This window comes from Aegilops tauschii, chromosome 2, assembly GCF_002575655.3.
Source record: "Aegilops tauschii subsp. strangulata cultivar AL8/78 chromosome 2, Aet v6.0, whole genome shotgun sequence".
Classification (NCBI taxonomy): Eukaryota; Viridiplantae; Streptophyta; class Magnoliopsida; order Poales; family Poaceae; genus Aegilops; species Aegilops tauschii.
The window spans coordinates 546,323,724-546,395,037 of record NC_053036.3 but is presented as its reverse complement, the minus strand read 5'-3'; the positions used below and the strand labels follow the sequence as shown (position 1 = coordinate 546,395,037).

At 45.0% G+C, this 71,314-nt stretch overlaps 4 protein-coding genes across 4 annotated transcripts; all 4 read right to left on the bottom strand.

Annotated features, from left to right (window-relative positions):
* Positions 1–22,298: 22,298 nt before the first annotated feature.
* Positions 22,299–26,326, bottom strand: LOC109748506 (uncharacterized). The gene is made up of 2 exons (XM_020307531.4): positions 26,030–26,326; positions 22,299–22,860 (listed from the first exon to the last, which is right to left on the bottom strand). Exons 1-2 carry the CDS (start codon positions 26,115–26,117, stop codon positions 22,664–22,666), a joined length of 285 nt encoding a protein of 94 aa, XP_020163120.1. The 5' UTR covers positions 26,118–26,326; the 3' UTR covers positions 22,299–22,663.
* A 13,965-nt stretch (positions 26,327–40,291) lies between these two features.
* On the bottom strand, positions 40,292–45,616 carry LOC109748480 (probable plastid-lipid-associated protein 12, chloroplastic). Its single transcript, XM_020307504.4, has 11 exons — positions 45,242–45,616; positions 45,084–45,137; positions 44,417–44,491; positions 44,159–44,278; positions 42,817–43,008; positions 42,549–42,632; positions 42,383–42,472; positions 41,513–41,572; positions 41,339–41,418; positions 40,661–40,768; positions 40,292–40,532 (listed from the first exon to the last, which is right to left on the bottom strand). The coding sequence occupies exons 1-11, from the start codon at positions 45,494–45,496 to the stop codon at positions 40,454–40,456; spliced, it is 1,197 nt and encodes a 398-aa protein (XP_020163093.2). The 5' UTR covers positions 45,497–45,616; the 3' UTR covers positions 40,292–40,453.
* Positions 45,617–48,644: 3,028 nt separating this feature from the next.
* LOC109748503 (BIIDXI-like protein At5g11420) lies at positions 48,645–50,363 on the bottom strand. Its single transcript, XM_020307526.4, has 3 exons — positions 50,102–50,363; positions 49,516–50,013; positions 48,645–49,343 (listed from the first exon to the last, which is right to left on the bottom strand). The coding sequence occupies exons 1-3, from the start codon at positions 50,178–50,180 to the stop codon at positions 48,799–48,801; spliced, it is 1,122 nt and encodes a 373-aa protein (XP_020163115.1). The 5' UTR covers positions 50,181–50,363; the 3' UTR covers positions 48,645–48,798.
* A 3,204-nt stretch (positions 50,364–53,567) lies between these two features.
* LOC109748494 (villin-4) lies at positions 53,568–61,955 on the bottom strand. The gene is made up of 23 exons (XM_020307518.4): positions 61,715–61,955; positions 61,343–61,447; positions 60,539–60,638; positions 60,144–60,212; positions 59,799–60,041; positions 59,543–59,720; positions 59,334–59,466; positions 59,026–59,188; positions 58,329–58,479; positions 58,137–58,237; positions 57,694–57,849; positions 57,381–57,449; positions 57,246–57,314; positions 57,025–57,162; positions 56,816–56,944; positions 56,242–56,389; positions 56,119–56,132; positions 55,885–56,025; positions 55,672–55,797; positions 55,416–55,481; positions 54,411–54,714; positions 54,162–54,313; positions 53,568–54,070 (listed from the first exon to the last, which is right to left on the bottom strand). The coding sequence occupies exons 2-23, from the start codon at positions 61,396–61,398 to the stop codon at positions 53,957–53,959; spliced, it is 2,820 nt and encodes a 939-aa protein (XP_020163107.1). The 5' UTR covers positions 61,399–61,447; positions 61,715–61,955; the 3' UTR covers positions 53,568–53,956.
* Positions 61,956–71,314: the final 9,359 nt, after the last annotated feature.

Genomic DNA, 71,314 nt, shown 5'->3' with positions numbered 1-71,314 from the left:
ATCTAGAGCTAGAAATGTAATGTGATTTGAAATCAAAATAAAGTGGATTCAAAAAATCTAGTTCGAGTTCATATAGTACACATAGTTCATATGTAACTCGAGACTAAGCATGTGGTGTGCTGTGAAGATAATACACAAACGATGGTTTAACTTGACAATAATGATGATTGTAGATCTTATTAAAACAGAGAAACGAATTCAAATGCTTTGACTTCACAACAATCATTACTGTAGATCTTATTCAAATAGAGAAACGAATTCAAATTTAGTTCATATTGAAGCGGTAGTATATATGTTTGGAATGCACTAAAACGTTCATTTGAGTAGTAGGTTGCATGCATTATACACGTAGCGAAATATTTTAATTGAACATAACATGAATTCAAAGTTTTGAATGACATTTGTAGTGTGCATTGATTTGGTACAGTACACGTTAGGCTTGTCCGGAAATTTCAACCCGCGCCTTGTTAGCCCGAAATATTTAAGATATATCTTTGTCTCGTTGTGCTCCGACAACTCCCTCCATCTCAACCCGCGCCTTGCTATTCCGAAATTACAACGTGTGCGAAAACTCCCACCTCCTGTGTAATCCCGACACGCGAAATGCCCGTGCTACCCCTGAACCGAAAGAACCGCCTCAAATCGGTGGGGGTACTTTCGTAACTTACCCCACATTTCGGACAAGCGTGTCTCTAAGCCATGGTTCCCCACTGCCATCCCATCCGCCCACCCATTCGTACACCGAGGCCGCGAAAACCCGTGACGAAACCCCACACCCTGCTCCATCCGCCACCCAGCCGGAGCCTCTTCCCCGACGACGTCGTCCACAGCAACACCTCGACGTCCCTCATCCACCGTACCGGATGAGGATCCGTCGTCGATCTCATCGTCCCGCCGGTTCAGCCACCCCGTCCTCCACCTCCAAGGAGCTGCCCCGACGTTCCCCTCGTCTTTCACGCCACCTCCATTCCCACACCGCCGTCTTCACCTGCACCACCGGAAGAGCATCATCATCACCGTTTCCTCGGATGAAGTTGCGGCCTAATCGGCGCCACCAAAGAGGTTGTACACTAATCGCCGCATTTTCTTCTTGATTCGATCTCACGGTGCTGCCGGCGCTCGGTCCCGAGCCGACACGGCGCGGCTCCATCCACGGCGGCGTCGCTGGCCACTTCCTCCACGGCGTCGCTCCCTTGGCGGCGACGTCCACATCAGTAGGAGCTGTTGCTACTTTAGCTCTCGCTCGTGTTGTTGCTCTGCTCTTGCTCTCGGTCCCCTGCCTGGTCAGCTCTTGCTATTACTCTTGCTCGCGCTGCTGCTCTCGCTCTCGCTCTTGCTTGCGATGCTGCTCCGATTTAGCTACACTTCAGTCGACTGAATCGACTTTTGGGTCAGTCGATTTTCAGGGGGTGGGGGGGCTCGCCGGGGTGAAGGAAGAACCAGCCGCAGCGGGGTGGGGGGCTCGCCGGAGAGGTACCCCACTATCTATCTTAGGGTTCAGGATGGGGGCGGTGGTCGCCGGCGGTGGCGGGGCGTTGGCGGGGCGGTGGCGTGGGGATCGCCGGAGAAAAAGCTCGGCACGGGGGGGCCTAGAGGGATGGTCGGGGCGGCGGCGGACCGGCGGTGGGGAGTGTTTTCGGGGCGGGCGGGGCGGCGCACCGCCGGCCGCGGGCGGCGGGGGGCTGCTGTTTGGCCGGTGGTGGCTGGCGGCTCAGGGGGGTGGAGGTTGAAGATGAACCGCGGGCCCTTGATTTCGTATCCAACGGCTACAAAATCGACTGACCAGAGATGAAAAAGTCAGTCGACCGACGTGTAGCCTCACCTTGCTAGTGCGTTCAGTTTCGACAGCAAAATTCAGTTTCGACAGTTAAGTTCAGTTTCGACAGTTAAGTTCAGTTTTGACAGTTAAGTTCAGAGATGAGCGGCTGATGTATTTTACATCTAGCACTTTGTGGTTATGTATTTTACGTCATGTATTGGAGATGCTATTAGAATTCCACTCAGGTTAACGGTGTTCGTTGTCTCTCTTGTCCTGCTTCAGCCTCGGTGTCGTACAACTCACTAGAGCTGCTCCAACGACGAAACCCTCCATCACAAGGGAGCAGTACCTCGGGCTCCATCTCCAGACGCCTAAGATCTTCTTCCCCTCCTCCGACAGCAAAGTCAGCCGGAGCATCCTCACCGGCCAACCCAATCACGCTGAGATCGGCATGGCTTCGCCAAAGAGGTTGTACACTTGTTGCATCTCTTTTTTACTCTACATGTTATATATATTGTCCACTGAGCACACGAATTTGTTCCTTTAGTGTCTCCTTGAAAGAAAAAATGTAGGAATTTTAATTTTCACTTGTCCTCCTTTTCAAATTCCTATTCATGAAGCACAAGACTAAGAGATAGTAGCATAATAGCATTATAACCGTACATATTCTTGTGGTTTGACTTAATCTCACCATGCTTCTTTGCATCCTGTGATCTTCCAATTGTTGTGAATCAAACACCCAGATTGGCAGAAATCCTGTGTTTTTAAATTCTCTGTTTTGCATGTGCATTCCTATCCTATTCCTGTCTATTTCCTATCCCTGCATTGTTGGAATCCTCCAATTCAAACAAGCCCTTACAGCATTACTTCTCTTACAGATAGTTGTCAAAGAAAACCTTGCGTGGTTTGTCCCGCTCCTGCTGCGCCGTCGTCCACCCCAGCTCAGCTGCTCCAACGACAGAAGGGTCCAGCACAGCAGGGATCCGGCCTCCAGACTGTCTTTCGCCGCCTCAGATCTTCTTCCCCGCCGCTGGCAGCCATGAAAACTGCATTACCATCATCAACCGAGCAGATGACCTCGAGGACTACACGGGTCCGCAAGAGAGGTCGCACTCTTTCGTGTTTGCTTACGTTATGCATCGCTTAATATTACATGCTACTTTATCGTCCTGTTCACCGATTAGACTCTGAGTCAGCTCCAAACTAATGGTCAAACTTGAGTTTTTAAATGGTTGTGGGGTACATATCGGGGCCGCTATCAATAGTATCTATCTACTATATGGTTAATCTCCGGTGTCTACTATGAGTTTCATGTTGGGTGGGAAACAAACAGTAAAGAAGCCATTATCTGTATTTTTTAACTGAAGCCATTATCTGCCTGCTATTATTGGTTTTGGGTCTATCCACAGGTTGCTACCATCACTCTGGATTTCTGCATGCACTCCTTACATACACTACTGGAATCAGCTAATTTGCCATCTGCCGGCTCTTTGCCGTCTGCTAGCTGACGGCAAAGAAGCTCTTTGCCATCAGCTACCCAAAACCAGACGGCAAAGAAACGGCAGACGGCAAAGAAGCTCTTTGCCATCTGCGAGCTCTTTGCCGTCAGCCAGCAGACGGCAAAGAGTGAGGTGGCCCCCATCCCCCGCCCGTTTGGAAAAAACTTAACGGCCCACCTCTTTGCCGTCCGCCAGCAGACGGCAAAGAGGCAAAAAGGGCGGACGGCAAAGATAGGCGGACGGCAAAGAGGGCACTACCTAACGGCCCGTACCCCCCCCCCCCCCCGCCCGTTACTCACTTCTTCTCTCCTCGCCGTTCTCTCCTCCCACCCCGCCGCCGCCGCCGCCGCCCGCCCCGCCCCGGCCCCCCGCCGCCCCGGCCCGACCTCCACCGCACCCTCGCCGCCTCAACCTCCACCGCACCCTCGCCGCCTCTTCCACATCTCCCCGCCCACACCAGCCCGTGCCGCCGCCGCCGACCCCGTCTGGCGTCGCCGGCCTCCCCGCCGCCCCGCACCCCTCCCCAACCTCCATCGCGGCCCCGCCGCTCCTTCCACGTCGGCCAGCCGCGCCGCGGCCGTCCAAGCCCCGTACCGCCGCGCCCGTCCCCGCCCCCGACGCCCGACCAACCGCCGCTGCCGCTGCAGCCGCGGGTCGACCGCCCCCCGAGGAGCGCCGCCCATCGCTGCCCCTCCCCTCCCCATCGCTACGCCGCCTTGCTGCCGCCCCGTCGCCGCCCCCCACGGTGAGCCCCTGCCGCCCCCCTGTGTCCTATTTTTTTTCTGTTTTTTTGTTTTTCTTTTCTGTTTAGATAAGGTTTTTTAGTTTAAGTTTTTTCAGTTTAGAATTAATTAGTTTAGGTTATTTAGTTTAATTAGTTTAGGTTTAATTAGTTTAAATAGTTTAGTTTTAATTAGTTTAGGTTTTTAGTTTAGGTTTAGGTTATATAGTTAGCTAGATTAGATTAATTAGATTGGATTATATTACACTAGTGTTAGGTTTTAGTTAAATAGTCATAATTAAAGGAAGTGAAAAAAGATGAAAAAAGAAGACGAAAAGTAGAATAAGTAGAAGGGGGAAGAAGAAGAAGAAGAAGAAGAAGAGGAGGAGGAGGAGGAGGAGGAGAAAGAAGAAGAAGAAGAAGAAGAAGAAGAAGAAGAAGAAGAAGAAGAAGAAGAAGAAGAAGAAGAAGAAGAAGAAGAAGAAGAAGAAGAAGAAGAAGAAGAAGAAGAAGAAGAAGAAAAGAAGTAGAAGACGGGGGATGAGAAGAAGTAGAAGAATGAGAAGAAGTAGAAGTAGTAGAAGAATGAGAAGACCCCCTGACCCCCCAACCCCGACACCCGACCCCGACTCCACCCCGACACCCGACCCCCTAACCCCCTGACCCCGACACGACACCCCGACCCCCCGACCCCGAAACAGCACCCCGACCCCGACACGGCACCTTGACACCGACACGACACCCCGACCCCCGACATGACACCCCCGACACCCCGACCCCGAGACCCCGACCCCGACCCCGACCCCGACACCCCGACCCCGAGCCTGACCCGACACCCCGACCCCGACACCGACACGGCACCCCGACCCCCGACACCTCCCGAAAAGGTGTTCTTTGGCCTTCCAGAGGCCGACGGGGTCATATATTTGTGAATTATTAGTTAGGTCATATATTTTTCGATTTTGTTATGAAAAACATCATATATAATTGTGTTGATCGGGTAGTTTTAAATGTGCAGTTGTTTCATCGCTGCGAGGTTTGGTGTTCGACGACCTCGCCGTGCGTTTGACGAGCTCTGCCCCTTCGTTCGTGGGTGAGCACAAATGACATGTCCTCCTCCCCCATTAATTATTTGATCTATTCCGATGAAACTTGATAGCTAGCTATATATGTGTCTTGAATCATCAGTATGCGTAACCAATATGTGTCTCCCATTCGAAAGCGTCATAGTTATAAATATGCATGCATTTGCATATTTATAACCTTGATTCTTTCGAATTGTCCAACGCTATCCATGGACAGCCCGAGTATGTTTAGATTGGGTTCGTTTTCCCATATGCTTTGCTCCGGATCCGACGCATAAATTTCATCAGTGCCTCCCCTGTTGTTCTCCGGGTACACATCCTCTCTGTTTATTGCAGAGACGTGTATCAGGAGAACAGCGGGGAGGTGCTGCCGAAATTTTGCGTAGGATCCGGAGCATAGCATGGGAAAATGAACCCAATCTAAACATACTCGGGTGGGATTAGGACCTATCATTACCTATTAGAGTGTAGGTTGCATGGACGTAATAAAATTGACAAAGTAGATCAACTAATGAATATATACATGCTGAATTATATATATATATTTGTTGTGTGTCTAGTAGCTCTGAAAGTCAAGATGAGTGATCGTGCGTGGATGTACACCGGTCACACTGGTCAGAACAAATGGAGCACTGAATGGTTCACAAAAACCAAGGGGTTTGTGAGAGCCGCATTTGCAAATGGCCAGAGGAAAACCTGGTGCCCCTGTTTACGGTGCGGCAATTGGGAAAAGAGGACAGAGGCTGAAATGGGCAAACACCTGCAGAAGAGTGGTTTTACGCCCGATTATACGGTGTGGACATTTCATGGTGAGTCTGCCCAACGTGACTGAGCTGAGGTGGATCGTCGTCGCACCGACGAGCATGGTACCGGGATGGAAAACATGGTGCAAGACTTTGATGATGCTCGGGATTCGGACGAGGAGATGGAGGAATCTGCAAAGGCCTTCAATGAAATGTTGGAGTCTTCAAAACGTCCGCTCCATGAGCACACTGAGCTTTGTCAGTTGGATGCCATCTCACAAGTAATGGCTCTGAAGGCTCAGTTCAACTTGGGCAGAGAATGCTATGATGCAATGATGACAGTATTTGGACGCTTTCTACCCAAAGGCCATGTAATGCCTGCAAACCTGTACCAGTCGGACAAAATCCTCCGTGCACTGAAGATGCCCTATGATAAGATACATGCCTGTGAGAAAGGATGTGTCTTGTTTAGGCTTGACTATGCGGACTTGAACTATTGTCCCATGTGCAAGTCTTCCAGGTATGTTGTGGTAGACAACGGTATGGGTGAGAAGACACAGACCAAAATCCCCGTTAGTGTTCTTCGGTATATGCCAATCGTACCAAGACTTCAACGTCTTTTCATGGTCGAAGAGACGGCCAGACAGATGACATGGAACAAAACGGGCAAAAGAACCGAACTAGATGCGGATGGGAATCTGATGATTGTACACACATCGGATGGTGTTGCGTGGAAAAAGTTTGATGAATTACATGGTGACAAAGCGGCAGATCCGAGGCATCCTCGAGTCGGCATCAGCACGGATGGGTTCAGTGTGTTTGGTATGACGGCAGCCCAATACAGTTGTTGGCCCGTATTTGTCTTTCCACTCAATCCCCCCCCCCCCCCGGACAGATTATGCAAAGAAAGAACATTTTCCTGACGTTGATAATTCCAGGGCCCAACTATCCGGGGAAAAATATGAATGTGTACATGCAACCGCTTAAGGACGAATTGCAAGAAGCCTGGGATAATGGGTTCAAGACATACGATGCCTATAGCAAACGGAACTTCATAATGCGTGTCTGGTACATGTACTCGACGCATGACTTGCCGGCGTATGCGCTATTCGTTGGCTGGTGTGTGCATGGAAGGTTCCCGTGCCCCACATGCAAGGGAGCTCTTGAGTTTCGTTGGCTTCAGGCCGGTCGCAAGTTTTCTTGCTTCGACATGCATAGACAGTTCCTGAATCCTCGCCATAAGTTCAGGAAAGACAAGAAGAACTTCATCAGAGGTAGAGTTGTCAAAAACTCTGCACCACCTGCATTGACAGGCCAACAGACCCTGGATCAGTTAAACGCTCTCGAGCCAGATCGAGAGCGTCTAGGGTACTTCAAGGGGTATAATTCTAAGCACGCCTGGACTCACAAAACATGCTTATGGGATCTGCCTTACTTCGAAGACCTCCTTTGCCCACACAACATCGACATGATGCACACTGAGAAGAATATCGCCGAGGCACTTTTTGGTACATTGTTCGGCATAGATGGGAAGTCAAAGGATAATACTAAGGCTAGAGTCGATCTGGAGGCGCTATGTGATAGGCCGTTACAAAACATGAAAGAACCGAAAGGAAAGCAGAACTGGACGAAGCCAAAGGCATGGTTCAATCTTGGAAGGCCAGCTATGAGGGAAATTATCTTGTGGGTGAAAATGCAGTTGATGTTCCCCGATGGGTATGCAGCGAATCTACAGAGGGGAGCCAGTCTTGATAAATTGAAGATATTTGGTCTCAAGAGTCATGATTGGCACATATGGATTGAGCGGGTAATGCCGGTGATGTTGCGTGGCTTCATCCCTGAGGATGAATGGCTAGTACTGGCAGAACTCAGCTATTTCTTCCGTGTTCTTTGTGCGAAAGAACTATCGCCTGGCGTGCTAGAAGAAATGGAAGAGTTGGCGCCGGAGTTGATCTGCAAGTTAGAGAAGATCTTTCCACCGGGCTTCTTTAATCCAATGCAACATTTGATTTTGCATCTCCCGACCGAGGCAAGATTGGGGGGGCCCGTGCAAAATCGTTGGTGCTACCCAACTGAGAGGATGCAGAAGACGCTTCGACAAAAATGTAAAAATAAACATAGAATTGAAGCATCGATGGCTGAGGCATTCATCACTGAGGAGGCGGCAAACTTCGTGACAGCACACTACGAAGCCAAAAATCGTCATTTGCATAATCCGAAGCCTCGGTACAATGGTGACGACCCTAAAAAGGGTGGATCCAACCTCAGCCTATTCAAAGGGAATCTCGCACCAGCCAGTGTTTCAAATCCAGTATCTTTGGATAACGAACAATGGCGGACCATTTCGTTGTATATCTTCAACAACCTGATAGAAGTGCGGCCGTACATCGAGTAAGTTCTCGGTACATAATTTCGCAACTTCTATTTCCTTTGAACTGCTCTTATTCCTGTATATTTCATACAGTCGATACGTCGCCTTATTCTCGTATGGAGCGGTGATCCAAAAGGATTCTGTCGAAGAGTATGAGCTTCTCGCAAAGCAAGGAGGCGGCTATCCCGGTTTCATCTCTTGGTTCAAACAAACGGTAATTTCTATTAGACTTGTAGGCTAATTTGTAGGCGGCTATCCCGGTTTCATTCGCTAATTTGTGCGTAATGCAACAATCCTTTCATATTAAACTTGTAGGCTAATTCAGAGTCTATGGACGGCGAATTGAGACAAGTCGCTAATGGTTTTGACTATAAGGTCCGTTCATTTGACAAATACGACATCAACGGGTATCGCTTTCGTACCTATGGCAAAGAGCTATCTATGGCCGACCGAAAGTCTACAAATTTTTGTGTATCTGCTATCGGCGAAGGAGGTACCGAGTATTATGGGAGAGTTGAAGCAATTTATGAACTTCTATTCTATGGTGAAAACCCACCGAATGTCGTAGTCTTCAAATGTTATTGGTTTCAGCCGAAGGAGACTAGAAGGACTCATGAACATATAGGGCTAGTTGAAATCAACCAAAGCACCCATTTAGATGTTCCTGATGTCTATATTACGGCTCAACAGTGTCCGCCGGCCCAACTCCGTCCTTGGAGTTCTTTGCCGGCAAAACTTCCCGGGGTTTGTCACGTTGCCTGGTGAGGGTCGGCTTCCAGAGCTTGGGTTGAGCTGGAAGCACTACGTGGCTGCCCCGGCCCCGCCGGATGTCATTATCGACGGTGTCGTGTGCGACACGAGGGCAGACATGGTGATCAGGACGTTCTGGGTAATTTCTCCTTTACACATTTCAAAATCTTCAACTAGCTAGTTATTAATTGTACTAATCAATATTGTCTCATTTGATTGCAGACATTCTACAGGTGTGAGGAGGGATACGAGGAGGACGCGGCAAATGTTATCCAGAACGTCTGCAAGCGCCTACTCCAGAACTTACGGCACGAGGCTCGGGTGCAGGCTGTTCGAGACTACTACGCCTTGCATGGTATCATGAAGACCAAGCCGGCGTGCCGCGATAAGTTCCTGAGTAAGGAGTAGTACATGAAGGTAATTCTAAAGGCCTTCTACTTAAGTTCCTTCATTTAGTAATTCTTAGCCGTAGCGCTCAAGTTTCTATTTGCTAACTTAGGCGCCTCCGAGATGGTGTGCGGATCGGATGGATTGTTGGGAGGTGTTGGTCGATGAGTGGTGCTCAAAATAATGGCTAGCCCTCCACAACGAGGCCAAGGACAAACGTGCCCAAATGGAAGGTGTGCCACACCATCAAGGCAGCTCCAACTTATATCAGTTCGGGCGCAACTGGGTATGTGGTTTGCTTCATGATTCATGCAATTCATTCATCATGCTAGCTTGAGCCCTTTAATTACTAATTTTCATTGTTTCTCTCTTTCAGGCACGCTACAATAAGGCGGATAAGGTGCCAGAGGTGTACGACCTGTATGCCATGGCCCACACTGGCTCTTTCAAGAAAGTCAAGGCTTTCTCTCAGTCTGACCTCGATGATGCAAACAACTTCACCAACATCTCCTCCCACAACAAGCTCGTGAGATATAGAGATGAGGGGAAGGCGAGGAAAGGGGAGGACTTTAACCCGAGCCAGGGTCCCATTGATCCAGAGCTGGTGATGATATCTGGTGGCGGGAGGTCCCATGGCTTCATAGCCATTGGAGATGGACTTATCCGTTGTCCTAGCACTCTCCCGGAGATCAAGGCGCGCCAGTCGAGCTCCGCTCCTGAGATAAGGCCTCCTGAACGGCCAGTGCAACTCGCCATCAAGGTTAGTGATACGTACTCAGTTATCTTTCTCCATTACATTTTGTGCGCTTCCATCAATGATTACAAATGGTCATGTGAGTGGTGTTGTAGGCTGCTATACAGACTGAGAGAGATAGAACGGAGAAACTTCTAGCGGAGGCGGCGGAGAGGCAACGGGAGATGGAGGAGAGGACGAGAAAGATGATGGAGGAGGAGAGGGCACGGAATGACATGCAGGCAAGGGCCATGTACGAGCTCCTTGTGGTAAGTTTCTTCTGCAGATTACTTGCTAGTCTTAACATTTGAGTCTCATTACTAACTAGTATGACTCTGTTCTGAAAACCAAATGTGCAGTCTGTGTGCGAGAAGTCCGGTCAGCCCGCTCCGCCGATGCCAGTGATTGCTCCTGGGAGCACGGTGAGTTTAATTTGAATGGACATTACTTGCTAGTCTTAACATTTGAGTGTCGTAATGCTAACGAGACATTGGAAATGATCTTTGGTGCAGCTTAACTCCAGAAACGCATCGCACGATCCTTCTCCAGGTAGCGGCACTAGCCACCCCGCTCCTACACCTCCCTGATCACGGTAAGTTTCTCTAGTGTTTTGCTTAACAAATGCATAAAGACCTAGACTTAGCTTTATTTCCTCCAATATGCTTACCATAATGACCTAGAGTTAGCTTCTTTTCCTCCGAAATGACTTAATAAGCTTACTGACCTCATAAACCATCCATTTTACCTAAGTTAGCTCTAAAACGATATGTACTTAGCTAACTTATGTCAAAAATTGCATAATTAGCTCATAAACGACCCATTTCACCTAGGTTAACTCATAAACGACCCATTTCACCTAGGTTAGCTCATAAACGACCCATTTCACCTAGGTTAGCTCATAAACGATCCATTTCACCTAGGTTAGCTCATAAACGATCCATTTCACCTAACTTAGCTCATAAACGACCCATTTCACCTATGTTAACTCATAAACGACCCATTTCACCTAGGTTAGCTCATAAACGACCCATTTCACCTAGGTTAGCTCATAAACGATCCATTTCACCTAGGTTAGCTCATAAACGATCCATTTCACCTAACTTAGCTCATAAACGATCCATTTCACCTAAGATAGCTCATAAACGATCCATTTCACCTAGGTTAGCTAATAAACGATCCATTTCACCTAAGTTAGCTCATAAACGATCCATTTCAACTAATTTAGCTCATAAATGATCCAGTTCACCTAAGTTAGCTAATAAATGGCATATACTTCTTCTTCTAGTCTTCTTCTTCTTCTTCTATTCTTTTTCTTCTAGTCTAATTCTTCTTCTAGTCTTCTTTTTCTAACTTTCTTATTTGTCATTTTGCAGGTTTCGTTCACTTCACGGAAGCCAGCTTTCTATGATGGATTGCTTGTTTTTTCCTTTGATGCACTTCTTGTATTCTGCTCGCTTGCTATGATGAAACTTTGCATATTGTAATATGTATGGATCGATGGAACTATGTGCAACCTACTATGTATGTATGGATATATATGTGTTGGATATTTATTATGTTGGATATATATGTGCTGGCTCCTGTGATATATTTGCTGTGATATATTTCCTGTGATAATTGTTGGATATAAGAAAAACAGAATAAAAAGAGGCAGTGCAGGCTCTTTGCCGTCCGCCGCGGACGGCAAAGACACCTTTGCCATCGATGGCAGACGGCAAAGGGGGCACGTGGCGCCCACCTGTGCTTCCTGAGAGATGGGCCATTTGGCAAATTTGCCTACCGTGGCGGACGGCAAAGCTAAGCTGATGGCAAAGACTTTGCCTTTGCCGTCCGCCGTGGCAGACGGCAAAAAACAGCGGGCGCTGACGCATTGCTGACGTCAACTGGCGGACGGCAAAGAGGCGCTCAAATTTGCCGTCCGCTGGCGGACGGCAAAGGCCGCCGTTAGCCGCCTAACGGACTAACGCTGGCGGACGTCCAGTATTTTGCCGTCCCTCCTCTTTGCCGTCCGCCGCTGTAGGCAAAGGACTCTTTGCCGTCCGCCATAAAAAGCAGACGGCAAAGGACCTGTTTACCGTAGCCTACTTTGCCGGAGCCTTTTGCCGTCCGCGGCTGACGGCAAAGGCCTTTGCCGTCCGCCGTTCGAGCCTTTGCCGTCCGCCGTGGCAGACGGCAAAATAGCTGTTTCCTGTAGTGATAATCTCACTATGTTTTATTCCTATGCATGACAGTTATTGTAAACAATGGAACTGAACATGTAGAGCAAAAGAGACGAACCTTGCGTGGCAATAAAATTTCATGCAGACGTCGCTCCATGGTAGGCGCAAAGGCAGCCCCCCCTCCACGCATTTCGGATTGTAATCGAGAGGAAGATATCTGTTCTGAAGGGGATTCAGAAGGACAAGACAACTCCTATTTACCCCCTGAGGTCTTCGCTCTAACTTGGCATGCTGATGTTGGTTATATCATGCATATGGTGTCTTGCATTGCTTACTTTATACATCAAATATGTCATCTGCTTAGTTTAGACATCCTTTGTGCGAATGCCATCTGTTTAGTTTATTCATCGTTTATGTGAATTATGCAACGCCATCTTGTTTAGCCAGGCATCATATATGTGAATTTTGCAATGCCATCCTGCTTAGCCAGTCATCTTATATGTAAATTATATCAGGCCATCCTTTTTTTTCGTTACATATTACATTTGTCAACAATGTTAGTACATTCAACTGCTCTTCGTGTGCATCAGCCATTTGACACGGTGATGGCAAATTCTGGAGTGAAAACAAGGTCTTCAGAGCAGACTATGCTATCTGACGAAGCGCATATCTCGCTGGTTACGGATAGCTCCTCGGAGGAGGATTCAGAGACAGATGACCAGTCCTATTCCCCCCCCCCCCCCGAGGTGTATGCTCTAACTTGGCAGGGTTATGTTGCTCATATCGTGCGTATGGTGTCTCGCATTGCTATGTCATTTGGTTAGTTTAGACATGCTTTGTGTGAATGCCACCTGTTCAGTGTCTAATTACCATATATGTGAATTATGCATTGCCATCTTGTTGCAAGACATTATATATGTGAATTATACAATGCTATCTTGTTGCAAAGGCATTATATATGTGAATTATGCAATGCCATGCTGTTTAGCCAATCATCATGTATGTGAATTATATCATGCTATCATTTTTTTGTATTACGTGTTCCATTTGTCGACAACGTTTGTATATTCAACTACTCTTCATGTGCATCAGCCATTTGAAGCGGTGATGAAAGTATCTGGAGTGAAAACAAGGTATTCAGAGCAGACAATGCTACCTGCTGAAGCAGACATCTTGCTGGTTACAGAGAGCTCCTCAGAGGAGGATTCAGAGACTGATGACCAGTCCTATTTCCCCCCTGAGGTCTATGCTCAAACTTGGCAGAGTTATATTACCCATGTCATGCATGTTGTCTTGCATTGCTTAGTTTTTACATCATATATGGATTGCCATCTGCTTACTTGCTTACTATATAAATCATATATTTGAATTATATCATGCCATCATGTTTACATAGTACATACACATCATCTATCTGAATTATGGCATGGCAACCCATTTAATAAAGACATCATATAGTTATATCATCTCATCCTGTTTAGTGTTTACAGTCATCATATTTTGAATTATGGCATTCTATCCGTGAATGTATGTGAATTATGGCATGCCAACCTATTTAATAAACACATTATATAGTTATGTCATGTCATCCTGTTTACATAGTCTCATATTTTGAACTATGTCTTTCCATCTTTTTTAGTTAGCCATCATAATGTGAAATTGTGTCATGCTATCCTGTTTAGTTAGCCATCATATATGTGAAATTGTGTCATGCTATCCTGTTTGGTTAGACAACATAAATATGGATTATTCCATGCCCTCTTTTATTCCCCACTATCCATTGCACCTGTCTATCATACAATGTCTATACTTTCAATTACTTTTCTTGTTTATCATCCATTTGAATTGGAGGGCGTGATGGCAGTATCTAAGGGAGTAACAACACGGTCTTCAGAAAAGATAGTGCTACCAGTTGATGCAGATAGAACCACGGTTGTACTTGTCCAAGGACCAGATCCACCACACATAACCCAGACTCTCGCAGATTGTACCCCTACCCAGTTGGACAGAGAACCAGCTACACCCCTTCTAACCCCAACCCCGGCAGATAGTAACCCAGTTCCAGTTGACACAGCACCGTCTCCACCACAGAGCACCCAAACACGAGCAGTTAGTAAGGGAATTGCAGTGCCCAAAGCACGAGGACCACCACTCCGAATCCCAACTCAACGCTTAAAGGAGAAGAAGACTTGTTCTCAGGTCAGGTTCTGTAGCTATGGTTCATACTCCTTTGCTCTTGCATTACTGTATTTACTCATACCAACTATTTTCAATTTTGAAGGATGGAATTGAAACTCCAATGGCGCAACAGGTATGTTTTAAACCTGTTTCTTTAACTGGTTTGCTGTTGTAACCTGCTCTATGTTGATTTCAGTTTCAATTGAATAAACAGTTATGTTCTCATGTCATGCACATTACAAGTGTTGTTATTGCTCTATAGTTACCCACACTTATATTCTATCTATTCTGCTTTGTCTTGAACAAATATTATTTGAACTGTGTCTCTATCTTGATTTGGCAACAAAAACTAGAATGATATAGACCATAAAGTGACCATGGTAGATAGATATATGTTTGTTTCATGTTGTTATCCTGTCCACTTTACTACTGAACTCATTTACCAAAATGAGTTTCATATACGACATGGTAAACATGTGATGTGTCTGCTTGTTTCTCTTTTAGAATGCGGACAAAATATTGGAGAACAGTACCGCGTTATCCAATGGTAAAGGAAGTAATGCATATAAGGTTCAAGATAGTGAGACATCCCTGTTGGTCTCCAAGAAAGCTGATAAAAACTATCTTGACGACAGTGAGGGAACCCAAAAGTCCTGTCTTGATGTAGTGTTCGAGTTACTGGCCACTACTGCTGGCACAAGCTCTTCGAACTCGCTGCCTGAATCAGTTTGTCTTCTTGAGTCTCAACTTCAAGTTGAAAGACATCGATCAGATGTGCTGCGATAGGAAGCTGAAGGACTGAGGAAGTCCCTGTAGAATTCAGATGCATATTTTCTGGTGCAACAGCAAGCGCTGGAGGATTTAAGCGCCAAACAAGAGAAAGTTAATAAGCTTGCTAAGCATCTTGCCAGCATTATGGGTACCCATGATATTGTTTCTTGAGATCTTCTGAAGTGGTTTCAGTTCTGGATTTGTTTTGCTGCGGCGTTTATTTGCGCTGGTCGCCAACTTTGACAACCAGTGTATATGATATGCTGCTTTGTTCCCTATATTTGCACTGGTGGCGAACTTTGATGCCCAGTGGATGTAATATGTGTAATAGCTGTGATAGCCTAGCGTTAGTTGCTTGCTTATTTATTTCCTTGTTGTCTTGTTTATTTGTTTGCTTGTAGTCATTGCAGTTCTTTCCCGCGGTTAGCTAGTGGCTGCAATAACCTATTTTTTAAAACTAGGCCACAATAACCATGGGCTAATATTTACTGTAGTGACACTGGGCCTCCTACTGGCCGTAGAAACAGTGGGCCTTCTACGGGCCGTAGAAACAATGGGCCTTCTATGGGCCGTAGAAACAATGGGCCTTCTGCGGGCCGTATCATCAATGGGCCTTATACGGGCCGTATGATCGATTGGCCAAACATGGGCCAAACAGACCGCATTATGGCCGTAAACGGGCTAGAGTTGGAATCGTCCGTTCATGGGCCGACCATAACGGGCCATTGTTAATAGGCCGTATTTGATGACGCTATGAAAACGGCCCAACGTATTAACGGACCACAAACGGGCCGACTGTAACCACGGGCTGAATTTGGCCCACAAGCAGAAAATGACAGTAACGGGCCGTAAGTAAACGAATGCTGGAAATGAGCCCAAGAATAAATGGGCTCTGAGAAGGCCGAAAGATAACATGGGCTGGAAACGGCCCAACGGAATAACGGGCCGTTAATGGGTATAAAGTGATACAATGTTCATTACGGGCTAGTTTCACCACGGGCCGTTAATGGGTGTAAAGTGATACACTGTTCATTACGGGCCAGTTTCACCACGGGCCGTTAATAGGCCAAGAGTTACATAGGGCCTCATATGGGCCGAAAGACGTCATGGGCCATACATGCGCCAGAAGTGAAAACGGGCTGGAATCATATTGGATGGCCCAGATGACGCTAATGGGCCTAATTCGGATAGGGCGTAACGGGCCTTGGGTTAGCGGGCTGTAAATGGGCTATATGCGAACAGGCCGTTAACAGGCTTTCCATGGGCCGGCCCGCCACCTTTTGACCAAGTCAAACGGGCCGGCCTTTTCACAGGAATGGGCCTCTGTTGGGCCGTGCCACGTGTCGACGTATCATAGGCACCTTCCGTCCAATGAGTGGATGACATCTATCCCAACGATGAGCCGACACGTGTTTCCTCAAGCCAATGATGATTTTACACGTGGAAAATCCCCATTGGTCGGGGTTGTTAACTGGTTATCGGATCCAAAACCCGACCCGATAGCTTAACGGTGTTCCGTTACGGTGGATGCCACGTGTCGGTCACCCTTGACGAAAGCACTTCTGTGACGCGCGATTTATCGTCATGGAAGTGGACACTTCCGTGATGATAATTTTGGCAATGTCATGGAACACTTCTACGACAGCACAGGTATGACTATCTTGATTCTGTCATAAATTTTTCATGGATGTACATGCATGATAGAAAACACGACCTACTGTGACAAACACGTATCATCATGGAAGTGTATTTTTTTGTAGTGATGGCTTGCTTGCTCAAAATGGTTAGTGATATGCTCCAAAAGTCCGCAACCACTCTTTCATTTCCACATATGTCCTAAACCTAAATTCAAACTCGGCCCCACCGATTTGGTCTATCCGGCGCCACCGAGTTCATTTGACATAGCCATAGCCAGAAACCCTAATCAGTTTGGTCTCACCGATAGGGATCTCGGTCTCACCGAGATGGGATTGCTAACTCTCCGTTTCCCTTCGTAACGTTTCGGCCTAACCGAGATGAGTGATCGGTTCCACCGAGTTCGCAATGCAAACTCTCTGTTTTCTTTTCGTAACGTTTCGGTCTCACCAAAATGAGCGATTGGTCCCACCGAGTTTGCCTGACCAACTCTCTGTTTGCCTATTACTGAAATCGGTCTCACCGAGTTCATGTGATCGGTCTCACCGAGATCAAGTTATGCCCTAACCCTAGCTCATCGGTCCCACCGAGTTGATCATGTCGGTCCCATCGAAAAACCTAACGTTCATATTTTGAACTAAATCGGTCTGACCGAGTTTCATTGTTCGGTCCCACCGAGTTTGGTAAATTGTGTGTAATGGTTAGATTTTGTGTGGAGGCTATATATACCCCTCTACCCTTCTTGCATTCGTGGAGAGAGCCATCAGAACGTGCTTACACTTCGAGCATTCATTTTCTAAGAGAGAACCACCTACTCATGTGTTGAGACCAAGATATTCTAATCCAACCACAAGAATCTTGATGTCTAGCCTTCCCCAAGTTGCTTTCCACTCAAATCATCTTTCCACCAAATCCAAATCCGTGAGAGATAGTTGAGTGTTGGGGAGACTATGATTTGAAGCACAAGAGCAAGGAATTCATCATCAACACACCATCTATTACCTTTTGGAGAGTGGTGTCTCCTAGACTGGTTAGGTGTTACTTAGGAGCCTCCGTCAAGATTGTGGAGTTGAACCAAGGAGTTTATACGGGCAAGGAGATCGCCTACTTCGTGAAGATCTACCCTAGTGAGGCAAGTCCTTCGTGGGCGATGGCCATGGTGGGATAGACAAGGTTGCTTCTTCGTGGACCCTTCATGGGTGGAGCCCTTCGTGGACTCGCGCAATCGTTATCCTTCGTGGGTTGAAGTCTCCATCAACGTGGATGTACGATAGCACCACCTATCGGAACCATGGGAAAAATCTTCGTGTCTACATTGCGTTTGCTCCCTCCAAACTCCTCCCTTTTACCTTCATATGCAATGATTTACATTCCGCTGCTATACTCTTAGAATTGCATGTGTAGGTTGATTGCTTGACTTGTGCTAAGTTGCTAAAATCTGCCAAGACTTAAAATTAGGAAAAGGCTAGATTTTTATTTGGTCAAGTAGTCTAATCACCCCCCCTCTAGACATACTTTCGGTCCTACACTACCTTATACCTCCTGACAGTGGGATGCCCCGGGGTAGGCCTACGGTATGATTTCGGCCTAGCAAGCTCAACGACCCAATCGTTAGCAGGAAAATCATTCGGTTGGGCCGGACCGGACCGGTAAAGCCTATCCGGCTGAACACCATGAAGCCTATTCGATTAACCACCACAATTTCAACTAGACCAGGACGTGCTCAATCGAGACGAACGTTACCCACAACATCATGAAGACGACGACATGGTAACTTTACCTGCAACTGTCACCATTTTATGGCCGTTATTACATCATGGCTCTCACAACCCTTGTAACTCCACCTTCTCACCATAGTACATAAGGTGAAAAGGGCGAGAGACATAGACATGTTCACTCAAGACTACAGGCTAAACAAATTCTTTGTAATCACTCGGCTCACATAAGAGAGAAAACATCCAATCAGAAGTAGGGTGTTACCCATAGAATAGGGGGCTGAACCTGGGTAAAACCTCCACTGTGTGAAAACCCGTACCTAAATCTTTCACGTGATGGTACACACAATCTGCTCTGCCCTAAGCCGCCCGCCGATGACTGGAGATGATTCCGCCTGGACCATCACTCTAGCTTTCACACACTGGAGTCATGTGCTTGCAGTCTTCGCGATAGTTTGCGCCCACCATGGGACCGCCGAGCCCATTGTACTATGATGACCCACAAGTATAGGGGATCAATCGTAGTAAGAGTGTCGAACCCAACGAGGAGCAGAAGTGATCAATAAGCGGTTTTTAGCAAGGTATTCTGTGCAAATGTAGTAATAAAGTAGTAGTAGCAGATAGTTTAAAAGTAATATAATTCGTTGCAAGTAACAAGTAACCAAAGTAACAAAGTGTAGCACGGTGTTCCAATCCTTTCATTGCAAAGGACAAGCCAAAAGTACTTCTTATAATGAGAAAGGCGTTCTCGATGACACATGAGAATTTTATCTAGTCACGTTTACCAGGGTTCATTGGTTCACATTCACTACTTTGATAAGTTGGTATATGGTGGATCGATGCTATGGTGTTGTTCTACTTGAACAAACAACCCACTTATGACTACCCCCTCTCGCGAGCATCTACAACTATGAAAGAAGAATTAATATAAATTTAAGCATAGCATGATACGGAATTGCCCGTAATTTAATCTTCTATCACTCCCGCAACCCATCATCTACTTACTAATCCCACAGTGCTTTCCCCTAGGCCCAAGCATGGTAATGTGTCGTGTAGTTGACATTCACATGACACCATTAGAGGAAGATCAACATAACACACCATTAAAATATTGATCGAAAACCAACTTCACATGATTACTTATAACAAGACTTCTCTCATGTCCTTAAGAACAAACAGAACTATTCACAAATCATATTCATGTTCATAATATATGATTAATAATCTAAACTTACGATCTTTCATCAAATAAACCAACTAGCATCAACTACAAGATGTAATCAACACTACTAGCAACCAACATGTACCAATTTGAGGTTTTGGGACAAAGATTGAATACAAGAGAGATGGTGCTACTGAAGATGTTGATGGAGAGTCCTCCCACGACTAGAGGAGCGTTGGTGATGACGATGGCTTCGATTTCCCCCTCTGGAGAGAAGTATCCCCGGCGGAATCGCTCCGCCGGAGAGCAAAAGTGCTCCTGCCCAGGTTCCGCTTCGAGACGGCGGCGCTTCGCCCCGAAAGTCTTCTCTTTATTTTATTTCTAGGGAAAATGGCCTCATATAGCAGAAGATGGGCAACAGAGGGACTATGTGGGCCTAGCAAGGCACCTGGGCGCACCCGGGGGGGAGGGGGGTAGGCGCGCCCCTGCCTTGTGGGTCTCTGGTACTTCTATATTCCAGTATATTTTGTATAATCCAAAATAATTCTCCGTAAAACTTCAGGTTATTTGAAGCTCCGGAGCAAGAAATAAATCCGCTTTCCGTATTAAAAATCCATAAAAAAGTTAATAAATCCGCACTTCGTCCTTAAATATTTTGTCATGTTCTTGGTTTAACGTGTCGAAACAACCTTTTCTTGTTGCCGTGCAAGGAAAACCACATGGGAAAGCATCGGCTGTCATTAATTAATTGCAAACAGGTGATTGTAGACCCCAGGGTGCTAGGTGGCCACCCAGAAACATCGAACTTGATGGTGAAACCCAACATTTGCTCTACATATTTTCTCTCCAAACGGAGGTAAGTTGGTCTCTCATGGTTAACAACATTTAGGTAGAATTCTGAACCTGTTGGCATCTATGTACTCATATAGTACTACAATAGAACAAGGAGTTCGAAATATACCATGTTTTATACCGGCTTTTTTCAAGACAATTAGCACTAGTTCGATTTCGGACAGTTCCAGCAAGAGCAGTACATGATCTCCCTCACTTGTCGTCTCCATTTGTCGAGGTCGGCAGCGGACAGTGATACGGGAACATGCACACCTGATCCAAAGCTGCACTATAAAACTCCATTTGTTCTTTGTAGTTTCCTGTCTGTCCTGTATAATGCCGGCTACCTTTCCTGTATAATCCTGGGAATCCCACCAGCACTCCTTGTCCTCGCACAGAATCATAGCAGCCATGAACTCCCAAGCCTTTCTCGCCCCCTTTGTGCAGCATGATTACATAAAGAATCAAGCAAGCTACAAGACTTACAATACTCAATGTGCGCGTACTTGGTGTTGGACAAAGTCGCGGACGCAGAGACATCGGGATACCTTTGTCTTGCCTTTACTTTGCGAACATCCTCATGGCTCTGACCGCCTCGCACTTATCATATTCTCCTCGTGCCGTATCAACGTCATTCCACCATAATTCTATTCAATTCTTCGCCATCATTCGCCCACACACACGTACACACAGGCCGTCCACAAGTTCTAGTTTTCTGAGAGGGCTTGATGGGTGTGTGGATGGATGGCAAATGGCAATTCTCAGCGCCGTGGCCTACCAAGATGCTATAAATCTCTGTAACATCACATGATGCAGCAATCAGGAGAGCAACCCTTTTGTTTTTAGGTTTTTGCGCGCTCTTTGGGTTTTCTGAATTGGAAGTACTTCCTCCGTTCCAAAATAGATGACTCAGTTTTGCGGAGGGAGTACCTCTTAGCGTGTTGCTGGTGTAATAATTCGACACGGCACGGCACGGCACAGCGCTGCGCTGCATGATTTGGATTACGGCCATCGATTTTTTTAGGTTGTGCCTAGGCTTAGCTTCCTCAGATCAATCATTATTCAGAGTGCTTGATAGGACATGCTTTCATCAGTCGCCCCCTTAACCCGTTTGGTCTTCCTGCTAGTCGCTTTCTCCGGCGAACGACGAAAGGGTCAGGACGCACGCGATGGTGTTTAGAAAAGGTTGACAGTGATTATTCCAAACTGCACTGTTGTTTCTTCAGGCCATCCATTTGTCTTTAACAGAAGGATGTAGATATGCACTGATCTGAGGTCTCAGTTTTTGGAAATTTTGGAAGCTGCACCTTGCCTGAATTGCATCGTCTTGTCGAATGTCAACTAATAAAAACCACTTCTGCCAAACCCATGTTTAGTCATGGCTGAACAGAAAGCAGAAGCTGGTGCCAGACAATACAAGTATAACCTGCAACACGATGCTCGTAGTATATAAAAATGGCACCATTAAAAAGGAGACGTCGATGGATAATGCAGTGGTCGCCTCTCCGCAAGGGAATTAACGGCCCATAACGTGTCGCTTCCCGTGTTGGGGTTCGCCCGGTTTTCTGTTAAGTGTCAACTTCTGCCATGAAAGAAACCCTGCAAGTTGCGCCCGTCGTGCTCCTCCATTACTCTCCCCCACAAATTGCCTTGAACATATTTTTTGTTGCTAATTGGCCCCCTTCATTTCGCCATACCAGATAATAACACCAAGAAATGAGTAAGGCACATACCGAAATTCGGCCGACTTAACATCACTGTTGAATAGCAGGTGACAACTGATTAAAGGACATATGAACGACAGAGAAACCGGATATTTATATATGGTTGATTGAAATGTAAACCCCTCTTGCTCCATCGTTTCTCCGAGCTTGCGAGAATTCGGCGCAATCGACATGCAACATGTACAGAAAACATTCAGACTTTCAGAGGCTTGCGACGCGCTCTGGAAACTGAAACCCTCGCTCTTCTTCCCGGAGAGTCGACGGGCAGGGGGACTGATCGATACCTGGCATCAGGCATTGAGTCGCCAGACTGACTAATTAACACTATTACCACAGGGTACTTACTTACTTACTAAATCGGCCCTCCTCCTCGTCTTGTTATTATGGACCGGTGCCACCAAACCGAGCTGCCTGTTCCTTCCATGTCGTCCTCAGGGTCTCTACTGCGCCGCGGCCGCGATCGACGACGACGACCGGGCGGGCCACGCCGAGGGCGGCCTCCAGGAGGCCGCCGTCTGTTGCTTGCGCCTCTTGGGGTCCTCGAGCTCCGACGTCAGCATCTCGAACATCACCTGCACGTCCTTGTATCCGCAGGTCTGCACGTCCTCGTGAAGCTTCAGTATGCTGCCTCCACCGCCTGCACGCACGAACGCACGGGTTGGTTTCAGATAAGGGTTTTGTTGTCACTGTCATGGGTTCCTCCCCACACTTTGTTAGTGGAGAGGAAAGCAGGAGCTATGCTATGCTGGCTTCTTCTACACCTTGGGAATTCGTGGGGAGATGAAAGATATGTGGCACTCGTTGCCACTCGTGCGAATGGAATGACACCTCAGCTTTTTTCAAGGTAATAATGACACCTCAGCTTTTTTTAAGGGAATAATGACACCTCACCTCGGCTTGTTGTGTATACTTGTTCTCTTTCTCCTTTTTTTTCCCCACTCATTTCATGATTTTTAGCAACAGAGTGACTTTTTCTTTGAACGGTTAACAGAGTGAATTTATTAACTAAAGAAAGAGATTATATTTGGTTGAAAGAACTAGAACAAACAGGAGTACGCCTTCAATCCTTTTGATGTCATCATCTCCTACTGGCTACTCCCCACCCCCGGTTTTATTTTTATTTTTATTTTTTTGAACATCTCCTACTTCACGTTTTCCTTGCACAAACGGCGAACTAGCAAGTAGATTGGGCCCACCTAAGTGGAAGCCCATTCCTCCTTTCCTGGCAGGTCGAACAACTTGGCAATTGGCGTCATGGGCCTAGCACAAATGGCAAAGCCACCAAGGCCCGTGTACTAAAGTTCTATAGTATCTACTAATAAGACCTTGGGGCCATAAACAATAATGGGCTTCCACTTCCACCACTGGCGATACAACCGAAGCTGCCGAGTCAAGGGTGTCTTTTATTCTTCTGGATAAAAAGGGCGGGCGATCCAAAGAACACAACCGCATAAATATCATTACTGGCACCACACAGAAACACCAGAAGCTATCTAGTCTAGACAAAGAAAAAACTCCCACAAGAGGAAGTAAAAGATGAAGTAGCATCTCATTCTCACCTCACCCCCAACAAAAAGAAGGGAAAAAAAAAGTGAGACCAACGGGGTAAAGGGAGACATTCGATATTCTTCTACCGCGAAATCGACGGCTAAACGCACTCCGTCATGCATCCTTATCTAGAAACCGCATGTGCCTTTTCCTCAGCCAAGAACATTCCCCACCTCGGGTTCTCACCACGAAGCTTCTTCGCCTCCTTCTCCACTACCTAAAACTTTACCACAAAGGCGCATGACACACATGAATATATACGCCCTTTATTCCCAGCCCCAAGCGAGACCGATGGAGCGCCGCAAGTTCACTGACACGGCGACGTGTGGCTTTTTTTTATGGGATGCCAATGTGCCATGGTGACCGTGACTCCATGTTGCTGCAACGGACGGCTGGGGACAAAAAGGAAAGGAGATAGCTCCACAAAGATACAAAACAAAATGTAAAGGTTGACATCGCCTATTGGCCGGCTATCATCAGCCCGATCTCCAAAAAAACTGATATCATCGCACTGTTCCAACAGAAAAAAGATGTAGGAGCCATGGCCCATGGGCGGCTCCGGTGGTCTGCGGCGTTCTTCTCGGGCCCTGGGTTTGATTTGTGCATACGATCATTGCGCCTACGAGTACCGGTACTAAGATACAGTGTCCTACGACGATCCTGCCATAAGTTCATGGCCATAAGCTCGAGTTCTACTAGACAAGTTGGTGCGGTTAAAGTTTTATGGGCGACACTATCTCCCAATGATTGTGTGGTCGAGTGTCATAGAAAGCCATATCCTGATGGCCGCAAGAGAACCATTGGCAGTGGCAGACCGCTCCCCTTGCGCACCGCCGCAGCCGCAAAAGCTCGGTTCAGACGGCAAGAACTGAATTATTGGAGGGCAATGACAATGCACACTTGCTAAGACAAGGATCTCAAGACCAGACAAGGGAAGCTGCGAGAGAGAAGAGGACACGACAAGCAGCACTGCCACTACTTTTTCTCTCTATGGATAGATTTGCACGGTGTCAAGGAAGATCTGTGCAGGTGTGTGGCAAAGATAATTCATCAGTAATTATTAACCGTGCGGCAAATATCAGATGGCGCATCGTAGTAGACGAGCAGGCCCACGACACTTGTCGGCGCCTACTGAATATGGACGGTACTGGCTGGCGGCACAGTGCGGCTAGCGCCAGGTACTGGCGACGAGATCTCACACTGTGCGGCGCTGCTACTTCATTCCTCGCACTTGCAGGCTGCTGCCAAGTTCCTTGTATGTGCAGTTGCGTACCGACAGGGGAGGTTGACTTCCTTGGCACAACATTCAGTCTCGTGCAAGTGCAGAGTTGGATCTTTCTTTTGTCTGCCTGTTGTTTCGAAGAGAAGTATACCTAACTGAACCCGTTGAAATTCCAAAGAAATTTTCAGCATGGGTGCCGTGGTCGGCAGCAGAAACCGAGAAAGAGGTCGCCAGACTTTTCACCCCGGGGCCCGCGTGTGTTAGAATATGTGAGGGGAGGAGCGCAGAGGCGTGGCTTCTAGACTCAAACTGCAAAGTCCAATCCGATCTGCCTAGCTAGTTGTATTTTAGTGGAGAAGTATCACATTCCAAAATGGATTAGTCTTTGACCCGTGTAAATTAAACTGACGAGTGTGGTCAATGCCGTAGGGGCGAAGAATTTGCCGATTAAAGTAAGTTCGATCCAATTATTATACTACTACTCTACTGTAGTAGAAAACAGCTGCAGGATTCAGTGGTTTCTTGCGGAGGCTGTATAAACTGACTAATTATTCAGACTGAAACGTCACCTAACCGCTACCGAACTCTGATAAGTTTCTTAAGTTTTGGATCCGGGGAGGAAAGATGAACAAGGCAAATAATATGCATGGCTAGGCTATCTATCACTGTCCTGCTGAGTATGAAATTCGCTGTTCATCCAGGCAATTGCAGATTAACCTGAATAAACCTCAGCCACGCGCGTGTCACCTACCTAGAATTCTAGATACTGCTGTTTTGTCCCGCAGAGTGGAGTGGTAAAACAAACCACGAGTGAATTCCGCAGTGATCATGGGAACTCAACTGACAAAACTGAAGTCGGAGGTGTCGCTCTGCGTGTGGCAACCATAAACCTCTAATTCAGAGCAACTGACTCAACTGATCAAACAGCCAGACACTGGAGTACGACGCATCCGATCCGCGTGGTAGCCGTGCCCAGGGCCACGGATCGACCAATGGACGGCGGTGAAGGCGAGGGGGCGGCGGCGGTGGCGCGTACCTGTCTTGCGGGAGCGGACGCGGGTGGAGACGGCGGCGAGCGCGCGGCGCGCGGGGAAGACGACCTTCTTGCGCCACCAGGCCATCATCGCGCGCACGGGCGCCGCTATCCTCGCGGCGGCGGCCAGCCTCGACGCCCACCTTCTCGCTCGCTCTCGCTCTGGCCGGGTGTTCGGGATTTTGATCTCGAATCGAATCGAACGCGCCGCGGCTGATGGGCACTGTTGGGTTGCTGTTTATAGGCGGGGCAGCGGCGCTGGTTGTTGTTGCTGCTGGTTGGTTGCACTCGCTGCGTTTTGGATTCGTGTGCTCTGCTCTGCCTTTTTATCCCTCGCGTGCCCCTCGCGTGGCTAGGCAGGGCTTTGCTGCCATCCCCACCCCAAACGTGGTTTCGTCCCAACCAAATCGATATTTTTCTTACCTTATCCTAATGAAAACCCGGCATTAAACCAATCAAATCTTACTAAAACCATGTCCTGCATTAACTCAATTAAATCGAATAAAATCTTGGTAAAACCTTAACTAAATCAAATTTTACATGTCTTCTTGTACCCATACTCAATTCAAATCAATTTTGCCAAAATCTAAAATATGATTTCCCACAAAAAAAACTAGAATATGATGGATGTATTGTATATGTCGGACACGATTGATGTTGAACCATTAGAATATGTATGCCCCTGTTTGCAACAAATGGGCAATTAGCTAGTTAGTTTTATGGCGGAATAACTATACTTATATTTAGTCAAATTCATGGTCAAAGTTTGATCCAAAATATAAGGATGATTAATAAACTTGGACAAATTAAGTACCCTAAACTATTTTTTAATATTGTAAGTACAACATAACATAGATGCACATAGGCCAACACTCATCTACTGAATATTAGGCTCGTAAAGCGTCAAGATTAACGAAGTCACGATAAAGATCATGCTATCGACTATAATATCAGGATGCTTAAAATTTAAGGCGCTTTAATGAGATGCGAGTGCATTAAATGCACGGTTTAGTCCATGATGAACTAGGCATTCAACCAATGGTTCAATCTCGAGCCACTCTAAACTACAGAGATTTCAACATGTGTGTACGATTATACATCGACATGTCTCCTACGGTCCCGCCACCCTCCCCATGACCTCGTTCATCAAAGTGGGCTAGGGTGTGTAAGGATTGTTTTCTTATTAATACCGTAATCATGTGATGCTTTTTTAGTAAAATGCAGGTTCTGTAGAAGATGTATATTTTGTGGCTCCTTGCACCTTAGGGACGGGATACTAGGATGTTATTATTGCCAAAAGTCACACGCCAACACAAAATCATCTCATGCATTCAATTATGGCATATTCTAGTGTGACCTGTTGAATTTTGTAGAAAACACATTTTGAGATATATTTTCTATGTGTCCATAAGATTTGAAGAGGCCGAAGGCACACAAAATAAAAGTGAATTTTCGCATAATGCAAGTTCGACAGAAGATGTCGTGACGTATTGAACTTCATAGGTAGCATGTGTTGGAAATATGCCCTAGAGGCAATAATAAATTGGTTATTATTATATTTCCTTGTTCATGATAATCGTTTATTATCCATGCTAGAATTGTATTGATGGGAAACTCAGATACATGTGTGGATACATAGACAACACTATGTCCCTAGTAAGCCTCTAGTTGACTAGCTCGTTGATCAATAGATGGTTACGGTTTCCTGACCATGGACATTGGATGTCGTTGATAACGGGATCACATCATTAGGAGAATGATGTGATGGACAAGACCCAATCCTAAGCCTAGCACAAGATCGTGTAGTTCGTTTGCTAAGAGCTTTTCCAATGTCAAGTATCATTTCCTTAGACCATGAGATTGTGCAACTCCCGGATACCGTAGGAATGCTTTGGGTGTACCAAACGTCACAACGTAACTGGGTGGCTATAAAGGTGCACTACAGGTATCTCCGAAAGTGTCTGTTGAGTTGGCACGAATCGAGACTGGGATTTGTCACTCCGTGTAAACGGAGAGGTATCTCTGGGCCCACTCGGTAGGACATCATCATAATGTGCACAATGTGACCAAGGAGTTGATCACGGGATGATGTGTTACGGAACGAGTAAAGAGACTTGCCGGTAACGAGATTGAACAAGGTATCGGGATACCGACGATCGAATCTCGGGCAAGTAATATACCGGTAGACAAAGGGAATTGTATACGGGATTGATTGAATCCTCGACATCGTGGTTCATCCGATGAGATCATCGAGGAGCATGTGGGAGCCAACATTGGTATCCAGATCCCGCTGTTGGTTATTGACCGGAGAGTCGTCTCGGTCATGTTTGCGTGTCTCCCGAACCCGTAGGGTCTACACACTTAAGGTTCGGTGACGCTAGGGTTGTAGAGATATTAGTATGTGGTAACCCGAAAGTTGTTCGGAGTCCCGGATGAGATCCCGGACGTCACGAGGAGTTCCGGAATGGTCCGGAGGTAAAGATTTATATATGGGAAGTATTGTTTTGGTCGCCGGAAAAGTTTCGCGCATTATCGGTATTGTACCGGGAGTGCCGAAAGGGGTCCGGGGGTCCACCAAGGGGTCCACCTGCCCCGGGGGGCACATGGGCTGTGGGGTGTGCGCCTTGGCCTATATGGGCCAAGGGAACCAGCCCCAAGAGGCCCATGCGCCAAGAGATAAGGGAAAGGGAGAGTCCTAAAGGGGGAAGGCACCTCCGAGGTGCCTTGGGGAGGATGGACTCCTCCCTGGCCGCACCCTTCCTTGGAGGAAGGGCCAAGGCTGCACCCCCCCCTCTCCCTTGGCCCTATATATAGTGGGGGGAGGGAGGGCAGCAACATCTAAGCCCTGGCGCCTCCCTCTCCCTCCTCCCGCAGCGCTTGGCGAAGCCCTGTTGGAATCCCGCTACTTCCACCACCACGCCGTCGTGCTGCTGGATCTTCATCAACCTCTCCTCCCCCCTTGCTGGATCAAGAAGGAGGAGACGTCGCTGCTCCGTACGTGTGTTGAACGCGGAGGTGCCGTCCGTTCGGCGCTAGGATCATCGGTGATTTGGATCACGACGAGTACGACTCCATCAACCCCGTTCTCTTGAACGCTTCCGCTCGCGATCTACAAGGGTATGTAGATGCACTCCTTCCCTCTCGTTGCTAGTAAACTCCATAGATTGATCTTGGTGATGCGTAGAAAATTTTGAATTTCTGCTACGTTCCCCAACAGTGGCATCATGAGCTAGGTCTATGCGTAGTTTCTATGCACGAGTAGAACACAAAGTAGTTGTGGGCGTCGATTTTGTCAATTTACTTGCCGTTACTAGTCTTATCTTGATTCGGCGGCATCGTGGGATGAAGCGGCCCGGACCGACCTTACACGTACACTTACGTGAGACAGGTTCCATCGACTGACATGCACTAGTTGCATAAGGTGGCTAGCGGGTGTCTGTCTCTCTCACTTTAGTTGGATCGGATTCGATGAAAAGGGTCCTTATGAAGGGTAAATAGAAATTGGCATATCACGTTGTGGTTTTTGCGTAGGTAAGAAACGTTCTTGCTAGAATGCCATAGCAGCCACGTAAAACATGCAACAACAATTAGAGGACGTCTAACTTGTTTTTGCAGGGTATGCTATGTGATATGATATGGCCAAAAGGATGTGATGAATGATATATGTGATGTATGAGATTGATCATGTTCTTGTAATAGGAATCACGACTTGCATGTCGATGAGTATGACAACCGGCAGGAGCCATAGGAGTTGTCTTAATTTATTGTATGACCTGCGTGTCAATGAAAAACGCCATGTAATTACTTTACTTTATTGCTAACCGTTAGCCATAGTAGTAGAAGTAATAGTTGGCGAGACAACTTCATGAAGACACGATGATGGAGATCATGATGATAGAGATCATGGTGTCATGCCGGTGACGAAGGTGATCATGCCGCGCCTCGAAGATGGAGATCTAAGGCGCAAGATGATATTGGCCATATCATGTCACTTTATGATTTGCATGTGATGTTTGTCATGTTTACATCTTATTTGCTTAGAACGACGGTAGCATAAATAAGATGATCCCTCACTAAAATTTCAAGAGACGTGTTCCCCCTAACTGTGCACCGTTGAGAAGGTTCGTTGTTTCGAAGCACCACGTGATGATCGGGTGTGATAGATTCTAACGTTCGAATACAACGGGTGTTGACGAGCCTAGCATGTACAGACATGGCCTCAGAACACATGCGAAACACTTAGGTTGACTTGACGAGCCTAGCATGTACAGACATGGCCTCGGAACACAAGAGATCGAAAGGTCGAACATGAGTCGTATAGTAGATGCGATCAACATGGAGATGTTCACCGATGATGACTAGTCCGTCTCACGTGATGATCGGACACGGCCTAGTTTGACTCGGATCATGTATCACTTAGATGACTAGAGGGATGTCTATCTAAGTGGGAGTTCATTAAATAATCAGATGAACTTAATTCATGAACATAGTCAAAAGGCCTTTGCAAATTATGTCATAGCTTACGCTTTAGTTCTACTGTTTAAGATATGTTCCTAGAGAAAATTTAGTTGAAAGTTGATAGTAGCAATTATGCGGACTGGGTCCGTAAACTGAGGATTGTCCTCGTTGCTGCACAGAAGGCTTATTTCCTTAATGCACCGCTCGGTGTGCTGAACCTCGAGCGTCGTCTGTAGATGTTACGAAACATCTGACATACACGATTTGATGACTACGTGATAGTTCAGTGCGTAATGCTGACGGTTTAGAATTGTGGCACCAAAGACGTTTTTGAAACGTTGCAGAATATATGAGATGTTCCGAAGACTGAAATTGGGATTTCAGACTAGTGCCCACGTCAAGAGGTATGAGACCTCTGACAAGTTTCTTAAGCCTGCAGACTAAGGGAGAAAAGCTCAATCGTTGAGCATGTGCTCAGATTGTCTGAGTACTACAATCACTTGAATCGAGTGGGAGTTAATCTTCCAGATAAGATAGTGATGGTTCTCCATAGTCACTGCCACCAAGCTGTTAGAGCTTCGTGATGAACTATAACATATCAGGGATAGACATGATGATCCTTGAGCAACTCGCGATGTTTGACACCGCGAAAGTAGAAATCAAGAAGGAGCATCAATTGTTGATGGTTAGTAAAACCACTAGTTTCAAGAAGGGCAAGGGAAGAAGGGATACTTCATGAAACAACAAATCATTTGATGCTCTAGTGAAGAATCCCAAGGTTGAACCCAAACCCGAGACTAAGTGCTTCTGTAATGAGGGGAACGGTCACTGAAGCAGAACTACCCTAGATACTTGGTAGATGAGAAGGCAGGCAAGGTCGACAGAAGTATATTGGATATACATTATATGAATGTGTACTTTACTAGTACTCCTAGCAGCACCAGGGTATTAGATACCGGTTCGGTTGCTAAGTGTTAGTAACTCGAAATAAAAGTTGCGGAATAAACGGAGACTAGCTAAAGGTGAGATGACGATATGTGTTGGAAGTGTTTCCAAGGTTGATGTGATCAAGCATCGCATGCTCCCTCTACCATTGAGATTTGGTGTTTGCATTGAGCATGATTGGATTATGTTTATCGCAATATGGTTATTCATTTAAGGAGAATAATGGTTACTCTGTTTATTTGAATAATACCTTCAATGGTCTTGCACCTAAAATAAATCTCGATCGCAGTGATACACATGTTCGTGCCAAAAGATATAAAATAGTAATGATAGTACCACATACTTGTGGCACTGCCATTTGAGTCATATTGGTATAGAACGCATGAAGAAGCTCCATGTAGATGGATCTTTGGACTCACTCGTTTTTGAAAAGATTGAGACATGCGAACCATGTCTATTGGTATATATGCATGAAGAAACTCCATGCAGATGGATCGTTTGGACTCACTTGATTTTGAATCACTTGAGACATGCAAATCATACCACATGGGCAAGATGACTGAAAGGCCTCGTTTTCAGTAAGATGGAACAAGAGAGCAACTTGTTGGAAGTAATACATTTTGATGTGTGCATTCCAATGAGTGCTGAGGCATGCAGTGGATATCGTTATGTTCTTACTTCACAGATGATTTGAGTAGATGCTGAGTGTATTTACTTGATGAAACACAAGTCTGAATTATTGAAAGGTTCAAGTAATTTCAGAGTGAAATTGAAGATCGTCGTGACAAGAGGATAAAATGTCTGTGATATGATCATAGAGATGAGTATCTGAGTTACGAGTTTGGCACACGATTAAGAAATTGTGGAAATTGTTTCATGACTAATATCTCTTGGAGCACCATAGTGTGATGGTGTGTCCGAACATCATAACTACACCCTATTGGATATGGTGCATACCATGATGTCTCTTATCAAATTACAACTATCGGTTATGGGTTAGGCATTAGAGACAACCGCATTCACTTTAAATAGGGCACCACGTAATTCCGTTGAGACGACACCGTTTAGAGAAACCTAAGTTGTCGTTTCTTAAAAGTTTGGGGCTGAGATGCTTATGTGAAAAAGTTTCAAGCTGATAAGCTCGAACCCAAAGCGGATAAATGCATCTTCATAGAAAACCCAAAACATTTGGGTATACCTCCTATTTCAGATCTGGAAGCAAAAGTAATTGCTTCTAGAAACGAGTCCTTTCTCAAGAAAAGTTTCTCTCGAAAGAATTGAGTGGGAGGATGGTGGAGACTTGATGAGGTTATTGAACCATGACTTCAACTAGTGTGTAGCAGGGCACAGGAAGTTGTTCCTGTGGCACCTACACCAATTGAAGTGGAAGCTTATGATAGTGATCATGAAACTTCGGATCAAGTCACTACCAAACCTCGTAGGACGACGAGGATGCGTACTACTTCAGAGTAATGCGTAATCCTGTCTTGGAAGTCATGTTGTTGGACAACGATGAACCTATGAGCTATGGAGAAGCGATGGTGGGCCCATATTCCGACAAATGGTTAGAAGCCATGAAATCCGAGATAGGATCCATGTATCAGAACAAAGCATGGACTTTGGTGAGCTTGCCCGATGATCGGCAAGCCATTGAGATAAATGGATCTTTAAGAAGAAGACGGACGTGGACGGTAATGTTACCGTCTATGAAGCTCGACTTGTGGCAAAGAGTATTTTCACAAGTTCAAGGAGTTGACTGCGATGAGATTTTCTCATCCGTAGCGATGCTTAAGTCCGTCAGAATCATGTTAGCATTAGCTGCATTTATGAAATCTGGCAGATGGATGTCAAAACAAGTTTCCTTACCAGTTTTCGTAAGGAAAGGTTGTATGTGATACAATCAGAAAGGTTTTGTCGATCCTAAGGATGCTAAAAGGTATGCTAGCTCCAGCGATCCTTTCATGGACAAGAGCAAGCATCTCGGAGTCAGAATATACGCTTTGATGGAGTGATCAAAGTTTTTGGGTTTATACAAAGTTTGTTAGAAACTTGTATTTACAATAAAGTGAGTGGGAGCGCTACAACATTTCTGATAAGTATATGTGAATGACATATTGTTGATCCGAAATGATGTAAAATTTCTGGAAAGCATAAAGGGTTGTTTGAAAGGAGTTTTTCAAAGGAAGACCTGGATAAAGCTGCTTACATATTGGGCATCAAGATCTATAGAGATAGATCAAGACGCCTGATGATACTTTCAAAGAACGCACACCTTGACATGATTTTGAAAGAGTTCAAAATAGATCAGCAAAGAAGGAGTTCTTGGCTGTGTTACAAGGTGTGAGTATTGAGTAAGACTCCAGACCTGACCACAGCAGAAGAGAGAGAAAGGACGAAGGTCGTCCCCTATGCTTTAGACGTAGAATCTACAGTATGCTATGCTGTGTACCGCACATGAAGTGTGCCTTGCCATGAGTTGGTCAAGGGGTACAATAGTGATCCGGGAATGGATCACATGACAGCGGTCGAACTTATCCTTAGTATCTAGTGGACTAAGGAATTTTCTCGATTATGGAGGTGAAAAGGAGTTCGTCGTAAAGGGTTACGTCGATGCGAACCTTGACACTAATCCGGATGACTCTGAGTAGTAAACCGGATTAGTATAGTAGAGTAGTTATTTGAAATGGCTCCAAGTAGCGCGTGGTAGCATCCACAAGATGACATAGATATTCGTAAAGCACACACGGATCTGAAAGGTTCAGACCCGTTGACTAATAACCTCTCTCACAAGCATAACATGATCAAACCAGAACTCATTGAGTGTTAATCACATAGTGATGTGAACTAGATTGTTGACTCTAGTAAACTCTTGGATGTTGGTCACATGGTGATGTGACCTGTGAGTGTTAATCACATGGTGATGTGAACTAGATTATTGACTCTAGTGCAAGTGGGAGACTGTTGGAAATATGCCCTAGAGGCAATAATAAATTGGTTATTATTATATTTCCTTGTTCATGATAATCGTTTATTATCCATGCTAGAATTGTATTGATGGGAAACTCAGATACATGTGTGGATACATAGACAACACTATGTCCCTAGTAAGCCTCTAGTTGACTAGCTCGTTGATCAATAGATGGTTACGGTTTCCTGACCATGGACATTGGATGTCGTTGATAACGGGATCACATCATTAGGAGAATGATGTGATGGACAAGACCCAATCCTAAGCCTAGCAAGAGATCGTGTAGTTCGTTTGCTAAAGCTTTTCTAATGTCAAGTATCATTTCCTTAGACCATGAGATTGTGCAACTCCCGGATACCGTAGGAATGCTTTGGGTGTACCAAACGTCACAACGTAACTGGGTGGCTATAAAGGTGTACTACAGGTATCTCCGAGAGTGTCTGTTGGGTTGGCACGAATCGAGACTGGGATTTGTCACTTCGTGTAAATGGAGAGGTATCTCTGGGCCCACTCGGTAGGACATCATCATAATGTGCACAATGTGACCAAGGAGTTGATCACGGGATGATGTGTTACGGAACGAGTAAAGAGACTTGCCGGTAAAGAGATTGAACAAGGTATCGGGATACCGACGATCGAATCTCGGGCAAGTAATATACCGGTAGACAAAGGGAATTGTATACGGGATTGATTGAATCCTCGACATCGTGGTTCATCCGATGAGATCATTGAGGAGCATGTGGGAGCCAACATGGGTATCCAGATCCCGCTGTTGGTTATTGACCGGAGAGTCGTCTCGGTCATGTCTGCGTGTCTCCCGAACCCGTAGGGTCTACACACTTAAGGTTCGGTGACGCTAGGGTTGTAGAGATATTAGTATGCGGTAACCCTAAAGTTGTTCGGAGTCCCGGATGAGATCCCGGACGTCACGAGGAGTTCCGAAATGGTCCGGAGGTAAAGATTTATATATGGGAAGTCTTGTTTTGGTCGCTGGAAAAGTTTCGCGCATTATCGGTATTGTACCGGGAGTGCCGAAAGGGGTCCAGGGGTCCACCAAGGGGTCCACCTGCCCCGGGGGGGCACATGGGCTGTGGGGTGTGCGCCTTGGCCTATATGGGCCAAGGGCACCAGCCCCAAGAGGCCCATGCGCCAAGAGATAAGGGAAAGGGAGAGTCCTAAAGGGGGAAGGCACCTCCGAGGTGCCTTGGGGAGGATGGACTCCTCCCTGGCCGCACCCTTCCTTGGAGGAAGGGCCAAGGCTGCGCCCCCCCCTCTCCCTTGGCCCTATATATAGTGGGGGGGAGGGAGGGTAGCAACATCTAAGCCCTGGCGCCTCCCTCTCCCTCCCGTGACACATCTCCCTCCTCCCGCAGCGCTTGGCGAAGCCCTGTTGGAATCCCGCTACTTCCACCACCACGCCATCGTGCTGCTGGATCTCCATCAACCTCTCCTCCTCCCTTGCTGGATCAAGGAGGAGGAGACGTCGCTGCTCCGTACGTGTGTTGAACGCGGAGGTGCCGTCCGTTCGGCGCTAGGATCATCGGTGATTTGGATCACGACGAGTACGACTCCATCAACCCCGTTCTCTTGAACGCTTCCGCTCGCGATCTACAAGGGTATGTAGATGCACTCCTTCCCTCTCGTTGCTAGTAAACTCCATAGATTGATCTCGGTGATGCGTAGAAAATTTTGAATTTCTGCTACGTTCCCCAACAGCATGTTCACAAAAAAAGTGAATTTTAGCATAATGCAAGTTCGACAGAAGATGTCGTGACGTATTGAACTTCATAGGTAGCATGTTCTAGAGTTTGGTTTCTTCGATGATCCATAAGATTCGAAGATGGTGAAGGCACGCAAAATAAAGTGAATTTTAGTATGATGACATTTTTGCAGGAGATGTACATTTTGTGGCTTGTCGCGGACTATTGAAGGGATAGCTTTGGATGGTTTGCCAAATTAAAGGTACAAGGCAACACACAAGCATAGCATGCATTTCAGTTATGGAAAATTCTAGAGTATGACATGTTGAATTCCATAGAAAACATGTTATGAAATTGTTTTTTATGTGTCCATAAATTTTGAATAGGGTGAAGGTACACAAAATAAAAGTCAATTTTAGTAGAATGCAAGTTCGGCAGAAGATGCCGTGACGTATTGAACTTCGTAGGCAGAATGTTCTAGACTTTGGTTTCTTCCATGATCCATAAGATTTGAAGATGTTGAAGGCACACAAAATAAAGTGAATTTTAGTATGATGCAAGTTTTGCATGAGATGTACATTTTGTGGCTAGTCGCTGACTATTGACAGGCTAGCTACTTGGATGGTATTGCCAAAAGGCACAAGGCAACACACAGGCATATCAAGCATTTCAGTTGGAAAATTCTAGAGTGTGACCTGTTGAATTCCGTAGAAAACATGTTTCAAGATTGTTTTTTTGTTTGCCCATAAAAATTGAAGAGGGTGAAGGCATGCAAAAGAAAAGTCAATTTTAGTAGAATGCAAGTTCTGCAGGAGATGTTGTGACTTATTGAATTTCGTAGAGAACACATTTCGTGGTTTGGATTCTCCGATGATCCATAAGTTTGAGCAGGGTGAAAGCACGCAGAATAAATTGAATTTCAGTAGAATACAAGTTTTACAGAAGATGTCATGACCTATTGAATTTCGTAGAAAACACGTTCTAGCGTTTGGTTTCTTCTATGATCCATGCGGTTTGAAGATGGTGCAATGCAAGGTGTGCATGAGCTGTACATTTTGTTGCTTGTCGCGAACAATTGACGGGTTAGCTACTTGGATGGTATTGCCAAAAGGACGGCGGTGCATTCAGATGTGGGAAATTTTAGAGCAAAAATACCGTGTAATCACGCTCGTAGTTTTTTCGGGGTAAAATGTACAAGGGCCAACGTATCATAGAATTCAGGAATAAGGAGATGTAAAAGCAAGATATCGTAACCCTTGAATTCCGTAGAAAACCTGTTCCGGATGTTTTTTTTTCCTTCCATGCTCCATAAATTTTAAAGATGTTGAAAGCACACAAGATAATGTGAATTTTTCATCATAGTTGTAAGTGTTGTACTCCCTCCGTTCACAAATATCGGAGGTTCTAACTTTTTTTGGATCGGATATATAGACACATTTTAGTGTGTTTTCAGTCCGTATGTAGTTTATATTGAAATATCCAAAACATCTTATATTTGAGAGCCGAGGAAGTAGTCCATAGACCCACTTAGTGCATTCGGTTTTATATGTTTGTACCAACCCTTGGACCCGCCTGTCAGTGCTAGGATGATGATGAGCAGATCACCGACGCTTCCCTCTCGCTTGTGGCGACAGCATTTTCGGCATACACCGTTTTCAGGCCCACGCATCCGCATGGCACGAGGCTTTAACCTCCGCCTCATATGGTGGCACGTGGGGAGCTCCCATTCGCTCAAGTCAACCACGGCGTACTCCACCCGACGACGCTTCCGAGAGCACGTTTCTATCGGACCCGAATGTTCTTCCCAAAAATCCTAAAATCTCCGTGCCTTCAATCCAGTCTCCCGTGGCCGGCTGCGTGTGCACCGGTATCTTCGAAATCTCGCCCTCGCCCGCCTCGAGGAGCGGGCATGTGCCGGTAGTATCTTTCGAACGTGCGATGGTCTGTACGCACCGGCAAAGTCCTCTGGCCATAACGAGCAAACCGTACGCAGACATATATCTCCCGGACGGAGATCTGCCGACGTACACGGGCATGCGGAGCGGGACAGCCGACCGGTCACGTCTCCGCGGCCGCTCATGCATCCGGGGATGGATCGTGGCGGCAAGATGGAACGGACACTTGTGAGCCGCGCGCGTGGCGTGCGTGCGTGCGGCGCGGACGTTGCCGGACCCCGGCGGGGACAGACAGGGAACTGACTGGCCCGAGCGCGACCTGCGTTGTCGTCTCTTGCCAATGTGATGTCGTTGGAGTGCTATTGTATATCCGCACGAGGGCGGAGCTGCTCGGCGACGGCGACCTCTGGCGGTGTGTGGCCGTACGCTGACGAGCAGTAATGATCGCCGTCCGTTCCGTTGCAACGAGAGGTTTGGTGAAGTTTGACGCATTCAAGAGCTAGCTCCTATGATAGCCGTACATCGTCTCTGGGCCTAAAATAATACAGAAAAAATGCAAGCACTAGTGTAAGTCTATGACTTGAACCCTAGTGAGCCGTAGGTGATATCACTATCTTTTTAACCATCCAATCACAGATTGATTCGCTCCACAACTCTGAGCATCACATTCACATCAGTGTAGTAGGACCCTGAAAAAAAAGTGTAACAGGGACCAAAGAAGTTTTATTGTTTTGAAACAAGGAGGGGTCAAAAATATCGTGTTCTGAAGTTCACTTCGCCCTTAAATAGATTCATAGATTTAGATGCACGAAAAGAAATTGAGCATAAAATCCCCCCCAAGAAAACGTTTTCGAATGGAACCATTTAACACATTTCAACAAAACTAAAAGCAGCTACTTGGAATCAAACTCACGACCGGCCGAATGGAAATTTCGAACGCAATTATATTGTAAAACCATTCATTGACCAATCCCTGGTCATCAAGAATATACTGGCTTCGTAAGAATCGGGTGAGAGACGGAAATTTAAGTTCATCCAAATGTTTATATTATGTTTGGCAAAAGGTGCAGTTTCAGGACCAAGTAGGCATCATGGTGATTCTTCATGTGGTCACGGACAATTTTGAGGGCAAATGTTTGAGACTCTCAATTCCCGAGGGGCACATGAAAGCTGGCAAACTTTAATCTACAAAAAACAAATTCATGAAGCAGATAGTGAATTGGATGAAGAAGTATCCTTCTAGCGCGACTGGGGAGAGTTTGATTAAATCTGTCATTTAGGCCTTGCCAACTTATGTGATAGGGATTTTTAGATTTCCCGCTGCTTTATGCAACGACTTGTCTCATTTGATTAGGGACTACTGATGGGGGAGAAGGAGAAACCCACAAAAGGTACGTTGGTTATCGTGGGGAGGGGGACTATCAAGCCAAAAGCGCATGGAGGTATGGGTTTTCATGACCTACATTTATTTAATACGGCTCTTTTGGCAATACATGTTTGACACTTCCTAGTAATTCTGGGCCTCTTTATACGAGACTACTCAAGGGAAAATATTATTCTAATGGTCATTTATTGGATTATCTTTTTCTCTTCTTTTTTTCACTGTTGTGGCAAGTAAATCGTGCATGGTTTGGACTTATTGAAAAAAGAGTCATGTGAAGAGTGTATGTGGCAAGCATGTCAATATTGGCCGAACAAATTGGCTGCCAAGAAAGTCTGGACTAAAAAATTATAGCAAGAGAAATAGATGAAGGATTAAGTGGGTGTAACATTTTCCTCCCCGGGACAAAGAGTTGGGATGAGGATCTGGTTAGGCATATTTTTTACCCTCGTGATGCTATACCTATGATTGGCTTGTGTGTTCCTAATATCGCCAGTGAAAATTTTATTGTTTGGCAGTTGGCACTATGAGAAGAATGAAGTTTTTTCAGTTAGGAGTGCTTACAGATTTGTGCTTCATGAATACATGGCTTGTGCTGACCAGGATTACTACAGTGATGCCGTCGACGAGTCTAGGTATCAAAGGAAGCTCGTTGGGAAAAAAATAAGTCTTGTAAGTGCATGAAAATGGGGGAATTCTTCTTATTATTTTTGGAGGCTTTTTACCAAGGGGTAAAATGGGGAATTGGGTGTCTGTGTTTTTGGTGGATGAGGAATGTCATAACAAGATTTATATACGTTGGAGGTCTTGGCATTCTTCAAACATCATGACTAGGCAGAGAAAATATTCCTAACTAAAAGCATAAATCATGGGAAATGATAATTAGGGAAAATAAAAAAAAGGGGTGCATCACAGTAATGATTTGAGAAATCTCTTATATTACATTAAAGTACAGTTTCCCAATAATAAAGAACTCAAAATTTGCATGATCGTAAATATGCGCAGATGCATAATTTCATCAATCTAAGTACTGTGGTATATACAACAATCTACAGTAATAAGCTCAAGCAATTTGGCCATTTATGTTTTATTTACAATGCGTAAATGAACAAGCTTGTGCTGGTTGAGGCTAGATATTCTTATCTTATTGTCAATGTACCTGAAAGGAAATTCATAGATATCAGGACAATAATTAATTATTAAATATGTCAAGTCACCAATGACCAACAAATCGGTCAGTCCATAACTCTTATCTTTAAGTCAAGGGAAATGGGAATCGGGTCTTACAAGATCTCCATGACAAACTCTCCTCCAGTTTCCAAGGGAAACTGTACACCACCAACTTGAGTAACGCCTTCATTCATGGACACGCCGAAGGTATTGTTCCCAGTTTTGCTGCAAGTTCAACAGAACATATTTAGCACAAAATATAAGTGTACCTTTTGTGTTAGTATTGAAATGGAGGTGTATAAAATTATAAATCAAGATCACAAGGGAACTCCAAGAAGGAACAGAATAAATATGTGTGACCTGAATTTTGATACATGTACAGATTGAATAGTAACAAACTGATGTATCAAGCTTGTGCACCACAGCGTATTGATGTATGAAAGTAGCATTGAAACGAGCCAATGTCCGGATGGTTTAAACATCTATGTAGTCATTTGTATGTACCATTCTTACAATCTTCCTGCAACACGTCTAACATCACCTCTCCTGAATGTGACCATGTGTACAGAATATTGAACTGTACAGTCATGCATGTTCGCATTTCCTTATGGCATTAGTGAAATATATGCCATTTTCTTTGATTTTGTGAGCATATTAATTTTAAGAGTTGTATATCACACGTACTAACGAAATGGAGTAAAGACACCCACACTATGTTTGCTTCACTGCTATGGTTGACGACTGAATCATCCCAGACAAATACACATAAACATATATGCAGCTCTTCAAACGTACCATATGTTGCCTCTTGCACTGAGGCTGACACCTGGAAAGGGGTTCACCAAATTCTTCAGTTGCCCATCTTCCTTTATGGTCTGAATGAATAGTTGATTCACGTCAACTACCAAGAAACACACGAGAGTATCATATCATCTTTTTCCTCGGCTTTTCTGAGGTTCTGCAGCTTACCTGGAAATCCTTGAGACCGGCAGATGCAACAGATGACCAGCTTCCACCTCCACTCTCACTCTGCACATACAAATAAATATATGAAAGGGAAAACACATCCTACAAGCAGTGGAAGTTACCCCTACGCCTCAGATGCCATCTCTAAAGTATAGTATATATTCTCCTGTATCATTTTGAATATACTTAATTACTTATGCGGTTACATGGAAAATTGCACGGGAGTCAGATAGTTTTGACTTTTGAGCCTTCATATTTTACACAGAAGAGAGTTATTCTCTGAACCACTAGATTGCACAAGAGTCAGATAGTTTTGAGCCCATTTTCGTAAAGCCTTCACATTTTTACACAGAAGAGAGTAATTATCTGAACCATTAGGTGCAGGTTACATTCAGGACCGCCAAAGTTTTTGTGAATAACAGGAGTCAGGGCTACCAAGTCATTTGCATTCATCAAACATAAATATGCATCAGCTCTCAGACCCTTCAAAACATTCAGAAAAGCATCTACCTTCTTTGACTCTAGCAAGAATCATAACTTCAATCTCGGTCTGATACCCGTACGATTTTGTATGTTCTTTTATAAGAGTGGCTGGGAAGAACCCTGGTGTAAATAGATTTACACATAAATCATAGCAAACTGTACAATATTGTTAGAGTTGTGTAACAAATATAAATTACTGGATAAAAAGATACTGTAGAGCAAATGATGTTACTCATAAATGTCTGGGGATGCCTTGTTATATTTTGATTTCCATAGTCAAATACTCAATTATAATAAAATCATGGCCAACAAGAAATCAAGCTCCACAGACAAGAGATGACATGCATAGAAATCTCAAATCGCTTTTGTAATGCTTATGTAAAGGTTGACCTGTGAAGCCCACAACAGTTGCCATTCTCCCGCTAGGGTGTTCATATCAACCACAACCCCTTTTTTGCTTGAAGTAAGATCATCTATAGCCTGTCCAACAAGCATATTATACAAATGAATACCTCATGTTACTGCTATAATGGACATCCAAGGTATAATAACATACCTCTTTTACTCCGGTTCCTGCAGATATAGCTGACAACAACATTTGCCTTGGGTCTGCACTTTTCTGGAGAACAAATGTGGTTCCCTGCACTACATGTTGTTTTGGAAAGCTAATAAATACAAGGAGGTCTGGAAAAAACCGCATCTTTTATAGAGAAGTGCTTTACATATACTCCACCATGGGTTCAACAAAATTGAGAGAATAATTGCGCAATTCAAAACCCTAAATCCATGGCTGCAACGTTACATGCAGACAATGTATTACATACCTTGTTTCCCCTTGAAATACGTATGTTACCACTACGAGATAAGTATGTAGTGTCAAGCCAACCCTTTGCTTCATCCCCAAGAAGCCTGAATGGCACCGGATACGGAACCTTAAATGGCAAGAACTTGAAGGCGAATGCTGCTCGGTCAAAACGGAAGAGAATGCGCTTCCCATCGTTGATAGTTGCTTCTGCCTGATATTTTGTTTAACAAACCTCATTGCAAAATCATGCAGAACATCCTTAAAGCACTATAGATGTACCACTTAGTAGTAGCATAAGTAAGAGCATATATCCTCCTTGAATTGAATCAACAGTTCCAGACTACTAGTTTAGGTATCTATATTTAAGGGAGCAGAAGCCATCTCTTCCCAACGTTCTCCATTTTTACTATGGCAATAGATCAATTAAACACTCAGTGAGTCTTCAACATTTACAATAATAAAAAAATACATATTAATTGAGCAGTAATCTTCTATCCGCCAAGTCTTACGAAAGAACCACACTAAGAAAAATGAACGATATTTATGTGTTTGGCTCTACTACCGGCTTTGTAATGTACTAACGGGGACATGACCACCGTAGATACAACCACTACTACCTCTACTTCCACTTGCTGGTCAAAAGAAGGTTCAAGCACGAGTTAAGACCAAGAATGTAAGTTCAAAAGAGGAATCAATGTCAAGACCAAGAAGAAAATGATGATAATGTCACTTCAAGATGAAGACAGTGCATGAAGACGATGTATTGCTTGGTGCCTTATATTCTAAAATGAAGCCTCTCCATGAAGCTAAAAAAGAATTCTTGGGCACAGAGTAATCCGATCGTCAAAGTCTACTCCACCAAATCAATATCATGGTTTTCATCGAAAGATCAGGACACCCATAATGGTATCATGTATTATACAATGTGTTTCAATATAGTGCTACCGTATCCCCTCCGGTCTATCCTAAAACACTGTTATTAGCAAAAATCAGATGATCAAGTGAATTTATATTTATCAATTTTGTTGTTTAGCTCCTGATAATATTGGTCCTCATATTAATTTCAGTGTTGTATTTACTCTGTGCAGGAAATACCCATGCACTTCCCTCTAGCATGACATTGAAGCTTACTATACATATATTATTATGTAATTCTTCTACAACCCGATGAGTTTCTATATAGAACCAGACTCTGGAAAACACAATTAGACGCCACTGAGGGCAGCAATAAATGAAGCAGCAGAATTTGGGGCAAGACTATCACAAGCATATTTATGGTTGAATAGGAAACATCAAAATACACAAAGCTTCCCTATACATTTGAAGCTAAGGCGACATTGAGTTATCGACAGAGCAGTTACCTGTACTGCCAGTTCACCAACTGTTTCTGAAAACCTGACAACGTTGACCACCCTTGGATCATCTGTTCTAAGGTAAACTTCCTGAAAGACGCTGAAAGAGTCAACTCCAACGAATGTCCTCTGCATCGAATGTGAATTGAGAATAAATTTAGTCACTTTTACAGGTGTGAACGATCCAACAGCTGAATACGTAATGCATAGATAAAATACAAAATGGAACATATAGTTGCTCACATGAGCATGCTAGTTTTATTCTACCTGAATGGGGGATGCCGTCCCTGGTCTTGTAGTGAATATGAGCTTCCAGCTACCTTCAATTAAACTTGAATTGGTCTGCATATAAACCATAAATGCTAAGCAGCAACCTTTGTTTTCTAATATATTTTTCTAGAAAATTTACAGCAGTCAAATACATGCATGCTAATGGAGGTATTCGTTATTTGTATTTTCTCTAATAGTCACCTCGGTAAATGCTAAGAGCAATGTAATACTTCATTCACCATACTCCATCTTCAGTTATAGATGCATTTTTGTTCTTGACACACTGGATGAATGAATTTGTTTCCTTGGTAACCATGATACGGTCAAAAGTGACAAGTAAACTTATACGGAGGGAGAGTATCTTCTGTACTGGTACAATTAATTAGTTAAACATGATTGGATCATTTGATTTTATTTTTTCTAGAATAATGAAAATTGTTGATGGCAATTCACTTCATGGCACAATATGCATATCTTCACTTCTTTAGTTGTGCCCATTTGAAGATCAAAGTATTTCGAGACAAATATGCACATGCTGCCGACAAATGATGGTTATTTTTTTTCCTTTTTTGTAAAACACAAATATACACTTCCATGAGCTCATTAGGTAACTCCATAGCTACCTTCAAGCGCAATCATACAGAAAAAGCACAAGGGCACCTACCGGATCGGGCACACCTTCCAGCGCCTCCAGAGTCTGCACTGCGCTTTCCACCTCCTGCACACGCGGATCACCACGCCGCATCAGTAACATTTCAACAAGCACATGGCGCGCGCCCACGCGCGTACTGCAGTCTGAAGCCAAGTGGGCTGGTTCCTTGCCTGGAGCTGGCGCGGCGCGACTGCACGGCCACGGCCCTGTACGCCGACGAGGGCCTCCAGCAGCGCCTCCTCCGGCTCAGTGTACGACACCTCCCCAGCCGCCACCGCGAGCAGCGGGGCTCCGCGGCGGCAAAGGCGAGGCCGTCTCCGCGAGTGCCGTCCGTAGGTGGTGCCAAAGGACGGGGAAGAAGGTGGCTCGTAAGAAGGAGGGAGCTTGAGGAGGCCTGTAGGCGTTGCTAGTGCGGCGGCGGCCATGGCGCCCGGTAGAAGAATGGGGGCGCGTCGTTCGTTTGTGGCTTGCGTTCGCGCCTCCCGGGTGCAGTGCGCCGGTGTTGGATGGGAAATCGATCTGCTGGCCCAGCAGTTGGGCGCCACGTGGACGGGGTGGCTGCCACGGCCTTTTTTTTTACACGGGCGCTGCTCTCCCTTCTCCCCGTGTACATGCTCACATCCGTACTCTCCACCGCTCAATTTTCATCCAACGGCTGTGTGAGTCCTCCAGTACACCACTTTTTCCGCCTTCAAAAAAGACAACTCTTGACACTTAACTGTAAATAAAACATGAAAAAATAACGAAATTTCCAAGCGTGGTGGAGAAGAGTTTTGGGGAAATTTTCAGACACGGTGGAGAGATGAGTTTTGGCGGTGGAGAAATGAGTTTTGGCTTACTATGTTTACTCACAGACGGTCTCACATGTCAGTGATTTAATAAGCCAACGACCGTTGCCTTTCATGAGTGATACAACGGAGGTTACATGGTTTCTTGTGTGACATGCTGGACCAACTACGTGTGGGGGGGGGGGGGGGGGAGGCGAACATAATATTTACTTCAGTCTTATTGGTTGGCTAACCATGCCTTATTTTGTTAGTTTTTTTTAGAGAGAGAACGTCGGCCTTTATTGATCAAGCAACAAACTTACAAAGAGTCTCCCGGATGCAATCCGGAGCAGAATCAGAAATACAAAGACTAGTAGAAAACAAGCTTGATCTAACTAAGACATGAGCTAAAACATTAAGATGCCGACGCACATGCAAGAACGACACAGAGTGGAGACCATTTGCCACTTCCCTGGCCTCAGCCAAAACAGATCCCACCATGGAACGATCCAAGACTGGAGATTTCATGCGTTGCACCACTGAGAGGCAGTTTGACTTGAAAAACACATCAGCAAAGCCTTCCTCCCTCGACAAACGGACAGCTCGACGGAGCGCCATGGCCTCGGCCACTTCAGGATCCAACACACCTTTCACAGGTTCAGAGCAAGACGCCATGTTATACGCAGACCGGACCGAATACTCTCCAAATTTGGTAAAAGGCCAGCAAGCAAAATTTGGACCCCTGAAGCTGTTAACTGGAATCTAAAGGATATCATCAGCCACTTTCTCAGGAAAGAAAGCTCTCACGGTCTCCACATCCCAAGAGCCATTCACCTCGTCAAGAAGACAATGGACAATGGCGGTTACAGGAATGGGAGACAAAGGATGCATCATAGCCGGCGGTGTTGATGGAATCCAGTGATCAGATAGGATGCGTATGTTTCTACCGTCACCAATGCCCCCACTGAACACCTCTTTTCAGCAAGTCCCGACCATGTAGGATACCACGCCAGGTCGCCGAGGCAGTTCGAGGCATCGTGGCATTTCAAAAGTCCCCGGTTGGATAGTATTTGCCCTTCAGAACACGAGCACAAAGTGAATCAGGTACAGTGAGGAGCCACCATCCCTGCTTACCGAGCATTGCCTGGTCGAATAGCGCCATATCGCGAAAACCCATACCACCAAGCGACTTCGGGGTCGAGAGCCAAGCCCAAGATCTCTAGTGTACCTTCCTCTTTCCATCCTCTCGACCCCACCATTGATGGGCCACAATTTGGCGAAATTTCTCACACGTTGTTGCGATAGGAAGGCGAAAGCAGCTGGAGACAAATGTTGGGATGGCATGTGTAATTGATTTCAGTAGTGTTTTATTTCCAGCCCTAGACAATGGTCGGTCGGACCATCCAAAAATATTCTGTCATGCTCTGTCAGTCAAGAATGTGAAGGTGCTAGTAGGAGATTTCCCAACCTTCGTGGGCATCCCAAGATAAGAACCATGAAAATCCTCACTATGGACTCCAAGCTGAGACTTAACCCTGCTCTTGACACTATCCGGACAGTGATAGTTGGGTGTAGGTAAGATGCAGATTTCAGGCGATTGCTCGGATTGGATCGACACATCAACAATTGTCGAAATGTAACACTTGGTTTTGCACGTTCACATGACCGATAAAAAATCTAGTTATAAAGGTGTTGTCTTTTCTACCCCCACCCTCTCACGTCCTTAACTGTCGTCATCTTTATTGCATGCTCTCGAAACCACCTTGCTCCTCTCGAAATCATCACCCTAATCATTGCTTGACTCCGTTCCCCACTAACGACTAAATCGCGATGATGGTCTTTGGTGTAGGGCGTTCAACAAAGTGCATCACAGAGATGGACGGTGTTTTCGTTTGGAAGTGACACCTAGAAGCCGAGGTCACCGCCTTCTTCGTATCCTAGAAGGCCATAGGCAACAACAACCAGCGTGTCATCATGACCGTCGGATGCGACGTGACCAAATCGTTCAAGATCTAACGGTTAGAAGGGGATTCTAACATGATCAGTACCCTTACATGGCCCTCGGTTCACAATTGGAGAGGCTTTTCTGCATGGAGCCCATCCAACCTGTGCACGAACGCAGATGTTGGTGTGTAGTTTGCAGCTGACTCCGGCAGATGGATCCACTCACTCATTTACGTCTCAATGACAAAGAGTGGGAGATGATCACCCTCGACGATATTGTGAGGAAGATCGTCCAAGAGGCGAAGTGTTGACGGTTGCAATTTCATAGAGGGTACCACTTTAGCTTCAACAGGAAATTGGAACGTTGCCAATCAGCCAATGTCGTCGATCAGCCTGCCAACGCTATGTCAATCATGCAAGGGGAAGCTTCTTGACGAGGCGGGCGGACGCCACCCATCAGGTATTATTTCTATGGGAAGCTTCTTTTGGACTGATTTCAAACCGGTGCTGGAACGTGCACATATATGTCACACATGTGTAGTCAAGCAAGGACCTGTGGAGTGACCATCGCTGGCTTTCGTCTGTTGATGCAAATATGTTACATTTAAATCATATAAGAGTGCGCATGCTTGATGCATGCATGTGCATGTTGTTGTTTTTTGGTGTTGGTTGATATTTTGAGCTGTCCGATTTAAATCTAAGGGCCCCTATGCATCTTTTACATCGAGCCGTTTCCTTCAACCTCCAGCGTCCTCGCCTCGGCTACGGAGCTCCACGCGCGCCTCTGCCCACTTCTTCTCTGTGCAAAATCGACTTACGCGTGCAAAATTTTCGAGCAACTTACCTAGCCCACGCTGGGGAGTTTTGCGTCGTTGAAGTCTCCCTTCAGGGAGACTGTTATATATTGTGTCGTTGATGCAACGGCCTCGAGCGCGGCGCTCAACACAGGGCGCATCGAATGCCGGCCGGTACAAACGTAAGAAACTCCAAAACTACTGTAAAAAGATAGATATGCGCTACAAACGCAGCCGGCGGGCAGCGTGCACGCGCACCGGGACGAGCGAGACGTCGTCGACGACGGGCCCGCACAGCGTGGCGTCGGACTTCATGAGATGGTTGGAGCTCTGGAACACCACGCGCGTCTCGTTGGCGACCGCCGTGAACTCGAGCGCCGCGGGCGTGGACCCGCCCGTGCCGAGGGACTCGTACGGCACCCTCAGGGTCCCCCGCCCCGCGTACGCCTCCACCACCAGGGACCCGCTGCAGCCGTTGGCGGCGTCCCCCACGGCGAAGGACAGCCTGTACGCCCGCCCGGGCACGGTGCGCACCTCCTGCACCAGCGCGCCCTCCCGGCCGGCCACCAGCTCCACGGCGCGCGCGCCCCGCGGCACCGCGTGGTGCGGCGCGTCCACGTACTTGACCACCTTCGTGTCCGACATGACCGTCCAGCCCGACAGCGGCGAGTGCACGTCCTCCGTGATCGGCGGCACCAGCACGCCCCACGGGGTGCCGGGGAAGATGTACGGCCCCTGCTCGAAGTCCCCGTTCCTCAGCATGTTACCTGTCGATCGAGAGCTAGTTAGATTTCCAAGCTGATCATGGTGAGTTTCGGAATGGCGTTGAATCATGCATGATCTTGACATGCTGGGAATTATATATGTATATATATATATATATATATATATATATATATATATATATATATATATATATATATATATATTACGACGAACCCTTGGTGTGGTGGGGGGCGTAGAGGGTCTTGATGGCGACGGCGATGAGGAGGGGGCCGCACGCCGGGTCCTCCTCGACGCCGGTGTTGTGGATGCTCAGCCACCCGGTGCTGTGCCTGGCCTTGAAGGCCCAGGAGTAGGTGTCCCAGCCGGTGCTGGTGTACACGGTCTGGATCGGGAGCACGCCGAACTCGGGGTCGACCGACACGTTGAGCTTCTCGGCCTGGGCGCACGACCGCGCGGCCATGAAGGAGACGGAATAGAACATGTGGCGGGTGACGTTGAGCTGCTGCCGGATGGCGGCGTCGTTGCCCAGCCGCACGGCCGACGCGCCCGCCGGCAACGGCAGGATCATGTCCTCCTCCTTGTGCCCGGGCGCGATGTACTCCACGAACCCGGAGATCTCCCAGCTCGGTATGGCGTGGCGCGCCGTCACCACCGTGCCGTTCATCTCCGACTTGTCCGGCCCCTGCGCGAAGTCCCCGTTGGGCAACAGCCCTTTGCGCAACAAGAAGGTGCACTTGTCAGAAAAGATCACAATATATGGCCCCTGGAATTTCGTGGGATAAAGTTTCCGAGATGTTACCATCGGTGACGGCGGAAATGGCTCGGACGGCCAGGGCAACGAGCACAAAGAACGCCAGCGAGCGCGTGCTCCTCGCCATGATCTCCCCCAACTCCCTTTGGTCTCTCGAGCTCTGCTGGGGTGGAGGAGGTAACGGAGGAAAGCAGAGCTGCCGCGGCGGCTTTATAAGCAGTCCCGCGCGCCGCAGCGCCGCTGACCGAGGAGGCGTAGCCGTTGGGCAAGGCCACCGGCCGGGCGCGGCGCCGCGAGGTACGCCGCGGGAGGGCACGAGCCAGAAGGGACAACGGGCATATCTCGGTTTTCCAGTTGGCCGGCCGTGTGTCTTTGCCGCCAGATCGAGCTTCGGGCACCCTGCCTGTCCCTGCGCGTGTTCACGTGGCGCTCCGTTTCGTTCGATGCGTACGAAGGTTCCGCCTCCAGTTTCTGTGTGCGCTCCGTCTCGTGCCTCGGGCGGCGTAGCGACGGCCTGCGCCGTGGCTAGTGGCCACCGACGCGCAATCTGGGCCAGCCAGTGCGCGGCCGGCGCCGCGGCTCCCGCCGGTTGCCCGGTTAGCGTCGCACAATGCTGCCCACGATGAAGGTATTGTTCGTCCAATGTTTCGATTCCCTCGGCTGCCGTTCCCACCGACCATTTTTCCTCTTGTTCTTTGCCTTGTCCAAGATCATTTTCAAATCGGATCATTTTTTTTTTTTGCCAACTCGCTTCACCGGAAGTCTCCTCATCTCCTATATACTGTACTACCTCCGTCCAGGTTTATTATTCCCCTTAGTATTTTGTGTCAAACTTTGACCATAGATTTAACTAATAAAATAATAATGCATGTAATAAAAAATTATATGATTAGATTCACATTCGAATATAGTTTTCAATGATATCATTTTTGTTACATGCATTAACATTTTGTTAGTTAAATCTAAGATCAAAACTTAGCACAAAATGCGAAGGGAACCAATAAACCACGACGGAGGTAGTACGTACTATATTAAACTTCAGCATATTTGGAGGTCAAAACCGGCGCACAACTTGTGTTCTTCGGTATTAATTTGGTTTCTATTTGTTTGTTTGGCTTGTGGCCTTGTAGTTTAAGGTATATCTGAATATCACCGAGCTCTGTTTGAAACTCATGCTTTGGTATTCATAATCCTATATTGTTTATAAACCTGGCAGCGGAGAGGTCGAAGGTGGGGAAGACCTAAATCTAGGGCTTTCCGAGAGAGTCTCCCCTGTGGGATACGAACTAAAGGGTTACATGGAAAGGCCCATCATAGGTGAGCCGACCTACTTGTCCTAGCAGCCGACTTTCACTCCGCACACCAACTCCAACTCCTAGGCTTAGCTTGGTCTTCTGGACAGATCCATCCTCCTATATTGTCGCTACTCGTTGCATCCGGAAACAGGATAGTCCAACTCAACCACATCTATCGGATCGATATCTCTATATCCATGACCTTTCAAACATGATCATCAGCTGATAGACATGCTACATTTTGGATATGTGGCCCCCGTATCCTCCGCAACTAGGGACATTAGAATAATGTCATGGTATAATATAGAGTTTCACAAACTAATCACGTATTCCATGTCTAAGATGATATTCAATGGCCAATGTTAATATCTCATGAATACAAGGAACTTGATCATCACATGATTGCCTCTAAAATAAGGCACATTCCTAACCTAGTGATCGTTCTTGATCGTTGGCATAGGTTGTTTATTCTTTCATGAACATATATGTCTTTCACATTGCTTGGTTCTACAAGTAGTTGATGTTGCTTAGTACTTACCATGTGATAGCACCGCTCTCAACTCGTATAAACTGTGTAAAGTCTGTTTCCCTAGTTTGATTTACAATTTGGATTAGATTGCTTAACCAATGCTTGGCAAAGAAGACCGCTTGCAATTGGATATGTTGAAAATGTTTGTATTGTCAAACTCCTTGGTTTGTTTGGTTGCCTATAACAATCACATGTACCTCTCGCCCTAATCAACAGAACTCATGATCAAGACCTACACTTTTATCCTCTTATATTGCTTGGCCCTACCATGCCTGATTTGAATATCATTCATGCATGCTAAGCTAGTCATACAAATAAGAGGCCTAAGGCAATAAGTACTTATGTAGACCTCTCATTTGTTAGACTTAGCCCTTGTGCAGTGCAACAATAGGCGGATCCTGAAAATTTTACATTACAAACCACATTGAGCTCAAATTTTTACATTGTGTGGATTGTGTCAAATCCATATCGCTCTCCTTTTTATATGAGTTGAGCTAAACGCAATCTAGCTCACTCAAAATCGACCAGTTGGCAATTCTGACGCTGGACCAAACCAAGTTGCCTCAAGTGGAGTTTGGCAACAGGTTGTACCTATGTTTATTGCCAGCAGGGCCTCGGCCACAACTCCATACTATCACCTCGTACATAAATTTCGAGTGCCACAACTCTGTCCATTTATTTGGTCATCACACATGTAGAGATGGCACGATCGGCAACTACAGACCTGAATCAAGAGGTGTGGCTGATGGACATAGCGTATTGAGCCCGTCCATAGAGGACTCCTTACCCATGGCATTTAAGCCATTGGATAGAAAATAGAGGGCCATTATAAGGCTAGATCAGTAGCACGCATTTCCAAAATAGACCTTCTATTTCATCAAAAGCAACCTATGGAACGCATCTCACTATTCCATCAATAAATTTATTATCTTTTATTGTCCAAACAGAAAAGTCATAAAATTTGAATCGAATGTCCAATTTCGGATCCATTTTGACCATCATCTTCGAAACAACAGCAATGTCAGATATGTTTTCAAAATTTGAAATATTCACTTTTTTGCAACTTGACTGACAACTTTTTTTTTTTTCTAAAACCACACATTTCTTCATGGAGTTTCAAATTGTGTTTCACCAAGTTCCACTGTTGCTTGATGATTTCTCAATTCCATACGTGTTTCACTATGGTAAAATTGTGGTTTGAGTTTTACCGACTTTCTGTCAAACTTCATCTTAGACCTTGAAACTTATTTGAAATCTCACTAGTTGTGGGAAACATCATTGAAATGACGACGACAGGGAGAAAGCACAATGAATAGTTGTAACCTCACTTAGCCCTTTTTTGAAACCTCAGCTAAATCTCAGTTAATAAACATCAATAAGATGGGACATACAATGAATAACGGAAACCTAAATTAAAACTCAACTAATCTTTGTGCATCTTATAAAAAATCATTCTTTTTGTGAAAACCGCAATTAAATTGAAATGTGGCACATGAGAAACTTGAAACACCAAAACAATGAAACTACTGCGGAATCCGGAGCACGGATTGGCTTTGACAAATACATATTCATTACTTCTAAAATGTGCATCTTGTCCATCGTTTTCCCATCCAACGGCCCAAAAGCCACAGATGCAGCAGTGGTAACCCATATTCAGATGCAACGAGAATACTGGATACATTCTCGCTGATGGATGATTAATGGCAGCTACCCACGCCATAAATCTTTATTGATGCAATAAACAAAACGAATTTGGCGACTGAGCAGGTTCAACAGTCTGCTGTACATATGTTTAGGCGCCCTTGTTTCGCACCTGAACCTCTGACGCACCAGGCTACAACTCATTCCGATCATGCTTATCTCTGCTGCCCGGCAGGCACACAAACGACCAACCTTATAAAAAATAAAAAGAATACAAAAACGCCGAGCCCCAGAACAGAACCTGCCTGAGCTCTGATCAGTAGAGAAAAACACCCCTCAGAGACCTATATTTACTGGAAGAAGCAGAGCCTAGGAAAATAATCGATTCGAGCTAGGTGAAGAGAAGAACCCCGCAAAATTGGTCGGCATTCAACGGGGCTAAAAGAGCTGCACTGCAGATTTCAGCTTGTTCTGCTTCCACTTGGGGAGCTTGTAGAACGCTGTCCTTCTCATGGCCAACTTTTCGCGGAACTCGGCCGCCGATAAGTAGATCTGTATTCGGTTTACAGAAGCAGCAGCAGCACATGTCAGGTAGCAGTACACGAGGGGGTGGGGAGTGGAAGAGGAACAGTTCATCAGTCACCTCGCGCTGGGTGATGTCGATGTCGGGCGCAGGATCCTCGGATGTGGTTACCAGGCGTTCGTACGGGAAGACTGTACGCCCCTCGTCATCCTCTGGCTCGTCGTCGCCTGCGCCATCTTCCTCCTGTATTGTCTTCCCTGCCTCTTGGCTCGCTTAATTTTGCAAAGGTCCAGAAAGGAGATATGTAAGGCAACAGAAGTCCTATCACAATTGGCATCACAAAGTCTAAGCAGTTGTATTGCACAATACCTTTTACTGACTTCGGTATTGTTCTTTTCAAGGGACCCTCCAAAGAACTGGTGAGCTCACTGATAGCTGCTTCTTTCGACGTATCAGGTCCGGTTGATTTAGGGAAAAGCTTCTTAACAGCAGGGGGAGGGGTGGAAAGATTCCTGGTACTAGGTTTCTCAAAGGCAGAAGTTAATGCTGCAAAGGCCGGAGATCTGCCTCGAACGCGGTGGCACTCCGGGCTGGTGGACATGCTTCTTGAGCGCTGAGCTTTATCTTGTGCTGCACCTCTTCCTGAAACTGCTGGTGTTCGGCGTTTTGGTTTCTGACAACGCAGAGTAGAGATGTTTTGCAAAGGGTCGTTAAAGCAATTTATCAGTAAAACAAAATAATACCAAGATGCATACTACTTAAGATTGTAGTTGAAAGATACTAGTGCCACCATACATGACCAAAAGTAAAACTGTACTGATCAGTTCCAAGTTATGTAATTGAACAAGAAAAAAACAGTTATTCCACTAAAGGACTATTGTTACCCAGTTCGTACACCTTATTTCGAAATAAAGTAAAATAATAAACTCGTCACCAGGCACTAGCCACCTGTGGTACTTTTATTTAGAACAAACAGCCGAGGACCACAGGGAGGCCAGGCATCGACCCTGGGTGGGCTGAGCGAGGTCAGACATCCAACTAAGTGATACTCAATTATCTCCTTATTTCAAACTAATGTGCAGCATTGTGTTTAGGCTCATTCATGTAGATGACAAAATGGCTCTACAAATGCTGAACAATGGGCTCATTCATAGGACTGTCGACTGTACGAGAGGTAATGATCATTAGTCAGTAGTCACATGCATATATGCACACTTCAGCACCAATATCCACAAATGCAAGAGTATATCACAAAACATGGGAAGACTCAGTCAGCCACTAACAAAGCAAAGAAATGACAGAATGGAAGTATCGTTTACAAGCCATGGAACCTAAGATTTCCACCGACTGCAAGATGATTAGATTAAGACTTACATCAAGCAATTTAGTTGCTCCACCCTTTAAAATGGCAAGCTTCCTTTGGTATGAACTGCCATGCATCTGCAACAAAAATAAGAGTTAGTGAGATGCATTTTATTCTAGAACTAAATAAGGATTAAGGGATAATTAGGTGCTTGTGCAATCATAAATAAACAAAAACTGCAATTAATTTCACAACAAGCACATGCAATTTATATACCAACTAACAACCAATGCCTCACCAAAAAAGCAAAAAAGAAGAAAAACGTACCAAAGATTTTGCAGAGTCCCAGGTGAAGAACCTAGTAAAAAATTGAGGCTCACTTCCTTCCGAGACAGTGAAAATCGTTGTTTCCCGGGAGAGATTTTCCCTAAGGAAATCGCGCACGAGAAATTTCTGGCACAGTTGCAATGAAAAAAAGAAAGTAAGAGAGCAAATAGGAAATGTGAGTTCTAATTAGACTACGCAAGATTTTGTTATTACCTCTCCAATATCCATAGCTTGTGTTTTCACTTTAGCATCAACCTCCTGACCGAACCAAACAAATATGTACGAGTGACAATATAGAACAAAAACATCCTCTGCTATCAGATCATCCTGAGTAAAGTGATATATTTCTTTGACCTGTTCAAGTAGAATTTGAAAGAAATTGGCATTAGACATGCAAATGGACGGGCATTCTCAGGTAGAAAACCTTCACGCTGTTGTTTTGCTTACCCTCAAGTTGCCATCTTGAACCCCCAACAGCAATATTGTTGGCACCGGAAAAACAGAAGTGTCAGTACATGTTGGAATGCAAACTCCACTGAGTAGGACATCATATAATGACTTTGTGAATACCTTTGGGTAAGATGCATGAAAAAAGACGAGGGTCACTTTCCTGCTCTGTTTCTATTTTCTTGTTTGAATACTTCACTTTACCACCCAGTAATTCCCAGAATTTATCAGTTTCTCTGCCCTCCTTCTGTGATCTGGATGGCAGATCTGACTGTATAACCAAAAAGGGAAGCACAAATTAAAAGATAAACAAATGGATAGCCGAACCAAAGTCAAAGCTATTTCAGAGCATAATCAAATAACACAATTCAAATCAAATCAACCAAGATAGCAAGGAGGGCGGTGGCAATGGTGATAACCAAACAATACGATTCAAAACATCAGATAACCACAGATAATTATTAGAATTATATATATCATGATTAAAATGAATAGACGCCATTTACTCTCGTGGGCACTTCTTTTTTTTCCTTTTTCATGGCAATTGGAGTACATATACTAATGATGTAAACAAGAGCTCATTTTATGCCATGTATTGTTCCTTCAAGACTAATGAGCTCAGATACTGAATTTGCAACTGACACAGAGGAAAGTTGCATAAATACAAAAAAAAATGCCTAGGGAAGATTGTTCGCACCTTAATTGCATCTAGCTGTCTCTCAATTAACTCCTGATCCAGTGAGGTAGTCAGGTTCCCAATCCATGTGAACACACTGTTTCCATCATGTAGAATGTAACAATATGACGAATTTAAGGATGAAGACACCTAGTGAAAGGATGGTAGAGATAAAGCAAATGATATGAAGATATGATCTTAATCACAAAAAAAAATGATTATGAACTTACTGCATCTACTTGAATTGCTTGCATGTTTTCTGGTCCTGAGCCTTGAATCCGGAATAGCGCGAGTCCAGCTTCAGAGTAACTATCATCATCCAGACCATTTTCAGCAATGAATTTCTTGTATCCAGAGCTAAGACCACCCTACATCGGAAATTAGTGAGATAATAGATGTTACATTCAACTCGAATTATCTATCTAACAACGTCAGTCTGTCAGAAGCAAACCTTAAACACTTGGAGACTCTGAAATATGACAAAGAACTGAATTGGTTCTTTCCCTTCATAAAGGCGAGCCTGCACAGAAGAATAAATTAGAGAGTGGAAACAAGATTCACATATGAAAAACTAATGGGTTACTACCATGGTAGCCTGGAATTTTGCAGCCTGAACCATCTTGCTAGCCAGTGAAATTGCTGACACCCTCTCCTCCTGAAAGCAATTAAGATCATTTGAATGCACAAACCCGCATTTAAAATAGGCAAATACACAACTATTTGTCCAAAAATCTGTTGTCTTATCAACAGAGAACAGGAAACGACTAGCAGCTTAACACTGCTAATCTTCAGTTATTTTGGCTAACAAATTCAGAACAGATATCAATTACTGATTACCACCCATGTGTCATATCAATTCCAAACTCATATCTCGACTTGGTTTTGTGTATGGATAGTACCTCAACACTCTTATTCCCAAACCATGTTCCAATAAGACATTCCTCTTTGTCCTCTCCAGTATATGTGTATTGAAAAATGTAGCAATCTCCAGTGTAAAATTTTGATTGTTCGGATGATGCCAGAAGAGTCTTGGCATTTCCATTTACACGCCAGACCTGATGTCAAGATGTAGAATACAAAACCACCATCAAACATGGACCAAGATAAAATGGATGAATGCTGTTATGCAAAGAAAATTTTGTTGGAGGGTGAGCACAAAAGGTAAATGAGTGCAGATCAATGGCATGGCTGGGTTTAGGGATTTACAAGATGACTAATTTGTATGTGGACTATTCAAAGAGACCTAGCAGACTAGCACCTTAAAACATGTATGCACAAGACAGATAACCACTGATCACTACTCATACAATACAAATTTATAGGAAGTCATCAAAAAGAATACCTGTAAATGACCAGTGCAATCAATATAAGACTCAGGTTCTTCTGTTACAGGTGCACTTTTCATCAAGCCCTTGACATCTAATCCTTGACTTTTGAGGAGAGCTGTATAAAGAAAATACTAGATAAATATGTGTGATTTAATGAACCTTTTGGCAATCCGTAATACCAAAACTGATAATTTATAGACAGTAACCTGCAACTTTGCCTCTTCCGTCCTCAGACGACAATTTCAAATCAGGAGTTGGTGGCCACTCATTAAATTTTGACTTGAACGTTACTGTTTCGTATCCCTCAATCATTTTCATAACATGTGATTTTGTTCGGCTATCACCAGTGAGCAATTTCTGTACAAAAGTAAAGCATACTGAGCACGCAGCAACATAAAATATAAAACATGAGCATACTTTGATTGTAGGATTAGAAAGATATTTCCAGAGAATGCTATATGATATTTCTCCAAGGTGGTACTTTTTCTAAAGTCAGTTGAATATATAATGTATTGTTGTCGTTCTGAGACGGAAATAAGTAAACCTTCAGAAAGAACATGTATTAATGCATCCAAGTTGCTCCAGAACATTATCATACTTCTCTACAAAACTATAGTTGACTGTTGAGAATCAACAGGACATATTATAGTATCAGCTAGCAAGTGAGAACATTCATATTAAAAAAATGACAAGCGCTCTCAAGGCGACATGCACCCAAACAGTTCCCAGAACTCAACTGAGGTTGGTGAGGAGGTTAAGCAGCCTCCCCCTACAACCGGGTCACTTTCATGTTCCCACTTAGTGAAAATTTTACACTCTGGTCATCAGAGCCTTCAGGCTTTATAATACTTTTGCATAGATGTAATTAATATGTAGTAGAATCAATCTAGGCATACAAATTACCTCGGCAGCTTCACTTGCACCTTTCCTCTGTTGCAAAGAAGTAGTTCTGCCCATCCAAACATACATTTGAGCACCACAATCTAACAAGTAGCATTTGTTTGTCTCAAGCAAATCATGCGTCAACGATTCAAAACCAATAGGCTCCAGCTGTCCTTGATTAAAACTGAGAAGTCACAAAAATAGCTACTCAGTTGGATATTCAAGAGTTAATATATCTCACAGTCATGGATGAAATCATGTGGATATCAAATTACTCTTATTGGCTACTGATGATGTTGTGCTATGGGTATTTAGTGGTAATCAATTACCATAGCAATTTGACTGCAGCTTCTGTTTCTTCCCCAGTCTCCTCTGAAGCTGTCTTCCTCGGAAGAGGAGCAAAGCCACCAAACAAAGCCCAAAATTCACCAGCTTCGGCATCAGCCATCAACTTTCCATCCTCTACAGAGGACTCTCACTTGTCAGATCTTGTAAACGTGATTAGAAATACTCGAGGCACATTATGAGAGTTGCTTACCAACAGCTGCGACTTCACACTTCCCCTCATGGAAAGTATCTTTGATATACTGCACAACTTCGAGAGCTTTTCCTCTCTCTTGAATACATGAGTTGGAGCCATTGAACTGGAATATTTTGGACTTGGTATCCAAAATAAATATGTCGTCGTGGTTGAGGGAAGATCGAGCAAAAGGAACCTGGTTCGTGAAGTAGCCAGCACAATCAAGAAATGAACTAACCTTAAATTGGACAGGACAGTGATTTAGAAAGCTTACCTCCTTAACATGAACAACATGCTTTCCTCTGCACACGTATAACCTGGTAACGTGCTCCTGCTCATTGACTTCTACATGATTGAACCCAGAAGCTACCCCTCCTGGCTGTGGCATGATACATGGTCTAAAATATGAGAGCAACTTTTCAGTTTCATTGCCTTGCGATTCCCGGTACTGGACAGCACGCCCTCCAAGTGCAGCGTCAAGCTCCACAGTTAAAATTGCAGCAGTTCCTGCTTCATCCTTCAAGGACAAATATTAAGCATGTTAGTTGTCGCAAAGCCTGGGAAACAGGTCGGAATAGCTAAATCAAGTGGTGCATTGCCAAATGATTTGAGAATATACCTGACTAGTATCTTTACCAAGCCAATAATGGATATCATGGCGGAAGGAACCGTTTTTCAAGGCTGTTGTCTGTAGGGAGACAAAAGAACATGAGGGCGGGATCTTTTGGTTCCGTAAGCAATAACGTAAGAGCTGAATTCGAGCCATATACAAACCGAACATCAAGATAAAATAAGTGTATTGGCATAAACAACCTAGCTTGTTATGGATATGAATAATATGATGCACCAAAATGATTAAATATTGTACTGATATAGTGACGAGAAAGCTAATATTATATCTTGACCTAAGTTTTTTTATTTTCAAAATGAAAAATTCTTCTACTTCTACAATTATGCACCAACAATGTTCCAAACGAAAAATGCCTGCATAACAATGCATAAATATGCCCATACCTTTAAGATGATATATGAATCACCCATGTAAAATTTTCCATGTGAAGATGTCGGTACAGGAACTGGCTTGAAATTTTCAATACGCCATATCTCCAAACCGCTGTATTGTAATTAAGGAGCACTATGGGCGTATATGACACTCCTATGAACAGTACTTATGGGGATCAATGAAGAAAAGGAACTTCAAAAGGAAAAAAAAATGCATTCTTTATCAGCATTTACTATTGTTTGCTTGATCTTTGCTTTAGACTCATCATCCTTACTGTTTTGTTTACTCACCGTTCCAATATAGTGTATCTAGCCATTTCTCTACTTCTTGTCCATAATGCAGAAAAGCTTGAGCATCTTTGTATAAATAAGAATGCAACACTGTGACCATTATACAAATTACAAAAGGCCCTTACTTCTACCACTAAACAATGAGCATTGACGACATGATAGGTCTTCTAGTTCATGTTTGCTACCGACTGAACTGTGTTAGCGCAGCATTTTAACCATGAAAGAACTACTAGTATGACTTGGAACGGGGAGGGGGTACGACTTGTGGCAATTAAATGAAGAAATTTAAATAAGCATTACTTGTTGTCTACATCCTTAATACTATTCAGAATAGAAATTCAACAAAGTGTACTGTTAGAAACAGTTCTATCCCATCGATATAATAGACCTAGATGATTTCTGCTTCTTCTGCCGAGGAAAATCGTCCTGACCAGGCCCAGCCTATAATCTCAAGAAAAAACCTAGAAATAGCGATGATTAAAGTGCTTTAGCAAAACTGATGATTGAAAGCCATGAAAAGGATACTCCTTCTGTCCAGCCCCGCGGAAAGCCGGATCCAAATTCTTCATGGAAATAGACATGATGGATGTCGCCCAAGAACCCTCGAATCAAAGGGGCGCTGGCGTTACTCTGCAACAGAAAAATGATCACCCATTATATTTTATTAACAAAACCAATCATTCGCCGCCAAAATCCGCGACGCTGCAAGCGCCCCCGAATTCAGCAATCCACCCAATCCCGGCACCCCGATATAAAAAGGCGGGCACAATTTCGTGCCCATAATGCCCCAAATCACCACGACGATCGGCGAAAAGAAACCCGCAGAGAGTTCGCTCCCATTGATTCGGAGAGGAGGGAAGAAAGAGAGAATACGGATGGATTCAGAGACTCGCTCACCTGAAGCCGCCCGTGCTGGCCTTGTCGACGGGATTGGGGAATTTTTGGGGGTGGAGAGAGAGGGAAGCAGCATCCGTAGGGAGAAGGAGAGGGGCCGAAGTAAATGGCCATCCGCCGAGATCGGGTCCGGAGGGGGAAGAGGTAAACTGTGGAAGCTCAGCTTTTTTTCCAGTCCGTTCGTTGGCTTGGCCTGGCCTCCAGCGGAACCCCTTTTGCTCGTTTCGTCCTCATCTCGGCGATTTGCGGTCCACGACCATCAGATTTGAGCTGGCGGCTATCTGTGTCACTCCAGTTGTCCTTTTCCAAAAAAGCTCCCTCCGTTTTATAATATTTCTTTTTTAATACGCAAAATTTGTGTACCTTTTTTTTTAGAACCAAGCATACACTTATGCAATGGTAGTAGTATACTCCTTAACCATCTGTTGCCTCACTAAATCATGCACTCCTGCCACCACTTTGTGGTCATCTGATGCCCTTGTTGTGGCTGCAATCTGGTGAGCCAGCTCGTTTTGAGCTCTGTTGATCACCCTGACCTCAAACCTTTGAAAGGCATTTGAGGTTTTCTTTATGTCAGCTATGATTGCATAGCTAGACGACTTGCAGGGGTCCTCCGAGATCAAGTTCCGGCCCACTGCAGCGCAGTCCACCTCCAGGATTATAGGTCCCCCATAAATGTTCAACAGTTCAGACATTCCCATCAGTACAGCAGCTGCCTCTGCCTCTTCTACCGAGTTGCACTGGCTCAGCCGACGTCCGACGGACAAGTGGACAAAACCCCGATGATCTCGGGCTACTGCTCCTCCCCAAGTGTCCTCTGACTCTTTAAGAAAGGCAGCATCACAGTTGATTTTTATATACCCAGTTGCAGGTGCTATCCAGCGATTATTTTCCGGGGGTGCAGGCTTGGCTGTGCTCTGATCAAAAAGTGTGATTGCTTGTTTGCTAACAGGCATGTTAACAGCCTGCTCGGCCGCTAACAATTCTTCGCCCAGTCTGAGGAGTTGATGCATTGCTCCCGTGACAGTATCCTTCCCATCCCCATGGATGGTGTTGTTCCTGAGACTCCAGGCTTTCCACAGTATCATCAAGATCCTGTTTCTGATGCTAGCTGATTGTGGCAGAAGGAGGTTCTGCAGCCAATCCACTCCCGTTCGTCTGAACTCAACTTCCTTGGGGATGTCCCATTTAGCCCTCATGGCAGCTCTCAACGCCCTGCTTCTTGTGCATGAAACAACCGCATGGAACTCATCCTCACTTTCCATTCCACATAAAGCACATGTGTCTTCCTTCACAATGGTCCTTCTGAAAGTGTTATGTTTTGTTGCCAAAGTTTGGTTCGCCACTCTCCACCCAAAAAAATTTATTTTCTCTGGGATGTTTGCTTTCCATATGACATCCCAAATGCTTCTGTTCCCGGGTTCACTCGACGAGCTAGAGGGAGCCTCCCTTCCATTTCTACTTAGTGTGACGGCAAGTTTGTAGGCGCTCCTGACGGTAAAGACGCCAGACTTTTCATAGTGCCAAGCCACACAATCCTCTACTTCAGCAGCGGGGATTCGGATTTTGCAGATTTCGTCTGCATCAAAAGCATGAAATTTTTTCCTTATGAGGTCAACGTTCCATTCCTTTGTGTCCGAAAGCATTAGCTGGTTGACCCATCTCAGTCTAGAGCGGCTTATGAAACGTGTTGTTTTTAGGCCTTCGTCTCATGGAATCCATTGGTCTCTCTCAATTTGGATTTTCCTTCCGCTGCCCACTCTCCATATGAGACCCTTTTTCAGAAGCTCGAGTCCAAATTCAATGCCTCGCCACGCGGGGGAAGCATCTGAGGAGAATACAGTATTCAGTAATTCTCCGTTGGGGTAGTATTTAGATTTTAGGACCCGGGCACACAAGCTGTTCGGAAATTGCAGCAGCCTCCATCCCTGCCTGGCTAGCAGCGCTTGATTGAAATAATGCATATCACGGAAGCCTATGCCTCCATCCCGCTTAGGTTTTGTCATATTTTCCCATGACATCCAATGAACTTTTCTATGTTCATCCTTGTCTCCCCACCAGAAGTCTCTGATTAATTTTTCATACTTATCACAGAAGCTTTGGTTGAGCTTGAAAACCCCCATGACGTATACTGGCAAAGATTGTACAATTGATTTAACATTGACTTTTTTTGCTGCTTGGGACATGAATCTTTCATTCCAGTTATTACATCTCTTTCCAAAATTTTCCAAGATCGGTTGGAAGTTCTCATCTTTCATTCTTCCCTCCGGTGTTGGCTAGTAACAATGTACGTGTAATGCACGTTTATATTGAGTAGTATATTAGTTGCATGTTATATTAGGTAAGTATATCTGTTGCACATTGTCATTTGGTAAGATATCAATTACTTCTTCACGGAATGATAGGATATTAATTACATGGCAGATTTCAAGGGATAGCGTTGAGTCAAAGCGTGTTTATAACCAATGGCAGTGGTGGGTAATTAGAACGTTAAACATGTTTGGTGCTTAACATTGGAGCGATTTGAACCGCTAGATAACATGATTTGATGGTCGAAATGGTTTGTATCTGCCCATTTGGGTCTTTTTATATTGGTATAGATATAGATATAGATAATAGAAAACAAAACGACGAGTACATATTTAGATTATATCACACGACACGTACACTAGAGACGCGAGGGTAATGCACCTGAGCCCCGAGGAGACAGAAGAGTCTATCTCTCGCTTTTCATCGATACTAGGTCAAAGTATTAAAAATCATTACTCCCTCTGTTCACTTCTGTAAGTCATTTTAGACAACTCAAACTAGGTTGTTTTGCACATTGTCTGAAATGTCTTCAACGTCTTATAAAAGTGAACAGAGGGAGTAGAAGAGCTTGAAGTGATTCATTCCGGTGTTAGAACACAGCCGCCGCCTCCCAACCCTAGGCGTCACCGCAGCTTTCGCGCCGCCTCTTCTTCCCTGTCCGGCAGCCGGGATCCATCCATCTGTTGGGGAACGTAGTAATTTCAAAAAAAAATCTACGCACACGCATGATCATGGTGATGCATAGCAACGAGAGGGGAGAGTGTTGTCCACGTACCCTCGTAGACCGAAAGCGGAAGCGTTAGCACAACGCGGTTGATGTAGTCGTACGTCTTCACGATCCGACCGATCCAAGTACCGAACATACGACACCTCCGAGTTCAGCACACGTTCAGCCCGATGACGTCCCGCGAACTCCGATCCAGCAGAGCTTCACGGGAGAGTTCCGTCAGCACGACGGCGTGATGATGGTGCTACCCACGCAGGGCTTCGCCTAAGCACCGCTACGATGACCGAGGTGGAATATGGTGGAGGGGGGCACCGCACACGGCTGGAATAGATCAACAGATCAACTTGTGTGTCTAGAGGTGCCCCCCTGCCCCCGTATATAAAGGAGCAAGGGGGAGGCGGCCGACCAGGAGGAGGGCGCGCCAAGGGGACTCCTCCTTTTCCTTGTTGGAGTAGGAGAGGGAAGGAAGGGTGAGAGGAGGAGAAGGAAAAAGGGGGGCGCCGCCCCCCTCCTTGTCCAATTCGTACTAGAGGGGGAGGGGGCGCGCGGCCGCCCTGGCCACCCCTCCTCTTCTCCCACTAAGCCCCATGAGGCCCAATTAACTCCCCCGGGGGTTCCGGTAACCCCCCGGTACTCCGGTTTTTCTCCGAAACCACTCGGAACACTTCCGGTGTCCGAATATAGTCGTCCAATATATCGATCTTTACGTCTCAACCATTTCGAGACTCCTCGTCATGTCCGTGATCATATCCGGGAATCCGAACTACTTTCGGTACATCAAAACACAAAAACTCATAATACGGACCCTATGGGTTCGAGAACTATGTAGACATGACCGAGACACGTCTCCGGTCAATAACCAATAGCGGAACCTGGATGCTCATATTGGCTCCCACATATTCTACGAAGATCTTTATCGGTCAAACCGCATAACAACATACGTTGTTCCCTTTGTCATCGGTATGTTACTTGCCCGAGATTCGATCGTCGGTATCTCAATACCTAGTTCAATCTCGTTACCGACAAGTCTCTTTACTCATTCCGTAATACATCATCCCGCAACTAACTCATTAGTTACAATGCTTGCAAGGCTTATAGTGATGTGCATTACCGAGAGGGCCCAGAGATACCTCTCCGACAATCGTAGTGACAAATCCTAATCTCGAAATACGCCAACTCAACAAGTACCTTCGGAGACACCTGTAGAGCACCTTTATAATCACCTAGTTACGTTGTGACGTTTGGTAGCACACAAAGTGTTCCTCTGGTAAACGGGAGTTGCATAATCTCATAGTCATAGGAACATGTATAAGTCATGAAGAAAGCAATAGCAACATAGTAAACGATCAAGTGCTAAGCTAACGGAATGGGTCAAGTCAATCACATCATTCTCCTAATGATGTGATCCCGTTAATCAAATGACAACTCATGTCCATGGCTAGGAAACTCAACCATCTTCGATTAACGAGCTAGTCAAGTAGAGGCATACTAGTGACACTATGTTTGTCTATGTATTCACACATGTATCATGTTTCCGGTTAATACAATTCTAGCATGAATAATAAACATTTATCATGATATAAGGAAATAAATAATAACTTTATTATTGCCTCTAGGGCATATTTCCTTCAGTCTCCCACTTGCACTAGAGTCAATAATCTAGATTACACAGTAATGATTCTAACACCCATGGAGCCTTGGTGCTGATCATGTTTTGCTCGTGGAAGAGGCTTAGTCAACGGGTCTGCAACATTCAGATCCGTATGTACCTTGCAAATCTCTATGTCTCCCACCTGGACTTGGTCCCGGATGGAATTGAAGCGTCTCTTGATGTGCTTGGTCCTCTTGTGAAATCTGGATTCCTTTGCCAAGGCAATTGCACCAGTATTGTCACAAAAGATTTTCATTGGACCCGATGCACTAGGTATGACACCTAGATCGGATATGAACTCCTTCATCCAGACTCCTTCATTTGCTGCTTCCGAAGCAACTATGTACTCCGCTTCACACGTAGATCCCGCCACGACGCTTTGTTTAGAACTGCACCAACTGACAGCTCCACCGTTCAATGTCAACACGTATCCGGTTTGCGATTTAGAATCGTCCGGATCAGTGTCAAAGCTTGCATCGACGTAACCATTTACGACTAGCTCTTTGTCACCTCCATAAACGAGAAACATATCCTTGGTCCTTTTCAGGTATTTCAGGATGTTCTTGACCGCTGTCCAGTGATCCACTCCTGGATTACTTTGATACCTCCCTGCTAAGCTAATAGCAAGGCACACATCAGGTCTGGTACACAGCATTGCATACATGATAGAGCATATGGCTGAAGCATAGGGAACATCTTTCATTTTCCCTCTATCTTCTGCAGTGGTCGGGCATTGAGTCTCACTCAACTTCACACCTTGTAACACAAGCAAGAACCCTTTCTTTGCCTAATCCATTTTGAACTTCTTCAAAACTTTGTCAAGGTATGTGCTTTGTGAAAGTCCAATCAAGCGTCTTGATCTATCTCTATAGATCTTGATGCCCAATATGTAAGCAGCTTCACCGAGGTCCTTCATTGAAAAACTCTTATTCAAGTATCCTTTTATGCTATCCAGAAATTCTATATCATTTCCAATCAGTAATATGTCATCCACATATAATATTAGAAATGCTACAGAGCTCCCACTCACTTTCTTGTAAATACAGGCTTCTCCAAAAGTCTGTATAAAACCATATGCTTTTATCACACTATCAAAACGTTTATTCCAACTCCGAGAGGCTTGCACCAGTCCATAAATGGATAGCTGGAGCTTGCACACTTTGTTAGCTCCATTTGGATCGACAAAACATTCTAGTTGCATCATATACAATTCTTCTTCCAGAAATCCATTCAGGAATGCAGTTTTGACATCCAGTTGCCAAATTTCATAATCATAAATGGTGGCAATTGCTAACATGATTCGGACAGACTTAAGCATCGCTACGGGTGAGAAAGTCTCATCGTAGTCAATCCCTTGAACTTGTCGAAAACCTTTCTCAACAAGTCGAGCTTTATAGATAGTAACATTACCGTCAGCGTCAGTCTTCTTCTTGAAGATCCATTTATTCTCAATGGCTTGCCGATCATCGGGCAAGTCAACCAAAGTCCACACTTTGTTCTCATACATGGATCCCATCTCAGATTTCATGGCCTCAAGCCCTTTTGCGGAATCTGGGCTCACCATCGCTTCTTCATAGTTTGTAGGTTCGCCTTGGTCAAGTAACATGACCTCCAGAATAGGATTACCGTACCACTCTGGTGCGGATCTTACTCTGGTTGACCTACGAGGTTTAGTAGTAACTTGATCTGAAGTTTCATGATCAATATCATTAGCTTCATCACTAATTGGTGTAGGTGTCACAGGAACCGGTTTCTGTGATAAACTACTTTCCAATAAGGGAGCAGGTACAGTTACCTCATCAAGTTCTACTTTCCTCCCACTCACTTCTTTCGAGAGAAACTCCTTCTCTAGAAAGGATCCATTCTTAGCAACGAATGTCTTGCCTTCGGATCTGTGATAGAAGGTGTACCCAACAATTTTCTTTGGGTATCCTATGAAGACACATTTCTCCGATTTGGGTTCGAGCTTATCAGGTTGAAGCTTTTTCACATAAGCATCGCAGCCCCAAACTTTAAGAAACGACAACTTTGGTTTCTTGCCAAACCACAGTTCATAAGGCGTCGTCTCAACGGATTTCGATGGTGCCCTATTTAACGTGAATGCAGCCGTCTCTAAAGCATAACCCCAAAACGATAGCGGTAAATCAGTAAGAGACACCATAGATCACACCATATCTAGTAAAGTACGATTACGACGTTCGGACACACCATTACGTTGTGGTGTTCTAGGTGGCGTGAGTTGCGAAACTATTCCGCAGTGTTTCAAATGTGGACCAAACTCGTAACTCAAATATTCTCCTCCACGATCAGATCGTAGAAACTTTATTTTCTTGTTACGATGATTTTCCACTTCACTCTGAAATTCTTTGAACTTTTCAAATGTTTCAGACTTATGTTTCATTAAGTAGATATACCCATATCTGCTCAAATCATCTGTGAAGGTGAGAAAATAACCATACCCGCCGCGAACCTCAATATTCATCGGACCACACAGATCAGTATGCATGATTTCCAACAAATCTGTTGCTCGCTCCATTGTTCCGGAGAACGGCGTTTTAGTCATCTTACCCATAAGGCATGGTTCACAAGTACCAAGTGATTCATAATCAAGTGATTCCAAAAGTCCATCAGTATGGAGTTTCTTAATGCGCTTTACACCAATATGACCCAAACGGCAGTGCCACAAATAAGTTGCACTATCATTATCAACTCTGCTTCTTTTGGTTTCAATATTATGAATATGTGTATCACTACTATCGAGATTCAACAAAAATAGACCACTCTTCAAGAGTGCATGACCATAAAAGATATTACTCATATAAATAGAACAACCATTATTCTCATATTTAAATGAATAACCGTCTCGCATCAAACAAGATCCAGATATAATGTTCATGCTCAATGCTGGCACCAAATAACAATTATTTAGGTCTAAAACTAATCCCGAAGGTAGATGTAGAGGTAGCGTGCCGACGGCGATCACATCGACTTTGGAACCATTTCCCACGCGCATCGTCACCTCGTCCTTAGCCATTCTTCGCTTAATCCGTAGTCCCTGTTTCGAGTGCAAATATTAGCAACAGAACCAGTATCAAATACCCAGGTGCTACTGCGAGCTCTAGTAAGGTACACATCAATAACATGTATATCACATATACCTTTGTTCACCTTGCCATCCTTCTTATCCGCCAAATACTTGGGGCAGTTCCGCTTCCAGTGACCAGTCTACTTGCAGTAGAAGCACTCAGTCTCAGGCTTAGGTCCAGACTTGGGTTTCTTCTCTTGAGCAGCAACTTGTTTGCCATTCTTCTTGAAGTTCCCCTTCTTCTTCCCTTTGCCCTTTTTCTTGAAACTGGTGGTCTTGTTGACCATCAACACTTGATGCTCCTTCTTGATTTCTACCTCCGCAACCTTTAGCATTGTGAAGAGCTCGGGAATTGTCTTATCCATCCCTTGCATATTATAGTTCATCACGAAGCTCTTGTAGCTTGGTGGCAGTGGTTGAAGAATTCTGTCAATGACACTATCATCCGGAAGATTAACTCCCGGTTGAATCAAGTGATTGTTATACCCAGACATTTTGAGTATATGTTCACTAACAGAACTATTCTCCTCCATCTTGCAGCTGTAGAACTTATTGGAGACTTCATATCTCTCAATCCGGGCATTTGCTTGAAATATTAACTTCAACTCCTGGAACATCTCATATGCTCCATGACGTTCAAAACATCGTTGAAGTCCCGGTTCTAAGCCGTAAAGCATGGCACACTGAACTATCGAGTAGTCATCAGCTTTGCTCTGCCAGACGTTCTTAACGTCGTCAGTTGCATCTGCAGCAGGCCTGGAACCCAGCGGTGCTTCCAGGACGTAATTCTTCTGTGCAACAATGAGGATAATCCTCAAGTTATGGACCCAGTCCGTGTAATTGCTACCATCATCTTTCAACTTTGCTTTCTCAAGGAACGCATTAAAATTCAACGGAACAACAGCACGGGCCATCTATCTACAATCAACATAGACAAGCAAAATACTATCAGGTACTAAGTTCATGATAAATTTAAGTTCAATTAATCATATTACTTAAGAACTCCCACTTAGACAGACATCCCTCTAATCATCTAAGTGATCACGTGATCCTAATCAACTAAACCATGTCCGATCATCACGTGAGATGGAGTAGTTTTCAATGGTGAACATCACTATGTTGATCATATCTACTATATGATTCACGCTCGACCTTTCGGTCTCAGTGTTCCGAGGCCATATCTGCATATGCTAGGCTCGTCAAGTTTAACCCGAGTATTCTGCGTGTGCAAAACTGGCTTGCACCCGTTGTAGATGAACGTAGAGCTTATCACACCCAATCATCACGTGGTGTCTTGGCACGACGAACTTTGGCAACGCTGCATACTTAGGGAGAACACTTTTATCTTGAAATTTAGTGAGAGATCATCTTATAATGCTACCGTCAATCAAAGCAAAATAAGATGCATAAAGGATAAACATCACATGCAATCAATATAAGTGATATGATATGGCCATCATCATCTTGTGCTTGTGACCTCCATCTCCGAAGCACCATCATGATCACCATCGTAGCATCGTTGTCGTCTCACCAACTATTGCGTCTACGACTATCGCTACCGCTTAGTGATAAAGTAAAGCAATTACAGGGCGATTGCATTGTATACAATAAAGCGACAACAATATGGCTCCTGCCAGTTGCCGATAACTCGGTTACAAAACATGATCATCTCATACAATTAAATATAGCATCATGCCTTGACCATATCACATCACAACATGCCCTGCAAAAACAAGTTAGACGTCCTCTACTTTGTTGTTGCAAGTTTTACGTGGCTGCTACGGACTGAGCAAGAACCGTTCTTACCTACGAATCAAAACCACAACGATA

What these genes read in the sequence shown, in the direction of transcription:
- LOC109748480 (XM_020307504.4), bottom strand. Translation starts at nt 45,496, where the DNA reads ATGGCCGCCGCCGCACTAGCAACGCCTACAGGCCTCCTCAAGCTCCCT. An exon ending in AACTGTTGTGGGCTTCACAG is followed by an intron (nt 41,573 to 42,382) that starts GTCAACCTTTAC and finishes TTGTATGTGCAG; the next exon opens with AGTGAGAGTGGAGGTGGAAG. An exon ending in AGTGCAAGAGGCAACATATG is followed by an intron (nt 40,769 to 41,338) that starts GTACGTTTGAAG and finishes TTGAACTTGCAG; the next exon opens with CAAAACTGGGAACAATACCT.
- LOC109748494 (XM_020307518.4), bottom strand. Translation starts at nt 61,398, where the DNA reads ATGTCTATTTCCATGAAGAATTTGGATCCGGCTTTCCGCGGGGCTGGA. An exon ending in ATTCATATATCATCTTAAAG is followed by an intron (nt 60,213 to 60,538) that starts GTATGGGCATAT and finishes GTCTCCCTACAG; the next exon opens with ACAACAGCCTTGAAAAACGG. An exon ending in GTGTGAAGTCGCAGCTGTTG is followed by an intron (nt 59,467 to 59,542) that starts GTAAGCAACTCT and finishes AGTCCTCTGTAG; the next exon opens with AGGATGGAAAGTTGATGGCT.
- LOC109748503 (XM_020307526.4), bottom strand. Translation starts at nt 50,180, where the DNA reads ATGGCGAGGAGCACGCGCTCGCTGGCGTTCTTTGTGCTCGTTGCCCTG. An exon ending in CATTTCCGCCGTCACCGATG is followed by an intron (nt 50,014 to 50,101) that starts GTAACATCTCGG and finishes TGTTGCGCAAAG; the next exon opens with GGCTGTTGCCCAACGGGGAC. An exon ending in CGCCCCCCACCACACCAAGG is followed by an intron (nt 49,344 to 49,515) that starts GTTCGTCGTAAT and finishes CTCGATCGACAG; the next exon opens with GTAACATGCTGAGGAACGGG.
- LOC109748506 (XM_020307531.4), bottom strand. Translation starts at nt 26,117, where the DNA reads ATGATGGCCTGGTGGCGCAAGAAGGTCGTCTTCCCCGCGCGCCGCGCG. An exon ending in CGTCCGCTCCCGCAAGACAG is followed by an intron (nt 22,861 to 26,029) that starts GTACGCGCCACC and finishes TCGTGCGTGCAG; the next exon opens with GCGGTGGAGGCAGCATACTG.